This window comes from Saccopteryx leptura, chromosome 1, assembly GCF_036850995.1.
Source record: "Saccopteryx leptura isolate mSacLep1 chromosome 1, mSacLep1_pri_phased_curated, whole genome shotgun sequence".
In the NCBI taxonomy this organism is placed as follows: Eukaryota; Metazoa; Chordata; class Mammalia; order Chiroptera; family Emballonuridae; genus Saccopteryx; species Saccopteryx leptura.
In genome coordinates this window covers 274755777-274827865 of record NC_089503.1, presented here as the reverse complement: position 1 = coordinate 274827865, position 72089 = coordinate 274755777, and the positions used below count along the sequence as shown (strand labels likewise).

The following is a 72089-nucleotide window of genomic DNA, read 5'->3' as shown; positions in this document are numbered from 1 at the left end:
TGTTTTAAAATCACCACAGCTATGTAATCCCTGCTCAACCAAGATATAGAACATGAGCAACATCTCAGAAATATTACTTATGGATGATCCTAATGCCAAGTACTCTAATTTCTATCATCATAGATTAGTTTTGACTAACCTTGAACTTAGTTTAATTGGAATTATACCAAATGTTTACTTTGATGTCTGGTTTCTTTTATTTAAAATTATGTCTTTGAGATTCATTTACGTTTTGTTTGTTGCAATAATTTATTTTTGTAATTGTTGAATAATATTCCAATAAATAAATAAAGTATATGACTATATGATATTTTAATTATCAATTTTGTCAATAAAAGACATTTGAATAGTTTATATTTTGAAATTATTACAGAAAAATTTCAATGATCATTCTTGTACATTTTGCTACACATATGTGATGTGCATAGAATATGCATATGTCAGCTTTGGTAGGTTTTGAGAGTTTCCCAAAGTAATTGCACCAACATTGATCATGCCAAGGTATGAGAGATTAATTGCTTTTCATTTTTACCTACACTTTATATTTTAGCATCTTTTGTACTTTACACCCTCTCCAAACTTATTTATTTTTTGTCAAAACATTTTTGATCAAAATATTTATTTTTTTGATACAAACATCTCTAAACAAACCACACATTTTGAATGCGCATAAGTGGGTTACAGAAAAGAACTACTCTTGACTAAAACTGAACAAAAATAGGATAATGGTTGAATAGTAAAGAAGTAGTATTTATGTTTTGATGAACTTTGGAACAAAGAATAACCCTAGTTGAAAGGCAGAAAATAGAAAAAAACAGAGACTACAAGGCTGCCCCAAGATGAGTTACAATGTACCTCCCTTAGAAAACAAGGGCTAGTAAGGGGTTTAACATTTTTCCATGTGAGATTTAAACAGTAATCATGCCCTTTGTAGTATAATAAGATACACAAACATATTATCTATAATTTTATATTTGTCTATGATTTAGATATAAAAAGCAGTCTTCTATTACATTTTTCCAGGAAACCTAAATATTGTCTTTCTAAGGTAAGGCAAATACTTATATTATATATATTTTAACACCTTAAACTAATTTTTATGTGTGATATACAGAAAGATTCAAAATTTAGTTCTTTTCTACATGGTTATCCAGTAGATCTTGCATTTTCCCCATTGAAAGAGTGGTGCCCTGGTTGCAAATCATGTGACCATTATGTTTGGGTCTCTATTCTGTTTTATTAGTCTACTTCTCTATTCTTGTGTCATTACCACAACACTGTCTTAATTAGTGTAACTATTGTATATAGTACAGGTCTCCCAAATGTGCTATTTTTCAATACATATTATCGTGACTGTTTTAGGTTCTTTGATTTCCATGTGAATTTTACAATCATCTAGTCATTTAAAAGAAATATCAGCTTAGATTTTGATTGGAATTGCACTGAATCTACAGATCAATTTGAAAAGACTGGATCATCTCTAATCTTCCTTTCTGGTAATATTCTTGTTAATTTTTGGTATGAAGATTATGTATGTCTCCTAAAACAAGTAAATAAATGTTTAATCTTTTTCCCATATCTGGAAGAATTTTTGACTGATTGGTGAAACATCCTGGTTCTGGACTTTACTTTCTGGGAAGTTTTTTAATTCAATTTCTTTAGTAGTTACAGGGCTGATCATATTTTCTATTTCTTCTTTGTTGGTTTTTGGTAAGTTGTGTTTCACCCCAAATTTTTCAAAATATCTTCTTAATATCTTTTTAATGTTGATGGAATCTATGGTATCCTCTATCTCTTTTCATTACTGATACTGGTAGTCTCTGATTTTTTTCATTAACTCTATCAATCTTTTAAAGAATCAATGATGGCTTTTGATACCTTTATTATTATGATACTTATATATTTTCTCTTTATTACACATCCATTTTTACTTTCTTTGGGTTCAATTTGTTGTGTTCTTTTTTTTTTGTAAATACTTGAGATGGATAGTTAGATAATTACTTTTCAGCTTATTTTTATTTTCTTTTTTAAAAATTTTTATTTAGACAAATTTAACAGGGTGACATTGGTCAACTAAAGTACATAGATTTAGAGGAAACATCTCCACATCATTTGGACAGTTAATTATGTTGTATACCCATCACCAGAAGTGAAATCATCCTCCCTCACCTTATATTTGTCTCTCTTTATGTCCCTCCCCCAACCACCTTCTTTCTCTTCCCTTTCCCTCCTCCTTGTAACCACTGCACTCTTATCTATGTCCATGAGTCTTAATTTTGTGTCCTACCAATGTATGGAATCATACAGTTCTTAGCTTTTTTTGATTTATTTATTTCACTCAGTATAATGTTATCAAGGTCCATCCATGTTGTCATGAACGATACTATGTCATCATTTCTTATGGCTGAGTAGTATTCCATTGTATATATGCACCACATCTTTTTTTTTAAATTTTTCTGAAGTGAGAAGTGGGGAGGCAGAGACACAGATTCCTGCATGCACCTGGCTGGGATCCACCCAGAAAGTCCACTGGGGGCGATACTCTGCCCATCTGGGATGTTCCTGCATTGCAACCCGAGCCATTCTAGTGCCTGAGGTGAAGGTCATGGAGCCATTCGAGGAGCCACCTGGGCCAACTTTGCTCCAATGGAGCCTTGGCTGCTGGAAGGGAAGAGAGAGATAGAGAGAAAGGAGAGGGGAAAGGGGCAGAAGCAGATGGGTGCTTCTTCTGTGTGCCCTGGCCAGGAATTGAACCCAGGGCTTCCACATGCAGGCCAATGCTCTACCACTGAGCCAACTGGCCAGGGCCCACATCTTCTTTATTCAATCTTCTATTGTAGGGCATTTCAGTTGTTTCCATGTCTTGGCCACTGTGAACAATGCTGCAATGGACATGGGGGTGCATGTGTCTTTATGTACCACTGTTTTTGAGTTTTGGGGGTATATACCCAAGAGGGATTGCTGGGTCATATGGTAGTTCTATTCTTAAATTTGAAGAACCACCATACTTTCTTCCGTAAGGGTTGTAGTAATTTACATTCCCACCAACAATGAATGAAGGTTCCTTTTTCTCCATAGCCTCTCCAATACTTGTTATTAACAGGGGTGAGGTGGTATCTCATTGTAGTTTTGATTTGCATTTCTCCAATAGCTAATGAAGATGAGCATCTTTTCATATATCTATTGGCCATTTGTATTTCTTCTTGGGAGAAGTGTCTGTTCATGTCCTCTTCCCATTTTTTATTGGGTTGTTTGCTTGTTTGTTTCTGAGTTTTGTGGGTTCTTTATATATATTGGATATTAACCTTTTATCTGAACTGTTGTTTGAAAATATCATCTCCCATTTAGTTGGCTATTTGTTTTGTTGTCAGTTTCTTTTGCTGTGCAGAAGCTTCTTAGTTTGATGTAGTCTCATTCATTTATTTTTGCCTTTACTTCCCTTGCCTTTGGGGTCAAATTCATAAAATGTTCTCTATGGCCAAGGTCCATGAGCTTAGTACCTATGTTTTCTTCTATGTAATTTATTGTTTCAGATCTTATATTTAGGTCTTTAGTCTACTTTAAATTAATTTTTGTGCAAGGAGACAAACTGTAAACAAGTTTCATTCTTTTGCACATGGCTTTCCAATTTTCCCAGCACCATTTATTGAAGAGATGTTCTTTTCTCCATTGTGTGTTTTTGGCTCCTTTATCAAAAATGATTTGACCATATATATGTAGTTTTCTTTCTGGGCTCTTGATTCTGTTCCATTGGTCTGTGTGCCTATTTTTCTGCCAATATCATGCTGTTTTGGTTATCGTGGCTCTGTAGTATAATTTGAAGTCAGGTATTGTAATGCCTTCAGCTTTGTTTTGTTTCTTTAGGATTACTTTGGTTATTCAGGGGTTTTTATAGTTTCATATAAACCTGATGGATTTTTGTTCCATTTCTTTAAAAAATGACATTGGAATTTTAATGGGAATTGCATTAAATTTGTATATTGCTTTTGGTAATATGGCCATTTTAACTATACTTATTCTTCCTATTCCAGAACAAGGAATATTTTTTTATTTCATTGTGTCTTTTTCAATTTCCTTTAATAATGTTTTGTAGTTTTTAGTATATAGGTCCTTTACATTCTTTGTTATGTTTATTCCTAGGTATTTTATTTTTGTTGTTGCAACTGTAAAAGGTATTATTTTTTAAAGTTCATTTTCTGAAGTTTAATTGTTTGCATATAAGAAAGCAATAGACTTCTGTATATTAATTTTGTATCCTGCGACCTTACTGTATTGGTTTATTGTTTCTAATAGCCTTTCTGTAGAGTCTTTGAGGTTTTCTATATACAGAATCATGTCTTATACAAAAAGTGAAACCTTTATTTTTTCTTTCCCAATAGAAATGCCTTTTGTTTCTTTCATTTGTCTGATTGCTCTGGCTAGAACTTCCAGCCCTATGTTGAATAGGAGTGGATAGAGTTGGCAACCTTGTCTTGTTCCTGATTCTAGAGGAAAAGTGTTCAATTTTTTACTATTTAGTATAATGTTGGCTGATAGTTTGTGATAAATGGCTTTTATTATGTTGATATATTTTCCTTCTATACCCATTTTATTCAGTGTTTTAAACATAAAAGGATGTGGTATTTTATCGAATGCCTTTTCTGCATCTATTGATCAAATCATATAATTTTTGTTCTTTGTTTTGTTAATATGGGATGAATCCCACTTGATCATGATGTATGGTTTTTTAATGTGTTGTTTTATTCAATTTGCTACTATTTTGTTTAGGATTTTTGCATCTGTATTCATTAAAGATATTGGTTTATAGTTGTGTGTGTGTGTGTGTGTGTTTGTGTGTGTGTGTGTGTGTGTGTGTGTGTGTTGTCCTTGCCAGGTTTTGGTAGGAAGGTTATGTTGGCCTCATAAAATGTGTTGGCGAGTATTGCTTCTTCAATTTTTTGAAAGATTTTGAGAAGGATAGGAAGCAAATATTTTTTGAATGTTTGGTAGAATTCACTAGTATAGCTGTCTGGCCTCAAACTTTTATTGTTGGGGAGGTATTTGATAGTTGTTTCTACTTCCTCTTTGCTTATGGGTCTATTTAGGCTTTCCACTTCTTTGTGATTCATTCTAGGAAGATGGTATTGTTCTAGGAATTTATCCATTTCTTCTAGATTGTTGAATTTGGTGGCATATAGTTTTTCATAGTATTCTACAATAATCGTTTGTATATCTATGATATCTGTGGTAATTTCTCCTCTTCTATTTTGGATTTTGTTTATAGAGTCCTTTCTCTTTTTTCCTTAGTTAATCTTGCCAGGGTTTTGTCAATTTTGTTGATCTTTTCAAAGAACCAGCTCTTTGTTGTATTGATTTTTTTCTATAGTTTTTCTGTTCTCTATTTTATTAATTTGTGCTCTAATTTTTATTATTTCCTTTCTTCTGCTTTTTTCTTCTGGGTTGCCTTTGTTCTTCTGTTTTAGTTCCTTAAGATGTAATGTTAAGTTGTTTACTTGGCCTCTCTCTTGTTTTTTCATATAAGCCTGTAATGATATGAACTTCCTTCTTATTATTGCTTTCACCGCATCCCAGAGATTCTGATATGTTGTGTTGGCATTTTCATTTTTCTATATATATCTTTCAATCTCTGCTTTTATTTCTTCTTTGACCCAGTAATTTATTAGAAGTATGTTGTTTAATTTCCACATTTTTGTGGGTTTGTTTACTTCTTTTATGCAGTTGAATTCTAGTTTCAAAGTCCTATAGTAAGAGAATATGCTATAATTTCATTCTTTCTGAATTTGTTGATGTTTGCTTTGTGTCCCAGCATATGGCCTATTCTTGAGGATGTTCCATGTACTCTGGAGAAAAATGTATACTCTGATGTTCTGGGATGAAATGTCCTTTAGATGTCAATTATGTCCATTTGTTCTAGTGTTTCATTTAAGGCCAATATTTCTTTATTAATTTTTTGTTTGGATGAATGATCTAAAGCCATCAATAGTGTATTGAGATCTCCAAGTATGATTATATTTTTGTTGGTTTGTATTTTTAGAACAGTTAGTAGATGTCTTATATATTTTGGTGCTCCCTGGTTTGGTGCATATATATTAAGAATTGTTTTGTTTTCTTAATACAATATCCCCTTTATCATTATGAAATGACCATCTTTGTCTCTGGTTACCTTTGTTGTCTTATAGTCAGCACTGTCAGATATGAGTATGGCTACTACACCTGCTTTTCTTCAGATTTAATTTGATTGGAGAATCATTTTTCAACCTTTCACTTTGAATCTATTTTTATCATTGTAGTTTAGATGTGTCTCTTGAAGGCAGCATACAGTTGGTTTTGCTTCTTTCTTTTTTTTTTTTTTTTTTCATTTTTCTGAAGCTGGAAACAGGGAGAGACAGTCAGACAGACTCCCGCATGCGCCCGACCGGGATCCACCCGGCACGCCCACCAGGGGGCGACGCTCTGCCCACCAGGGGGCGATGCTCTGCCCATCCTGGGCATCGCCATGTTGCGACCAGAGCCACTCTAGCGCCTGAGGCAGAGGCCACAGAGCCATCCCCAGCGCCCGGGCCATCCTTGCTCCAGTGGAGCCTCTGCTGCGGGAGGGGAAGAGAGAGACAGAGAGGAAAGCGCGGCGGAGGGGTGGAGAAGCAAATAGGCGCTTCTCCTGTGTGCCCTGGCCAGGAATCAAACCCGGATCCTCCGCACGCTAGGCCGACGCTCTACCGCTGAGCCAACCGGCCAGGGCCTGGTTTTGCTTCTTGATCCAATCTGCTACTCTGTGCCACTTTATTGGTAAGTTCAATCCATCATCATTTAGTGTAATTATTGATACTTGAGAATTTTCTATTATCATTTTATATACTGCTTTCTGATAGCTCTGTATCTTGTTTGGTTCTTCTTTTCTGTTTTTTTTTTTTTTTTCATTTGTTTTTGTTTGGTGGAATTTCATACTTCTATCCTCTGTTTCTTTTTTTAAAACTTTGTCTATCTGGTGTGTGTATATTTCAGGTTCATCTGGGTTTTTTTTCTCTGCATATAGGTGTAGAATTTGTTGAAATTTCAAGGGGAGAGATCTGGAGTATCTCTCACACTGCCATTTCTCGATGTCACTCCTTTATTTTCTAATATAGGCAGTAAAGTCTATACATTTATTTCCCACTAGGCAGGCTTTAGTTTTTATTCCACAAATTTTAATAAGTAGTATTTTTTAAATTTAACACAGTATTTTAAAGATAGTTATTAGCTAATTTTCAAACATATAAAAAATTTTTAGTCAATTTTTGTTAGTGATTTTTAGTTACATTCTTTTGTGGTCAAAGAACATACACTGAATTAAATTATTCTTTGAAATTTATTGAGCTTACCTTATGACCAGCATATATGGTCTATTTTGTAAAATTTTCATATATTTTTGAAAAGTGAGCATACTCTAAATTTATTGAGTGTGGTGTTTTACATGTTTCAATTAGATTAACTGTAAAAACTGTGTTATTTAAGTCATTTGTGTCTTTACTAATTTTTTCTCATAAAAATTATAGAGAGCTGTATATCAAAATTCATTATTTTGACTGAAAATTTTGCCTATATTTTACATTCAATCAACAGTTACAGGATTCTCTTTTCTCCACATCCTCACCAACACTTATCTCTTATCTTTTTTGATAAAAGCCATCCTAATAAGTATGAGGTGGTAATGTGATTTTGATTTACATTTCCCTGATGATTAGTGATATTGAGCACTTTTCATGTACCTGTTAGCCATGTCTCTTTTCTTTGGAAAAAAATCTATTCTTGTCCTTTGCCCATTTTTTAATTGGACTATTTGTGAAGTTTTTATGCTATTGAGTTGTATAAGTTTGTTATATCTTATTTCTGTCTGTGTTCAGGCAAATGTCATGTTTCCTTGTTTCTGAGTATTGTCGATTGAGTACCAAACATAGTTTGTGAAAAAAATTATAGATATAATTTAGGTCTAGAGTGATGTTATATTCCTTCAGAGAATATATTTTAGGTGTCTAGGGACACTAGAAAGTCTATTTGAACTTAATTAATTCAGTCAAAATGGGAAGTATCTTTGTTAAATATCAGTCTTGTACCTGAGGAAATTGCTAACTAGCAGGAGGTCAGAATTGGCTTAAATCTTTTAGCCTAAATCAATCCTTTTCCTTGTGAATCATTTTTTTCTCAACTTCTCTCACTGGTCTCTGAAAGGCCTTCCTTCAGGGCAGTTAGTTTTCACCTACTTCATTAGTCACCACAGTTCAAACTATGTGGATCACTCTGGTATAACATGGTATCTCCCTGAACTGGATCTGAGTGTGAAGCACCCAGGTGCAACAAACCAGCACAGCTAGTAATTCCAGGTTCAGAGTGGGAATGGCACAGAATTAAAATAGGCTTAAAATAAAAGAATGGGCTTGGGAGGGCTTTGCAATTGCTGATGGCAAGAACAGAGCACGCTTCATGACCGCTTCTTGCTTTATTTATAGGGCAAAGTGGGCCATTAGCAAATCAATGAGATCTCTGATCATATTTCCAAGGCAATCCAAGAATTTTACCAATACAGAAAACCCCCCCATACATAACATCTTAACTTTACACAAAACAAAGAATAGAAGACCTGCCTCCAGTCTTTCCAGGGAACATGGGGGTACTGTAAACAATCCAGCACCACAGCTTAACAGCCTTTAGCAACTTTACAGAACAAGTGAGGAGGGGAGTTGCACAGACCATCAGCTTATTGCCAGTTTCCTACACCTCTGTCCCCCAAAAATCTAAACTGCCAAACCCCTCCAAACTAGAAATGATTTCTTTCTTTCTTGAATATCCAGGGGACTGTGTTTCATTCCTTTCCCCTAGCATCATCACTTCCCATGTTCCCTACAGTTATTGTGCACATGGCTTTATCTATAATCATAGTAGACTCTAAGCCCCATGAGGTCAGGGATAATTACTTGAGCATCTCTGACTCTTCCCCAGGGCACAGAATAGATACCTTATTAGTATTTGCAAAACCAATGAACAAAATCACCAGACTGGTAATTATAGCTTTTTTACAATCTTTACTCACAAATTACATTTTTATGAAATTACAAATTAACAAACCCCATTACACCTATTAATTGCATAGTGAATCATTCATCTGGAGGATGATTACCTGGCTCTATTTAAAAGGTGTTGGCAGGCTCTGAGAGACAAGCAAAGACCTGAAGAAGGCAGGATTGCTGCTCAGAAGTAGGAAACTGGGAAGATTTTTTTTGTCCCTGGTGAAACTTTCAAATTCCAATATCAAATTTCTTAAATCCATTTGGCTATAAGGTACAGCCTTATTTTATCAACTACCAAGGGAAAAAAATACCCAGATAAGGAATCTAATAATAAGAGATCCTGGCATAGAGCTGAGATTCCCAGGGACAACTTACATTTGTCAACCTTAACACTGGGGAGAGAAAGAATAGAAAACTGTTCCTTAAGATTGTGAACCACAGCCATTACTTACATAGGTATGATGTCTCAATTCACACCACCAGTGTGATGCAAAACCCTCAAGAAGAGAATTTAATTTAAAGTAGTCTCAGATCAGTAGTGGCCCCAGGTAACTGTCAGAAGTAAATGCTCATGTAGAAATTCAGTGTAAGCAACACCAATGCCATAAGATGCCATTTGATTATATGATATTTTCCAATTTCAGAGGTGTTAAGTGGTAAAATATTATATATGAATTAATGTAATATGTTATTCTATTAAGTATGGAGAAGATCTACAAATAACCCAATCAGGAAGAGGAAAGTAAAAACAAACCTCTTTTTCTCTGACATTTTGATCAAGGCCAATAGTGCCTCTCTTCCGGGGACCAGGCACAAAGTAACCCCTGTATTAGGTAATAGGTTCTGAGAAGATTGGGGCATTTTATGGTCTGTGCTGGTATCATCTTATCTTACCAAGCTCATGGTGGGAGAACACCTGAGGTTGGCAAGAAGAGGGTGAGGACATATTCTCTAATCCCAATGTATTGACTCCTTCTATCTAGTGCCTCAAATAGACATCTCAGAGAGACTTCTTGCTTTGTTCACCTGCCTAGTTGTCCACCTGCTTAGCTGTCCTCCTTTTCCCTTCTCACAGAGCACAACAGAGGCAAGTCATTCATGCAAGCAGACATTTTATATTATAGGGTAACATACGTGTGTGCATGCACACACACACCTTGGTAGCACTGGAGGATTATTTTTATACTACTGTGAGAAAACCTAAATCCTTAAAATGTGGTGTTGCCTTAAATGAGAACTTAAATGGAAGAAGAGGAGGAAAGCTGGTCTGGGCACATGTAAAGGGCAGGTTTGAGTGGAATTCTGCAGTATCAGCCTTTGAGCAAGCAGAGTTAGTTTGAGGACTCAGGTGTCGAAGGCTAGGAAATCAGTGACACTGATAGGTGAGATACCCGACAGGGGTCCCCAAACTTTTTACACAGAGGGCCAGTTCACTGTCCCTCAGACCGTTGGAGGGCCGCCACATACAGTGCTCCTCTCACTGACCACCAATGAAAGAGGTGGCCCTTCCGGAAGTGCGGTGGGGGGCCGGATAAATGGTCTCAGGGGGCTGCATGCGGCCCGCGGGCCGTAGTTTGGGGACACCTGGGTGAGAATGTTCCAAAAAACAATCTACTCACTGTAGCTTCTTTGGAGGGGATCCTGGTTGAGGGCAGGTAACCAAATAGAAATGGAATTTGCCTGCAGTGTGACTTGAGAAACTAATCACACAATATACTACTTGTATATGTGAACCTGTTTAATGCAAAATCATGTAAATGAGGGAGCTATTTAAGACCATAATGCTCAATGACATGAAGATTCACTATCATTAGTGTGAGCTAGAACCAATTCAGAAGATGCACCAATACTAAGCAACTCCTCCAGTTGTTACATGTCAGTACTGGAGTTTTCTGTGCAGTCTGTTACTACACAACAGCATGCAATCTTGGAATTTACTAAAGCAAAATAATAAAAGCACTCCAAAGACCTGGCTCAGGAGTATGTGCAGATAAAACTCACCTATAAGGAAATCAAAACCTAACCTCAGACTTACTGGCACAATGAAATATCCAGATAAGCAAAACTCAGCTTTTTAATACCTTTTGATACTTATAAATTATGATATGTGATCTATAAATGGACTCAAACCATAAATCTAGAACAAACTGTTCTCCTAAAGGAAAAGTAATTGTATTTCAAAGTGTTGCCTCTTTAGGCTGTGAGTTGTCTGTCAAGTAAGTGTGTGAGTGTGTATTCCATGCAATTTATATATATATAACCTATATACATATAATCCATATATAGCTCCCTCATTTACATGATTTTGCATTAAACAGGTTCACATATACAAGTAGTATATTGTGTGATTAGTTTCTCAAGTCACACTGCAGGCAAATTCCATTTCTATTTGGTTACCTGTCCTCAACCAGGATCCCCACCAAAGAAGCTACAGTGAGTAGATTGTTTTTTGGAACATTCTCACCTACCAGTGTCACTGATTTCCTAGCCTTCGACACCTGAGTCCTCAAACTAACTCTGCTTGCTCAAAGGCCGATACTGCAGAATTTCACTCAAACCTGCCCTTTACATGTGCCCAGACCAGCTTTCCTCCTCTTCTTCCATTTAAGTTCTCATTTAAGGCAACACCACATTTTAAGCATAATATATATATATATATATATATATATATATATATATATATATATATAGATATATATATAGATATATATATATATATATATATAGAGAGAGAGAGAGAGAGAGAGAGAGGGCCATGTCTGTGTGGCATAGAATCAATAGTCAGTCATCTGTATTTCAAATTGCTCACTGGACTTCTCCATCTGGGTGTTCTGCATGATATACTATGTACAAAACCAAGATCATTATCTTGCTCACTTTCTAAACATACTGGAGATACTATTTCTATTTGCCTTCACTGTCTCAAGTAAAGTGAATAAAGCTGCTCTCAAGCCGAGTGCTTTGGACTCATTCCTGACTCTTTCTTCCTCACCTCAGTATGTTCAATCAGCCATAACATATAGTCAGTCAAAATGTCTCTTGCATCCACTCCTCTCTTTTTGCAACAATACCAGGATAGACTTTCATCCTATCTCTTTTAAACAATTAAAATAGCTTCTAAAGTATCTTCTTCCACCAGTATACCAAAATTATCTGAAGCATGGATATAATTGTTTAGATTCTTCAGTGCCCAGGGAAGAAAGTAAAGATTCCTCATCTTAGCTTCATGATCTGGCCTAAAATGATTTTTCACCATCTCCAGCCATTATTCTGCCTGAGTCCCATAATCTAACCGTAGCAGGCTGCTAAACATTTCTCAATGCTGCCTTTCTTTGGTTTGTTTGTTTGTTTATGTACTTTAATTTGATTTTATTGTGGTAAGAACAGTTAACACAAGATATACCCTTGTTAACAAATTGTTAAATGTACAACATGGTTGTGTAGAACTTACTCGTGTTGCTTAACTGAAACTTTATGCTTGTTGATGAGTAACTCCCCCTATCTGCTCTCCCTAGCCCCTGGAAACCAGTATTCCACTCTGATTCTAGACATTTAGTTATTTTAGATACTTCATATGTAGCCTTTGTTTAACATAGCTGTTTCTTCTGCTAAAATGCTGTATCCTCTTTTACCAATGGTAAAGGTTCAGATCCTATGTCATCTCAATTTTATAATTGTTCATGACCATCTTATCTCCTCTTTTCACCATTTTCCATCTGTGCTCCCACATATCTCACTTTGAGAATTGATTACATTCTTAAAGACCCAAGATATTTCTTTGTCAAAACAGGGATTATTATTGTTTTATCCTAAAGCATCTGTTTTTTAAAACATCAGAATCCATTTTCAATGAAGGTATCTCTTTTGCTGATGAAATATGAGGAACAACTAGATAATGCAGTTGGTAAGTCAAGTGTCAAGATTAGTAATTTAATCATAGTTATTTTATTTCTCTGACCCTCTGAACCTATTACAACCAGGAAGGATGATCCTGAGACCAAAAGAAGTTGAATACCTCTAAGTCACAAGGTTTAGTAATAAAGCCAAGAAAACAAAAAATTATTCCAAATGCGTCACTCTTTTGATTAAATTCTATTATTCTAGGCATCTAATCCTAACAGGGAAAATTAACAGATAAGAATAATTAATATTATAAAGGGTTAAATCTAGGTTAGAAAATGCATTTACTTTTATTTCCCCCTGACTACTTTTTCTCTTCTACTTCTATTCTTCCTTATCTATGAAAACCTAAGAAGTATGAAGTATTTCCTTACTGAAAAACAAAAAGATTATATAGTAGCTCCATATAGATTTTCAAGTTCTGACAAGGATGTTAGAGTGGCCAAAAGGAGAATTCCAGGCAAAAGTTTGGTGTGGTTCCTTCCTTCACCATCAGGTACCATATGCCTCACAGTTTTTACAGATCTCAATAGTCCAGCTACATATATGTGTCTACTGGAGATGGTTTCCAGTTGACATGAAAAGTTGACTTACCATTCTATAATTTAATAAGGTAAATCAGCTATTATTTTCATATCTGTTTTTATCAGTAAATTATAAACAAAGGCTAACTTACCTTAGAGAAGTCTGTCACCAAATGACAAGCTTGCTCAGAAACCTAAAAGGAATCACACCAAACACCTACTTAGAAGATTCTAAAATTAAGAATAATCTCACTGTCAGCCTCAGTAGGAAACAGATAATAACCAAAGGAAAATCTGCATAATTCTTAGGATCTTGCTCCTGTTCTCTACCCCAACCTGGGTCCTATAATTTATAAGTTTTGGCCAAAAAAGTGAATACTGTTGATACAGCAGTTTCAGGTTTCTAGTCCTCTTTGTGCTTTGAACTAAATTCCTTTGCCTTTGGAGTTTACCCCTTGGTAATCTATAAAGACTTTGGAATTTCTCCAAATTCAGAGCAAAAATGATTCTGTATAAAAATGTAGCATCACCTGAAAACTTAAAAGAGTCATAGAAACTAATGAAAGGGTCCTGAATCAGGATTAAATTATAGACAGGGCCCTCCTTCAAGAGATACACAAACCCAAAGTAGTCCTAGAAAGTGCAAGGGAGAGCCTCTCTGTTATGATTACAAAAGCTAAAACTTGCTACATGTGCAGAGTTCCATTAATCACATCCCTTTAGAAGGCAAGGGGCTGCTGGCATTCTCTGGTAATTATTCTTTTAGTGATTCAATTATAAATGAGTTCCAGCTAGGTAGGGTAGGTCAATGGGAGTACCTAGGATGTTGAATAAGATAACAAACAATCTCTTAAGAAACTCTTGGCTGATTGCAAATCAGTTTGGTGGTATTCTCTTACTTGAAAGATCATTACAATAGCATTGGAGAAGGTTGGAAAGGAAGCGTAGGTTGGAGTTCTCAAAAGTGTGGTTCTCAAACCCTAAAGTACAAAGGAATCACCTAGGTAGCCATTAAGAATGAAGTTTTCCTGGGATTCTTATTCAGCAAGTCTAGGATAAGGGCCAGGAATCTACTACCATTTAAACAAGAATCTTACTGACTTTGATGCAGATGGTACAAGGACAGTGCTTTGAGAATTACTTCTGAGTTTCTCCAAATTGAGGACAGAAGAAGCAATAGCCCTCTTTTTAAAATGTATGTAAAAATGTGTTGAAGAATTGTGCACCTGAAACCTGCACAATGATAATGTTGTTAACCAGTATCACCCTTATAAATTCAAATAAAATAAAATGTATGTCTCAAGACAGCTTCTTGCTTATGTTAGCTTTCTAGAACTTGTTTCTAAGCCAGGCAATTGTTGGGCAGATAAAATATATTATGCTCACTTTGTTAAAGATGGTGCTGCCCACGTGGAGGCCGTCACCCAGGTGATATATATATATATATATATATATATTTTTTTTTTTGTTGTTGTTGTTGTTGTTGTTGTATTTTTCTGAAGCTGGAAATGGGGAGAGAGAGTCAGACAGACTCCCGCATGCGCCCGACCGGGATCCACCCGGCACGCCTACCAGGGGTGACTATCTGCCCACCAGGGGGCGATGCTCTGCCCCTCCGGGGCATCGCTCTGTTGCGACCAGAGCCACTCTAGCACCTGGTGCAGAGGCCAAGGAGCCATCCCCAGCACCCGGGCCATCTTTGCTCCAATGGAGCCTTGGCTGCGGGAGGGGAAGAGAGAGACAGAGAGGAAGGAGAGGGGGAGAGGTGGAGAAGCAGATGGGCGCTTCTCCTGTGTGCCCTGGCTGGGAATCGAACCTGGAACTTCTGTATGCCAGGCTGACGCTCTACCACTGAGCCAACTGGCCAGGGCCCAGGTGATATTAATGTGTGTTGGGGGCAGGTTGTGGGCAGGCAGGATCCTTGTAGCCTGGGGCTTGGTTTTGGGATTAAGCCTTTCCCACCCTTTTTGATGTGGGGTGGTACAATCCCATCATGTCTCTGATAAGTGACTTTGTATTAGAGACTTCCCTATTTTGTATATTGGATTAAAGGTTTTGATTTCTACACTATAAAATGGGGGCAGAACAGGAGCTTGCTCTCTTGGTTCCTGAGATTAGCATTAGAGAGCAGAGAGCAGAAAGCAGAGAAAGGCCACGTGGAAGAGGCCAGGAGAAGCAGCTAAGATGGCAGAGTGCTGAGTGATAAGCCAGTTTGTGCAGAGTTTGTGCAGGGAGAAGGAAGGAGATGGGGAACAGAGGTGAATAAGTCTGGTGAGCTAGAAACCTTTGATTCTAGGAAACTCGGATAAGTCAGTAGCTTTGTGAGCACTGAATGTGAGTGGGTTTTGGAGCCCAGTGTGTGTTTTTACTTGCCTGCCGAGTGCAAGCTAGGATTAAAGAAGATGGCTCATCAGTTTTTGACTCCATTGTTTCTTTACCGACTGTCAAAAATCCAATGCGAACCTGCATGGGCCGGGCTGCTGTAGTGGTGGCCGTGGCTACTGGCTTTACAGCAATACTTGAAGTACATTTTTTTTGTGTGTGACAGATATAGAGAAACAGAGAGAGGGACAGAAAAGGACAGACAGACAGGAAAGGAGAGAGATGAAGCATCAATTCTACATTGAAGCTTCTTTTTTTCTTCTTCTTCTTTTTTTTGTATTTTTCTGAAGCTGGAAACGGGGAGAGACAGTCAGACAGACTCCCGCATGCGCCCAACCGGGATCCACCAGGCACGCCCACCAGGGGCGATGCTCTGCCCACCAGGGGGCGATGCTCTGCCCCTCGGGGGGGGGGGGCACTCTGTTGCGACCAGAGCCACTCTAGTGCCTGGGGCAGAGGCCAAGGAGCCATCCCCAGCACTCAGGCTATCTTTGCTCCAATGGAGCCCCAGCTGCTGGAGGGAAAGAGAGAGACAGAGAGGAAGGAGAGGGGGAGGGGTGGAGAAGCAGATGGGCACTTCTCCTGTGTGCCCTGGCCGGGAATCGAACCCGGGACTTCTGCATGCCAGGCTGATGCTCTACCACTGAGCCAACCGGCCAGGGCCCATTGAAGCTTCTTAGATGTTCATTGATTGCTTTCTCATATGTGCCTTGGGGGGGGGGGAGCTACAGCAGAGCAAGTGGCCCTTTGCTCAAGCCAGCAACCTCTGTGCTCAAACCAGTGACCATGGCGTCATGTCTATGATCCCACGCTCAAGCCAGTGACCCATGCTCAAACTGGTGAACCTATGCTCAAGCTGGTGAACCTGCACTCAAGCTGGCAATCTTGAGGTTTTGAACCTGGCTCCTTTGTGTCCCAGTCCGATGCTCTATTTACTGTGCCACCACCTGGTCAGGCTGAAGTAATTTTTATACCTTAATTGGTGTGATCCTCACAGCAGTCATATGAAGTATGAACTATAATTATTTCAATTTACAGATGAAGAAATGAAGGCATAGAGAGAAGAGGTGTAATATTATGATTTATAATAAAAATACATAGTTGGTCTTTATCCCTGGTTCTGGCACAGAGCTCCTAAAACCCATGGACCTGGGTGAAAAGGTGAAGAAATTAAGCAAAACAAACAAACGAACAGACAGACAAAAGCCTCATGGACACAGACAACAATACAATATGGGGATTGAAAGAGGGAAAGGATGGTGGAGGAAAGCAGATGAAGATAAAGGGGTATAAATGGTGATGGGACAAGACGACTTGGAGTAGTGAACACAATACAATATACAGATGATGTGTTATAGAATTGCACACCTGAAACCTATATAATTTTATTAATCAATCTTACCCCCAACAAATTCAATAAAAATAAATAAAACCCATGGAATTTCCTGTGATGAGCATAGTAAAGGTGTCTTTTGTTATGTTAATGAGCTGGCCTTTGGAAAGACCTTAGGTAACTAAAGGAAAAGAACTGGTTGCCATGGAGAGCCAACCATGTGATTAGCTTGTTGGAACTTTCAATCCCTCTTCCCCATCCCTCCCAAACACATTCACCTCTGGGAAGGGGAGTCTGGAGATCAATCACCAATGGCCAATGATTCAATCAAACATGCCTAGGAAATGAATTCTCCATAAAAACCCAGGAGGATCAGGTACAGAGTAATTACACGTTGGTGAACATGTGGAAATTTGGGGACAGTAGCAAGCTCACTCAGTGGGTCATGGAAGCTCCATGTTTGTTCCCGTACTAAGGTCTCAGGGATTGAGAGATTGTGAGAAAGATGATGTTTTTACTCTAACAGAAGGAAACTCATCTCAAAGACCAGAGCTGAGTGGCAGGCTCTGACTTCTGCTTTAAGGCCATTTGGAGAGTAGGAGACTAACATTCAGGGAGAGCCGATGGTGCTGGGTGCCACCATGGGTAGCAATGGAGGTCATAAGACACTGTCAGATTCTGGATATATTCTGAAGGAAATGCTGGCAGAATTCACTGGTCGATTAGAATGTGGTATAAGAGAAGGAGAGAAAACAGGGTGACTCCAGGGGTTTAGGCCTGAGCAGCCACAGAAATTAAGCTGCCAGTTTATAGATAGATAGATAGATGGTAGATAGATAGATAGATAGATAGATAGATAGATAGATAGATAGATGATAAATAGATAGATGATAGATAGACAGATAGATATAGATGTTTAGCTATTTAATATATGCAACATATTTATGTTTTTTTTTTCCAAAGGTCTGTTTGACAAATGCAAAGAATGATTAAAAAATCAACTGACAATGTTGAAGATTATTTGGAAACTTGAGAAAAATAAAACTGTGGCTTCAAAGTTGATTATATCATCATAGTCTTATTTGCATTTGTTTTCTTTTGGCCACCTAGAAAATGTATTTTCATTGTGGGCTGGGATCTAATACTTATTCAGTAAGAAATATTTTTCTTTGGCTGAGGAATGCAAATTTGGTGCTAGATATGAGTTCTAAAATATTACATTTATATCAGATTTCCAAACTCTTCATATCAAAAGAAATACTAGTTGAAACATTTTCCAAGTAAAATGGATTATACCTGCTGAAAGCATTACTGGTTCTCATTTAAGTTGCTGATTTTTTAAAAAGAGTCTGACCTTGAGGACAGCTGCCAGTTGGCACAGAACACAATGGCGCTGAGAAGCGAGTGGCAGGCCAAAGCAAACACCCGAGTCTACCAGCTGTGTCCCGTGGACTCTGTCATGTCTCCATACAGCATTCAGGGTCTTGGATTTGAACATTCCTCCCAAAAGGTTCATCCTTAACAAACTCCCTGCTAGTTTAGATTCATTGGCATTTTACAAAACCTGGCAGTGTCATTGGATCCTGCTTGTTAAAACTTGCAAAGCACTTTGGACTCAGGCTACAATCTTCAGCTGAATATGGAAATAGGAAATTAGCAATTACAAAGTGTTCTTTCTGCCAAAAATCACATGCTGCTGCCATTGCTTTGCTCTGTGATGAAACAGGTCATTTTAAACCCTTGTAGTAGGTGAAACCATGTACTTGACCAACCAAAAGGGAAAAGACTTCTTAAATCAATGGAGATATTCTCAGCTACCATGTGTAGACTTATGTACATAATAAAAAAAGTAATCCTTTTTCTCCAAGTAAAGGCTTTTAAAATAATCTTGAAATGTATCTGGCAAAATCCTCTCCATTTTAATGAGACTGTAAATTCACCAAAGTTTAATACCCCCAGATCACACTAAACTAGGTTTCCAACAGCTAAGTGAAAAGGAATATGAAGCAATTATTAGTTAGGAGACAGCATTTACTTGAACTTGAGATATTGTCTCAATTACTTTTTCCATTGTCAAGGAATGCATGTCTGGAGTGATACAACCTTGATCACTGTGTGCTGTTAATTAGCACAGGTGCTTGGTCGGATTAGTGAATCAAATAATTTTATAGCTAATGAGCCCTTAGATATTATTCAGTGCGGTGTTCTTATTTCACAGATGAGGAAACAAAGGCCCAGAGGATGAACTCACTTGCCTTCAGCCGATTGTCTAGTTGGTGATAGTCAGGTTGGGAAGTTTTGCTATTCTACTTGCTTGAATAGAAGGAAAATGTTCAGCATCCTGGTACTTGGATAACTGGTATCTCCCTTTTTGCTTTCAAGTAAAGTCCAAACATTTGAACATTTGGAGGAAGCCCTGGGGAAGGGATAGTGTCAAAGGCAAAAAGTCTTTATACAGTAAAAATATTATTTTGACATTTTTCTTGTGTTTTTTTCTTCTGTTTTATGATGGTGACACTTCCCCATGGTGACACCTCTATCTTTTCAGTCACTTAAGCTAGAAACAAAGAACCATCACTCCATTCATTAGATCAGGGGTCCCCAAACATTTTACACAGGGGGCCAGTTCACTGTCCCTCAGACCATTGGAGGGCCAGACTATAAAAAGCTATGAACAAATCCCTATGCACATTGCACATATCTTATTTTAAAGTAAAAAAACAAAACAGGAACAAATACAATATTTAAAATAAAGAACAAGTAAATTTAAATCAACAAACTGACCAGTATTTCAATGGGAACTATGGGCCTGCTTTTGGCTAATGAGATGGTCAATATCCGGTTCCGTATTTGTCACTGCTAGCCGTAACAAGTGATATGACGTGCTTCCAGAGCCATGACGTGTGCGTCCCATGTCACCGGAAGTAGTACTGTACGTGAGCGACACCGCGCTTTGTGCCGCCGCCACATACAGTACTCCAGGAGCACAGGATGTGGATGTATCCTGTGCTCCTCTCACTGACCACCAATGAAAGAGGTGCCCCTTCCGGAAGTGCAGTGGGGGCCGGATAAATGGCCTCAGCAGGCCTCATGCAGCCTGCGGGCTGTAGTTTGGGGACCCCTGCATTAGATTTTAAACTCTGAAATGATTCTGCTTTCCAAAGAGCTCTCAGATCTTGCCTTCCTCCCCATCCTCATGCACACTGCCTTAACATAGTCCTTATCATCTCATTGCAACATGGCAGTCATCTTTTTATTGGCCTTCTCTGCTTCTAATATCTTATTTATCAATGGCAAAAACAAAACAAAACAAAAAATCCTACCAGTTGTTCTCCATTACCATTTTTTACTGCTATACTTCCCTGCTTGCCTTGCAGTTAGCTGGGTGTGAGCATGTGATTAAGTTCTGGCCAATGGGAGGTAGAGGAATCATGTGACAGTTTCTGAGGATCTTCTTAGAAAGACAGATGGGGGACACACTTTGCTCTCTTTTATGGTGTCATTATTAACTTTTCTGCTTGGAAGGTGGATACTGCCATCTTAAGTAAGATCGGGGCTCACGTAAGAGCAACAATGTAAGAAAAGAGAATCTCTGATACCAGGGAGCCTCTGGTGCTATCACAGTCCTGAATTGGATCTCTGGATCTCTAATGCTTACTATAGAGCTGACCACCTAATGCCACAACACACTGAAGGTAACATTCCTGAAACATGAAATTGATTATGTCCCCATATTTAAATGGTTTCCTATGGCTTATACTGTAGTATAAAGTTCAAAGTCCTTGACAAGCCATAAAATGCCCTTGTGATCTGACCTTGGACTTTTCTCTGAAATTTCATTTCTCTTCATTCTTTCACTTTGTGCTTAAAGCCCCAGCAATACTGGATCACATGTAGCTTATTGAATTCATTATAATTTCCAGGCTTTTGCTCATCCTGTTTTCCCTGGCCAGAAATTTTCTACTCATACTTTAAAAAACCGCTGCGATGTTTCCTTCTGTAATATCTTCTCCCAACATTTGAACTCCAATAGAGTTCATCACTCTCTCCTCTGTGATTTTCTTCTTCTTGCTTCTATTATGGACCTTATACTACATAGTAATTATTTGTCTATATGTACACCTTCTCACCTGGACTATGAATCCATGAAAGAAGAAATTAGTTCTTTTTCTTTACTTCCCTTTTTTATGGTTGGAGCAGGAGATATTGCTTAAGCCCTCAGTAACTGTAGGTAGAGTGCAGAGCACATTCCTAGCAGCTGTGGCTGATGCAATGCTGTGAGAACACTCCAGCACCTGAAACCCTCCTAGGCACACCCAGGAGGGAGCTCGCCTGCTGTAAGGAAGTACTCAGTGCCAACCAGGCAGCTCCCTGACCTTTTCAGTCATTGGCTGTGAAGGACATGCTGTAACATTCTATTGGCTGAACCTATGTATATAAGCTAGCTTACTTCCTTAATAAAGTGGATCTGCGTCACTGAACCTGGTTTCCGGAGTCAGGTCTCTGCATCTCTGTCGTCCTCACCCACGATGGGCCTCGTCCACAAGTAACTATTGATTTACACTAATTTGAATTGAACTCAGGGTGCTTTAGGAAAGAGAGTCAGAGAACAAGAAAATTAGGTAAAAACCAGTAAATTTTTAAAAATAGTTTATATATAATTGTCAATATACTTGGGTTCTAATTATTAGTTTTTACCATGGCTTGGGCATAAAATTTGAAGATTTATAACTTATCTGGCTATTTATTATATTTTCATGAACCCAGAAGGCCAATACTTCTCCTAAGGTATATTTTAGGTTATTGGTATAGAAGAAAAAATAATGTAAAAGAACCAGCATGGCTCAGAGATAGTATATGAGAAGTATGGATGTATTTTTTTTTTTTTTTTTACAGAGACAGAAAGAGCCAGAGAGAGGGATACACAGACAGGAACAAAGAGAGATGAGAAGCATCAATCATCAGTTTTTCGTTGCAACACCTTAGTTGTTCATTGATTGCTTTCTCATATATGCCTTGACCGTGGGCCTTGAGCAAGAGTAACCCCTTGCTCAAGCCAGCAACCTTGGGTCCAAGATGGTGAGCTTTGCTCAAACCAGATGAGCCCGTGCTCAAGCTGGCGACCTCGGGGTCTCAATCCTGGGTCCTCTGCATCCCAGTCCAACACTCTATCCACTGCACCGCCACCTGGCCAGGCAAGTGTGGGTGTATTAAAGTTAATTCATGAGGCCCTGGCCAGGAAGCTCAGTTAGTTAGTGTCTTCCCAATGTACCAAGGTTGTGGGTTCGATCCCTGATCAGGACATATACAGGAATCAACCAGTAAATACATGAATAAGTGAAACAAGAAATTGATGTCCCCCCCCTTCCCTCTCTTTAAAATCAATCAGTAAATAAAATTTAAAAATAGAGCTAATTCATAATTATACCAAACATAAAATGTTCAGAAATAAGGCAGCAATAAAACAAAAATAAACCTGCTACCATCACAATTAGCTAGAAATTTTGTGAAATCTCCTGACTCATCTGGAATTAGCATACAGAAATTTGTGAATTGGGGTAAAATGGAAGACCTCAATGAATCTAGGTATTATTTTTTTTATTTCATTTGATAGTCAATGTAAATTTTAGTTATAGGCAAAGTTGTAGGACTAAAGTAAAATGTACCCCAAATCTTGAACCTTCAAAATAGGATATAAGATCAGGTTAAGTATCACAATGGTAATTTAAAGAAGCAAAATCTAAAAGAATATGTACAGTACAAAGTTCAAAACAGACCACATTGAACTATGTTGTTTAGGGATGCATACAGAGATAGTAAAACTGTCAAAAAGCAAGAAAATAGCCTGACCAGGCGTTGGTACAGTGGATAGAGCATTGGACTGGGATGTGTAGGACCCAGGTTCAAGACCCTGAGGTTGCCAGCTTGAGCACAGGCTCATCTGGTTTGAGCAAAGCTCACCAGCTTGAGCCCAAGGTCACTGGCTCAAGCAAGGGTGCTACTCTGCTGTAGCACCCCGGTCAAGGCACATATGAAAAAGCAATCAGTGAACAACTAGGGAACTGCAATGAAGAATTGATGTTTCTCATCTCTCCTCCTTCCCATCTGTCTGTCCCTATCTGTCCCTCTCTCTGACTCTCTCTCTCTGTCTCTGCCACAAAAAAAAAAGCAAGAAAATAATTGTCAGAAAAATCAAAATAGTGGTTTCCTCTGGAGCAAAAGATGGAGTTGAATTAGAGACATATGGGGTCTTATGAGTGTTTATTTCTTAACACAGCTTGTATTTGCACAGATATTTCCTTAATATGACTTATTAACTTGGACACAGATGTTTCATGTAGTTTTGTTTGTATACTGTATTTCACAATTAAAAAGGGAGGAACACCTGTATATCAGTAAGTGAATGTGAAACACTCCAACAGGAAAATAGGCAAAAATCAGGACTGAGTAGTCATTCAACTAATAAAATATGCTCAACATCATTAGTAATCAAGCAAATACAAATGAAAAATATGATGAGATACATTTAAGAATCCCTGCCTCCACTGTGCTTATGAAGTATGATAATATCAAGCCTTGGAGAAGCTGTGGAAGAACAAAAACTCTTTAATGCTGCTAGAAACCAAATAAAAAAATAACTGGGGCATAATCTAGCAGAGCTAAGACATGTATGCCCTATATTCCAGCAATTACTGTCCAACAGACATGTGCAAGGATGTTCATAGCAACATGATTTATAATAGCAAAATTCTGGAAACAACTCAAATGTTGATCAATAGGAAAAAGAATAACATTTCCATTTATTCAACAATCAGAAATAGAGTAACTAGAGTTACCCACATCTATAAAGAAGTCGCTGGGGGAAAAAGTATGATCTTTTTTATATAAAGTTTAAAACAGAATTATATACACACATACATACATACACACACGTTAGAGAAATATATCTAAGTAATAAAACTGCAAAGAAAAGCAAGGAACTGATAAATATAACACTCAAGATAATACCTGAGGGTGCCCATTAGGGGATGGGATTGGGGACTAGTACACAGATGACTTCAGGACACTGTTAATGATCTATTTCTCAAGCTGGCGGTAGGCATACATTTGTTCATTTTACTAATTTTTTAATGATACAGACATTACATGTACTTTTTAGAATATGCTACATATTTCATTTTATAAAAATTTTACATTAAAAATTAAGAACTTGATTATTGTTTTGATATTCCAGATATAAGCTAGGTTTCCAAAAAGGGATTATGAGGTTTAAAATCTTTATGACAGAAATATTCCACTTGGAATAATTATAAAAATGCTTTGTAGTCTACAAATTAGACTTAAGAGAGTAAAGATGGCATAAAGCAATTAGTGTGTAAATACTCTACATCTGCTGTGAGTCCCTGCCCTGGCAGAGGTGTTAACATACCAAAGCTCAGCCTGAAACAGCCACTACTTATTCCACCCACTTTACTACAGAGACCCAGTACATTTATGAAGATTAAAACCCTAGAGAAGGTTCAATTCTCCTACAAAACAAAGCTAATGCATTTGGAACACAAGATACAAGTTATAAGAAAAGAAAATCAATTTTTAATCATCAGTCCTCAAGCTCTGCTCTTGCTGAAAACCAAGTTAATTCTTTTCCAAATGGCCTATCAACATCTTAATATCTATGCTAGAATGTTAGAAAGCATGCTTTTAGGTAATAGTGTCAGATTGCTTTAATTAATTAATTAATGGTTGACTATCAAACCATGCTCCTTTTATAACTAGAAATTCATTTTAATTAATTAATACCAGAAAGAGGGGAGATAGAGCCATATTAAGTTATAATATCTTTTAGCCTCTTTTTCACTCAGAAAAGTATGAAATCAAACTTGTAGTCGGGCAACATGATTGCTGCAACTTGTTTGTTTAGTTGTTTCTCTGCTGAAACTTGTTAAGCCTAATTTTTTCTTTTTTCTTTAGGGCATGCATCCAACTGAGAAAGAGAATATTTAACAACTATCCTGCTGACCTTTTGGACCACATCATTCTGACTTTCTCCTGTTTAAGCTGGGGAGCTAATTTCCCTGGGGGAAGTTAGAAGACAGAAGAAAGGTAGTAGAAAGTGTAAGATAGGCCTAGAGGGAAATCACTGACTTTTGTTCATTCTCGAGGTGCCGACTGTCAGCATTACATTTGTCTCAGATCCACATGGAAGAACCTTCTTTTGGGTTTTTTCTAAGGAGCATTTAGTGGCTGACAGAAGATTTAGAAGATTGCTTCCTAAAAGTAGCAAAAGTTAAATAAGACTTTTGGCCTGATCATACTGCCTCAGCAGACTCCCATATATTTGGATTTTCCTGGAGGCCGAAGTCATGTCTTCAACTTATAATTTGGTTTTTAGTCCCCCCCTAACTTGAGTCACCTGGGAACTGAATGCAGCCATCTGCAGTTCAGAGGAAGAGTGGAGGGAGCAGCTGAAACAAAGGATTCAAGATCAGTTTTCTCAATGTAAGTTGCTCTGTTTTTTTTCTTTTCTTTTTTTCCCTTATCTAATTGAGTCTAACAGCCCTTCTTCTGAAATTTTGACAAGTTGCTATAAATTCACGCTGAGACACATCTGGAGCTATTTGCCAAACAGAAATCAGCACCAATGGAAATGTCCTGTATTGCTATAAAGAGCGGGAAGAATTGGTAGGGATAAATGAGTCAACTTCTGATATGTCACAAGATGATCTCTTTCTTAAGTCTTGCCTGAGTTCACTGTTTACCTTTCTGATATTCTTAATTGTACAGCATTTAATGGTGTAAAACTCTGATTTAGTGTCACTTAATTTTATAAAAATATAACAGATGTACAATTCTTTTTATGTTCTATCAGGAACATGTGTTGAATATCTCAATAAGAATGTAACAAAACTTCTTGAAAAATAAAGTTACCTACTTTTCAGAATCAGATTTTAAAAACTTTCTTACAAAATCAGTTTGATAGTAGTATATCTGACTCCTTGTACTCAGGATCAATATAGGGATAAGGATGTCTTTTACACATTAATTATTAAATAAGTTCTAAAATCAGATTCATAGCCTGTTTTAAATTTGGAAGGCTCCTTAGAGATAATTTAGTCTAGTCTTTTAATTAAAAAAAAAATAGAGAGAAGATATCCAAGATGACAGAGGAGTACGTGGATGTTACAGCCACTTCATCCCAGGACCAAACTGGAGTTATAAGAACAATCACTCTGAAAAAACAACTCAAGACTAAATGAAGAGGAGTCTGATAACCAAAGATTCTCAGAAGAAGCCACATGGAGACTCATAAGAGGGGCAGAGACGTGAAAGGGCTGGCCCTGCTCCCATGAGCAGTGGCTGAAGTTCCTGAAGGATATCTCAACAGCAAGAGGGTTAACCCAGAGAAGTGTGGGGCCTAAACCCCAAGACAGACCCCCTTCCTAGAGCATCAGAACTGAGAAAACTCACCCACATACCACTCAGCTGTGAAAAACAAAGTTTCTGCCTGCCAGAAAGGCATGGGAGTCCACAGAGACACAGGAACTCTCTTAAAGGGAAAATGCACAACATCTTGTTCCCAGTCACTTACCCTGGACTCTGGTGGAGGGCGTGCTGAGCAGGGTAGAGATGAGGAGGAGGGGAGTCTGAGATTTGTGGCTCTGGGGAGAGACACAGTGGGAAACAGCCTCCAGGCCCCCTGTGCTAAGGCATCCTCCAGTACCGCAGTCACCATTCCTTCTTGGGTGGAGCACTCCCCTCTGTAGGGCATTGGCCTGGAGGAAGGCAACTGCCCCACTGTGAGCAATTTCTATCAGCCATTCTGCAGAGACTAGGCCCTGCTGAGGAGTCAGCAGCCTTGGCCAGGGAGTAGAAGTCTGGACAGACTCAGAGGGTGACACTGACCCAGCTGTCTGGCTTTGAGGTGGGAGCTATTCACTCATTTTCTTGACTGGTACAACCTTCCTCACCCACCATGGGAAATTCAGTAGACCCTGTAAGAAAAAACCTTAAAAAACAACCCTGGTATTTTTAAAAGATCAACAAAATTGATGAACACTTGGCTACAATTTTAATTAAACTTTAATTGGCTACAATTTTTAGATTAAAACCTAAATGAGTTATTATCTCACACCTGTCAGAATGACTGTCGTCAATAAATCAACAAACCAGTGCTCCCGAGGGATACGGAGAAGAGGAAACTCTGGGTGGGAATGCAGATTGGGATAGCCGCTGTGGAAAGCACTACCAACTTATCCCGAAAAAGTTAAAAAATGGAATTACCTTTGGAACCAGTAATCTCACTTCTGGGAATATATCCTAAAAATCCCTAAACATAAATTTAAAAGAATATATGTACTCTTATGTTCATTGCAGTGTTATTTACAATAGCCAAAATAGACTCAGATACATAGGAACCCTCTTCAAGGGTCAATGCACTAAATCTTGCTCACAGTTACCTACCCTGGACTCTGGCAGAGCGAGGGCTGAGCAGAGTAGAGATGCATGAGGAGAGTCCCAGAAACAGCCCAAGTTCCCATCAGTGGATGAGTGGATAAAAATGTCATGATACATTTACACAATGGGATGCTATAGTACATGGCCACACAAAAAGAAGGAAATCTTACCTTTTGTGACAGCATGGATGGATCTGGGGATAAGGCAGTCAGAGAAAGACAAGTAACATGATTTCACTAAAATGTAGAATCTAATAAACAAAATGAACCAACAGGCAAGATAGAAACAGACTCATATATAGAGAGCAGGCTGACAGCTGTTGTGTGGGGGGGTTGGGTGAGGGAGGGGGAGAGATAAAGCAACAAAAGAGAAAAAAAACCCTCATAGACAGAGAAAACGGTGTGGTGATTGCTGGGAAAGTGGGCAAGGTGGAGAAGTGTGTGGGGGATAAGTGGTATTTGATGAAGACTTGACTTGGGGGAGTAAACACACAATACAGTGTACAGAGATATATTATAGAATCAGGCACCTGAAACCTGTATAATTATGTTAATCAGTGTCACCCCAGTAAAATTCAATTAAAAAATACACATTGAATGAATAAAGAAGGGAATTCTATTATAATAGGTCGATACAGACTCTAATCTTTATACAACATCAGGGTGGTAAACTCTTTCATAGACCTGCATAAAATTTCTGGTAGACTAGCAGTGTTCTGCAGATGGGTGTTTGAAAAATGCTGCTATAGAGGTTATAAAAATATTAAGGTAATTCCTGCCTTATGAAGTTGACATCCTATTAGATAAAAGGAGAAATGTATACAAATAACGTTAGCAAGAATACTAAATGCCTTAAGATGAATAAGTGAAGTGTTAAAGTTTTGGAGTAGAACAACTCATCTGCTCATGGTGGTGGTTGAGATGTGAGGAGGGAAATTTTCATAGAAAAGTAACATTTGATTAGGCCATTGGAAAATGGATAAAATTTTGTGCGTGTGCTATCACTTTAATTTGGACAAAAATTTATTAATTTCAAGTGGATGTGAAGCTGCTGTATTTGTGATTTTGATTTAATGAAATGTCTAAGTTAGGGAATAAATTATTTTCACTGGTATTATTATTACTAGCCTGGAAGAAGGATGAGTTGACTATGGCTTTCTGCCTAAGAATACTTGCCTGGGGTAATAGTTTAGGAGGCCTATATCTGTAGACCTCTTTAAAGCAGTGATAACTTCACTTTTATTTTTTTTAAATTTAATTATCTATCACTCAGGATTGAAAAAATGGATAAAATTTTGAGAGGAACACGTGTAAGTCAAGGAAATTACAGCTAGAGATAATATGCACATGTATGGAAATTGAGAGCAAAAGCTGGAAAAGTAGATTGGTGCTGCTTGTTAGGTTACGAAACTAACAAACACACAACTGCATGAGTGAAATAATTATATTCTTGAATCACCTCTATAACTTTCTTACAAATGCATGCAGTTTAAATAACAACCTCTGATAACAGAGAATCTGCTACCTCTTGGGAGCTCCTGCCCCAACCACCTGGAGCAAAAGAAGTTTCCTTTCTTTCTTTCTTTCTTTCTTTCTTTCTTTCTTTCTTTCTTTCTTTCTTTCTTTCTTTCTTTCTTTCTTTCTTTCTTTCCTCTTTTATTTTTGAGGAAAATAAGTATAACTTTATTTAAAAAAAGGAAATGAATACAGAGAGATACTATGGTTGTAGATGTTAAGATTTAATGTCTTAAAGACAGCCCTGGCCAGTGACTCAGTGGATAGAACATCAGCCCAGTGTATGGACATCCCAGGTTCGATTCCTGGTCAGGGTGCACAGGAGAAGTGACTATCTGCTTCTCTCCCCCTCCCTTTCCTCCTTCTTTCCCTCTTCCCCTCCTACTGCCAGTGGCGGGAATGGTTCCAGAGTGGCCCCAGTGCTGAGAATAGTTCCCTTGGAGAGCATCAGCCTCAGGCACTAAAAATAGCTCTGTTCTCTGGGGTTACCAGGTGCATCCCAGTTTCAGCACATGTGGGAGTCTGTCTCTCTATATCCCTCTGCTCACCAAATAAATAAATAAATAAATAAATAAATAAATAAATAAATAAATAAATAAATAAAAATAAAAAGTATATCTTAAAGACAGAAAATTGCCCCAACGTACAAATTTGATGTCAGCGCCAATGAAAATTCTTGGTAGGAATGTTCACAAAACTTCCCATTCTGATCTTAAAGGTCGCAGAAGGGGCGAAAGAGCCCAGTTGGACCAGGACAACTTTGGAAACAAGGAGGGATTCACTCTACCAGGGGCCAAGATTTCCTCAACAGTTACAATCGGGAAACATTATATTAATACAAAGACTGACCAGTAGACCAGTGGAAGGAGCAGAGACCCCAGGCACAGGCCAAGAACCAATCAATACACAGGATGGTGACATTCGAAATATATAAAAAACAGCCCAAGTCACTCCACACACGTACACCAGTGCCACGTTCACTAACAAGTTCTGTGGAAAAAGCAAAACCACAACCCCCTAGAAGAAAATGTACGAGATGACACCTTCCTCGATGACCCCTTAGCAAGGCGATCTGGCTGTCCTATCAGTGTTACGGTGCAGCGCCTTGGTGGTTAGAACAAAAAAAAAAAAACATATTCTCCCAGAATCCTGGAGGGTAGAACCAAAATGGTTACACCTACAACGTCAGGGTCTTCTCAGGGCTGGTTTCTTCTGGAGCAACTGGGAGATACCCCACCCCAACCCCCACCTTTCTCAGACTCCAGTGGCAACTATCTGCATGTGAGCCATTCCCTCTGTAAACCAAAATTAATTTTAGACTGTCATAAAAAATACTAAGCATCTGTTGGGCAAAGGGAGCTATAGCCGGAGACAGTTCTGGCGAGGCCATCTCTTATAGCTGAATTTCCCACCCAGGTTCCAGTTAGGCCTGTTTTATGTGAGTGAGGTTCCCAAATTGTGCAATCTTCATTGGATGGGGTGGGTCTAAGTACATTGGCAGAAGGAGAAAGCCAGGGTTGAGTCAGGTGACATTAAATATCGGGAGGTGGTAAGGGGAACCGAGAGTTCAGTCAGAAGTTCTTCCTGGTTTTCAGCCAGTGGCCCTTATTATTCATGAAATGTGGGTCCTCAACTGACCATGGAGAATCCATCTCAGCAGATAAACTCCTTGGGTTCATATCCAATGAATCTTTCTCCTCCGGTCTGCACCACCACGTTCAAGGGGGCAGTCTCTGCTTCCAAAGTCACAACTGCTGTCCCTCCTGTGTCTGTGTAAAGGCCCCTGCCTCCCTCTGATGAGGACCCTGTGACTACATTCAGAGTGGACTGAGATCACCCACAGTGACCCCTCTCGCAGCTTGACAGCCTCATGATAACCTTAGCCAAATACAGGCCCTTCTGGAAAAACTGTCACCTGGAAGGCAGTTCTTAATGTCTCAGTGGTTTGAACTAATTGTGCCCCCCCCCTGCTGCAAATTGTAGAAGCACTAGCCCCCAGTGTGACTGTATTTGAAAGTGGGGCCTGAGAGAGCTGATTAAGGTTAAATGAGATTAGAGTGAGGCCCCAATCCCAGAGGGCTGGTGCCTTCCATGGACAGGAAGAGACACCAGAGCCAGCTCTCTGCCACCTGAGGACACACCAGGACCACCCGCCTCCAGGAGGTGAGAAGTACGTATCTCTGGGGCTGCGTTATGGTGCCAAGCTAAGATGCTCCCCTACAAAATCAGGTGCAGGATGTAATAGACTTATGGGCAAAATAGGAGACCCCTGCAGAGCCCTAAGGAGCACACCAGCCAAGTCAATGCTGGCCCCAGCACTGGGCCCATGACTGGGGCTTCTGGATATGTCTGTCCCCCAAAACATGTGCTTCCCATGGAAAGAAGTTTCTTCAGAACTAAAAATGGATAAGCCTCGTGGGCATGCTGTCCCCTGGAACTTGGTCTGCAGGTGTTTATCCAGTTCTTACTGCGTCTGCTCTGATGAACCTGTCACTTTCAGGATCTAAAATAAAGTGTACTGTGGAAACAGAGCTCCATGGCCTGGATGGTTAGCTCCCTCCAGACCCTAGGGGCACTTGCCGGGCCTTGCGGGGTGAGGTCGGGTCCCTTCAGTCAGTGCTGGCCCTAGGCTGTGACTGCACGGGAGGAGTGAGGGGCCCGTGCCCATGACACCTCCTCCCCTTACTCCCCCTGCTGGACAACAGCGAAAGCACAGTTAGGTGCCTGGGGTACCAGAGGAAGGATGCCTTCTGCCCAGATAAAGTACCCCAACAGCATGCGAGCTCTTAGAACCTGTAATGGAGGTGCAGGGTGATGGTGTTGAGTCCTTTCAATATTAAACACCACAGCGCTTTGGATGTGAGCAGTGTCTGGCTTGGCTGGTGGTGTTGGCACTAAACAAACTCAGTACCCTTGTTCCCCACAGAAGGGGAGACCTGGACTGGCTGCTCTCCATGACACACCAGCACCCCACAAGACACAGAAGTGCCATGGGGCTGGGTGCCCACACTGAGCATTGGCAGGAAGGTTGCCTACCTGGGGCAGCTCCAGCTCAGACAGCAGCTATCCGCAGGGGTTTCCAAAGAGCCAACAGAACTGCTACTTGAGGGCTCACCAGCAGCTGAGTCAAATGACTGAGTCTGGGAACCAGGACTGCAAACAAATTGACAGCACTCTGAGACAGTGGGGTAGGGGAGATGGGAGGTCACTAATGTATTAGCTCTAAAGTGTGTGTTACAAAAAGGCTTTAAAATTTTCCAATCAAGGGTTGGGGCTCTCCCAAGCATCAGGCACTGTGGTGGTGAGGTAGAGGCTCTGTCAGGGGCCAAGTCCCCAGCCTGCAGGAATCTTTGTGGCCACTCACTGAAGGACAGCCCTGACCACAACCTGGGTGGGACTTGGCTGCTCCAGCCCTGCCATCATCCACAATGACAGTGTTTAAGCAGAGGACAAGTTTTCCTTAATTCCTATTATTCTGACAGTTGTGGGAACCTGGTTCTCCCCAGAAACCATAATTTCAATCTTGATCCCTTGTTTTCCTAAGAAGGATCTCGAAGAAACACCTTTCCCTCTGGGGAATTTAAAGTTACCAAGCCAGCATCCTAGAGGGATACATTCTTGCAACTTTCACAGGGACGTCCCCCAGGGCCACACCAGGCTGCCCAGCAGCTCAGCCCAATGACCTCCAGTGCCCCCCACTGCATGGAGAGCGATGTCCATACTCCAAGCCTGGCATTCTGACTCACTGCTGAGTAGGCTGTCCAGGCACACACTGGGATCACAGGGGCCACAGAGCGCCCTCCTCACACTCCTACAGTCAGGCTGTCTGAGGTTCCCAGCCTCACCGGAGATCTGGACACAGGAGGCTGTCCTGGGATCTAGGAGTCACTCCAAACTAAACACTGCTGGGAGAAATTACAGCTCTCAACAAATGAGAGACCACCCTCCAAGACAGCCCCCAGAGTTCACATTCTCGACAACCTCGCTGGGCAGTTAGTAGCCCAGAGGCAAGCATGTTCCCAGAACTGACGGCAAACATCCCTGCTGCGAGCAGCCCACTACCTGGGAATGACCAGGTATGTTGCTGACTTTCGGGGAACACGTGTCATTACTTCCATTTTGTACTTAAATAAAAAAGTGACCCAGAAGCAGGTAGCTCTGGGGATCTGTGACCAGGTACCCCTGCCCCACCAACACTGACATCTCTAAGCATGAGCCACATAGCACAGAATCGCTACGCAGACTCCACCTGCTGGTGCCCAGGATCATTAGGTACAGGATGGAACTAAAGAGAACAGAGGAAGCAGTTTCCATGCAAAAAGTGGAGGAAATGACAAGGTTAGTGAATGTAGGGCCTGGGCAGTTGAAACAGCTTCCTACCAGGGTAGGAGCCCAAAGAAGCAGAAGATACCAAGTTCCTACCTAAGCCCATTTAACAATGCCACCTAGGAAGAGTCCACACTCAAGTCCAGGTACAAAACCAAACAAAACAGCATTCGGTTCCTAACTAAAATTTAAGGTACAGGCTTCCAGAAACACCTACAGATGGCATGTTTGGAAAAGCTTGTCAATCCACATAAATAGCTATACCATACCAGCCCACATATCAACATGAACCAAATTAACTTCAGCCCAAGAGCTCCAGCCTCTAGAAAGTGCTGGAACCACAACCCAATTGGGTTGGCACCATCTCCAGCCACCCCTGAAACACTTCAGAAGATCACTACTGCAGAGGACCCAGAAAATCACAGGATGAGGACAGAACACTATATATTTATAGAACCCCTTCCCTCTCTGTGAGCCCCCCCCCCCCCGACACAGTGCCATCCTGGATGTCAGGATTTTTTATAACAAATCAGCCTGCCACTTCTACTGGGGAGACTGGCCAATCCCTGTCCCCCCTACTTGAAATCCCACAGAAAAAGGCAGCAAAGGAGTTTATTTTAACACACCTGAACACAAGGACAAAGAGGGAAGGAGAAATTAGAGCCAAGGAAAGATTGGCAGGTTAGCGAGCACGCTGCCTCCGGGACAGACCAGCACTGCTAGTGGTTCACAGCAGAGAATTCCAGAAAGTCTCAGGAACTAAATCGCAGGGTCCCGGCGATGGGCTGAAGGCCGGATGCAGTCCTGCCGCATGGCAGCTGGGTTCGTCCTTGTCCCCGTCAGGTAAAGAGGGAAAGGTGACGTTCTGGAGTGAGATCCTGCACACGGGATGTGGGACTGGACAGATAACAAAGAGATTGTGTCAGAGTCCATGCGCTGAGCACGGGGGTTTCTGTCTCTGCCTGGCCCCCTCTCCTCACTCGGACCAGGACTTAAGACATCTCAGGGAAGCGTGATGAACTCGAGAGAAAAGATGCACAGCCCCCAGTAGTCAGATCCCTAGCAAAACAGCCCAGACCCCTTGATGCCCATGCGATGCCCAGCACCCAGCCCACCCTCATCATGCCACCAGAGCTCCGTCTCCAATGTAAACAGACGAAGTCACCGAACAAACTAAAAGCATGATTACAGGGGGCCAGCGAGATAAAATTGAAGGAATCGCCTGGAAATCAGAATGGAAAGGCAAAGAGGTGGAAAACAGGCGAGGAGAGGAGACATAGCCATATAACAATAAAACAGGATCAGCGTAAGCACCTTGCAAGGGTCATTAAGTTCAGAATAACCAATAAAACTTCTTACATGCAACTGAGAAAAATAACATTAACTGTGAACTATGACTTTGCCTGAAAGTGAACAAAGGTTCAACATGTTATTTAAAACACGGTGTTGGTATTTCCCAAGTGGGGTCTCCCATGTGCCCATACTGGGCTAACCTGCTGGGGAGGGGTTGGGGAGGCTGGGGGAGGGGGAATGCTTCTGAAAGGTAAAGACCCGCAGGCCATGCCCCCAAAACTCAGCTCCTCAGGTGATTCTTTAGTAGCGTAAGGTTTGAGAACCACTAACTGACCTACCTACTGGGGGAGTGAGAGCCCGCTGTGGGCAACTTTCACCCCCATCCTGCTGGCAGAGAGGGGTCAGGTAGGGTGGCCACCTGGCGGAAAGCCTACTCTTCCACAGAGGACTCCATCTCTCTGTGCATTGGGGGAAATGGCCCTCATCTGCTTCATCTGGGTTTTCCTTTTAGAAGGTGTGCTCCTGGAGGGCAGGGCCCCCACTCTCAATTGCACAGAAACCATCCGCCAGCAAGATGGGCATGGTGGACTTTAGGAACAACAGCCACAATACAAATCTTGCAAGAATGGTCACGACAGTGGGACCGTGGATCAGCCCACCAAGAGGCAGCAAGAGGCTTCCGTGTCATAGAACAATGACCTGAGCAGCCACGGGCAAGAGAAAAGTGCTAGAAGCTGTCACAGGAAACCAAAGACAGGTGTGCAGACTTGACGGCCGCTGGAGGGGCTGTGACATGCCACATCTAGGGCAGCCTTGGATGCCTTGGAAATCAATGCAGTTGGTGCAGATCACTGGTTCTCAAGCCTAGACCCCGTCAGACCCAGCCGGGAGCTTCAAAAAGCACAGAACCTGAGGCTCCCCAGAATCAGAGCTACTGAACCAGAACCTCCAGTGGGGTGAGGATAGGAAAGAACAGGCATTCTAGCAAAAAAGCTATCCCCAGGGTTTTCATGTGCCACCTGAGTTAAACTTCCATCCAGGGGCAGAGACCCCTCAACAACAACACCAAGTGTCCACTAGCAGCACTCTGCCCCCTTACAGGATGCCTGTGGTGGTAACAAGGTTTTCCTTTCTTGTGCAGGGGGAAAAAACCACTTCACTGCACCTTCCAGGAATGGCCACGGATTCCAAGCTTTACCAGGTGGCCGGCTGAGGTTTTTCTCCCCAGGGAAGGAAACATTCCTCCCGACCTGGCCCTACCTGGTTCCCTGCGTCCATCAGCAGCTCCACCACCTCTGCTGGGAGATGCTTCTCCTGGAGTCTGCCGCGTTTCTGCCCGTTTGGCGAGGGGCCACAGACTCACTTTGCTCCGGACTCTGTTTATACAACCAAACAGCCCGAAAGATGGACTTGCTTCCTGGGGCTGCTTTGATAGCATCCTGCACAGCGGCGGCTGAGACTGAAGAAGTCTATTCCTCACAGTTCTGGAGGTCAGAAATCCAAAGTCACATGTTGTCAGCAGGTTCCCTATGAGAAGTTAGGTCTGTTCTGGGCCTTTCTCCTAGCTTCTGGTAGGTTACTTCAGGCATTCCATCACTTTCTATCTTCACATCATTCTTCCCTCTGTTTCTATGCCTGAATGTCCCCTTTTTACAAGGACTCCAGTCATGGTGGATGAGGACACAGTCTAATGACCTCATCTTATTTTACTTGATCAGCTGCAAAGACTCTATTTCCAAGTAAGACCACATTCACAGGTACTGGGGATTAGGGCCTCCTCATGTGTTGAGGGAACTCAATTCAACCCAGAACAGAAGAGACAGGTTTTCCCTCAGGATCAAAGAGCCCACATACCCACTGTCCATAGAAAAGGTGTGGTGCCCTGGCCGGTTGGGTCAGTAGTAGAGCGTCGGCCTGGCGTGTGGAAGTCCCGGGTTCAATTCCTGGCCAGGGCACACAGGAAAAGAACCCATCCACTTCTCCACCCTTCTCCCTCTCCTTTCTCTCTATCTCTCCCTACCCCTCCTGCAGTCAAGGCTCCATGGGAGCAAAGTTAGCCCTGGTGCTGAGGACAGCTCCATGGCTTCTGCCTCAGGCACTAGAATGGCTCTGGTTGTAATGGAACAACACCCCAGATGGGCAGAGCATTGCCTCCTGGTGGGCATTCTGGGTGGATCCCAGTTGGGCACATGTGGCAGTTTGTCTGACTGCCTCCCTCCTTCTGTCTTTGGAAAAATACAAAAAAGAGAAAAGATGTGATTTTCTTAAACTCAAGAAGTCCTTTTCCAAATGGCACTTATTCTAATATGAAACTCAGCTATTTTTAAAAAAATTATTAGTGTGGTTTTAAAGCCCCAAATATCTCTATTTCTGTAACCACTGATATGACATGTTCATCAATCTCTCCCCATCTTGGTCTCCATTCTCTGAACTCTGTGTTTCTTACTTGCCCTTTAGATGAAACAATAGGACACAATTCTGAAGACATTAATGTATAGTGGAGTAATCTACTATCCCTCTCATTCTTATTCTAGATGTCATGTGTAACTGATGTAGTTTAAGGCCACTTGCATTTAGATTTAGTTCAGTAGGCTATCCAAGACCATTGAAGGCCTTTGGACATAGGCTTAGAGCTGTCAGTGAAGTCAGAGAAATGGCACCCTGAGGAGTGCTCCAGATACCTCTCCCTGAAACTTCAACAAATTCAACAACTAGAGACAGAAAAACAATCTCAGGAGCATCCGAAATACACATACATCAAACAAAGGTATGATTGGGTGAAAAAGTGGCTGAATATATAATCCTCTCTGAAGGAAATAAGACAGAGAATGGAGTATTCTGCTTTCCTCACTGACCTGAGCAAGGGCTACTTTCACTTGGAATTGAGAGAAAGCGAGGGCTGGGGGTGTGGAAAAAGCTGGGCTAGGGCAGAGATGTTCAAGCCAAGGAGAGAGTGTGCCCACAGCTCAGCCCATGAGGAGCTAACACCAGCAGCAGACCCCGGCAGAGGTGGGCAAGCAGTTGCCTTCTTTACTCCTGGAATCCTGGTCGGTGAGCATGGGCAGTGTGCGAGTGGATCCACCTGGAGCTTCGGGTATGGGTGCCCACATTTCTGGACAAAGGGGCTGAGTCGGAGACTGTCAATAGTGACCCTCTGTGTGGGCTGTGACCAGAGTCTCTGAATATTCCTGGCTTCCCAAACAACAGCGCATGGGAAGCGTACGAGCTGGCTTCCCTACACCCGGACCTGTCTAGGCGCGGCACCTCCACCAGCCATACAGGCTAACAAAGCACACTGCTGGGAAAGAGAACTGTGGAAGTGGTGGGGGTGAAGGGCACGCAGGCAGCTTGCAGACAGGCTCTGGAGAGCAGACCTGTGGAGTGCTGAGGCATACTAGACATGCCCGGAGGCTCATAGAAAGACACCTGAAAGGCAGTTGGCTCCCAGCCCTGCCTGATTATGCTGGTGGCTCTGGCTAGCAAAGCCTTACCCAGAACCCTGTGTTGAGTGGGGATAAGGGGAGATTTGGCAGCTCTTAGAGCCTCTTGCTCTCCAGGCAGTGGCTGGGGCAACTTCACAGATGGGTCCTCAGGCTCCTGGTTCAGGACGGAGAGATTTGGGGAGAGTCTCCGGGAAAATGGACTCTCCCATTGTTGGAGCCTGCAAATGCTAACAAGCCCCACCTACCAACAGGACTGAGGCCTAGTTTGTATCATCACCATAGGGACACAACAGCAAATCTCTGCCTAAGAGTGCCACAGGGGCAAAACCTGGAGTATAGCATCACTGGCTGAAAAGAGAGAGAAGAAAGAAAAAGGAAGAAGATAACTTCTCAAAACCAGGAAAAATCCACAGTCTTTATAACATTTTCCATTTTTTTCTTGTATTTTTTATCTTTTTATTTTCCTTCCACATTGGTCATTTTATCCTCTTTCCAGTTTATTCTTTTCTTTACATTTTGTGTTATTACTCATAGGTGTTACATTTTCCAATCTTTTTTTTTCTATGAGTGTTACATTCCAAACCTTAACTCAATTTATTTCTCTCTTTTTGTTTCTTCATTTCTCTTTCACTTTTTCTCTCATTCAAATCTCACCCACAAACAAATTATTTTATTCTGAATTCAAATTTTTTGTGTGTGGCATTTTGTGTGCTTTTTATTTTGCTTTTTATCTCTTTAGCATTTCCCTCAACTCTGGCTCTCCATTCTATAGTTTTTGTGCCACTCAATATAATAGAATTTTCATTTTTCATTGTATTTTTTTTCTTTTTTCTTTTCTCTTACACTATTTCTTTTATTCGACCATCATTTACAAACAAATTATTTTATTCTTGATCCAATTTTTTTCTTTGTTACATTATGTGGGTTCTCGCCTCATTTTTGGCCTCTTTGTCACTCCCCCCAACCCAGGCATATTTTTGTTCCACTTAGCACAATATAATTTAAAGTTTTTTACTGTATTTTCTCAAAAAATTTTTTCTCAACTCTTATTAGTGTTATTAACAATACCACTCTCAAATGCCATTAAAGAAAAAAAAATTGAATATCATGGATACAAAAGACAGTGATGTAGCTCAGATAGATGAGGAAAAATCTATAGAAAAAGTTTTAATAGTTTAGATACCTTGGAGTTAAATGACAGAGAATTTAAAATTGAAGCCCTAAAAATACTCAGTGATATACAAGAAAGCACAGAAAAGCAATTTAGGGAGCTCAAAAAACAATTCAATGAACAGAAAGAATACTTCACCAAGGAGATTGAAACTATGAAAACATATCAAACAGAAATGAAAAACTCAATTCATGAACTGAAAAATGAGATAACAAGCTTAGCCAATAGAACAGGCCAGATAGAGGAGAAAAGAGGAGAAAATTAGTGACGTAGAAGACAGGCAACTAGAGGTACTACAGAGAGAAGAAGAGAGAGACTCCTGAATTTAAAAAAATGGGATAGCCCTACAGGAATTGTCTGACTCCTTCAGAAAGAGCAACATAAAAATAATGGGTGTATCAGGAGGAGAAGAGAGAGAAAATGGAATAGAGAACATATTTAAACAAATAATAGACAAGAAATTCCCAAGCCTGTGGAAAGAACTAAAGCCTCGAATTCAAGAAGCAAACAGAACACTGAGTTATCTTAACCCTAACAAACCTAATCCATGGCAAATCATAATGAAATTGGCACAAACCAATGACAAACAAAAAATTCTCAAGGCAGCCAGGGAAAAAAAGAATAAAACATATAAAGGAAGGCCCAATAGATTATCAACAGATTTCTCAGCAGAAGCTCTACAAGGTAGAAGAGAGTGGACCCCAATATTTAAAGTTCTGAAAGAGAGGAACTTCCAGCCAAGAATACTATACCCATGAAAGCTATCCTTTAAATATGAAGGAGAAAAAAAAAAAAACATTCACAGGCACAGAAAAGATGCAGGAATTTATCACCAGAAAACCCCCACTTCAGGAAATACTAAAGGGGGGTTTTCAACCAGACACAAAGAACAAAACAAAACAAAACTACAAATAAAAGCTCCATCAAGATCTCAATAAAAACAAGATTAATCTGTGACAAAGAAACAAAAAAGGGGAGAGGACAAAGATTAACAGTAGCAAAGGAGGATGGAGTGCAGAAGCATTCATGAGATAATGTACTACAATGAATATGATATGTATGCTTTCCATTACTTAATGGTAACCACCCCTGAAAAAAACCAACATAGAAGTACATGGCTTGAAAAAAGAAGTAACAGAGAAAAGAAGTATGGATTACAACCAAACAAAAACAAATGATCAAAAAATAAAAGAGAAGAACCAAACAAGATACAAAACTATCAGAAAGCATTATATAAAATGGCAATAGAAAATGCTCAAATGTCAATAATTACACTAAGTGTAAATGGTTGAACTCACCAATAAAAAGACACAGAGTAGCCAGAATGGGTTAAAAAAGAAAATCCAACTGTATGCTGCCTACAAGAAACATATCTAAGCTACAAGGATAAAAACAAATTCAAAGTGAAAGGTTGGAAAACAATACTCCAAGCATATAACATTAAAAAACAAAGCAGGTGTAGCAATACTCATATCTAACAATGCTGACTACAGGACAGCAAATGTGATCAGAGACAAAAACAATCATTTCATAATGATAAAGGGGACATGAATCAAGAAGACATAACACTTCTTAATATATATGCACCAAACTGAGGAGCACCAAAATATATAAGACAGCTACTGACTGACCTAAAAACAAAACTGACAAAAATACAATCATACTTGGAGACCTCAATACACTGCTGACGGCACTAGATCATTCATCCAAACAGAAAATCAATAAAGAAATATTAGCCTTAAACAAAACACGAGAACAATTAGATATGATAGACATCTACAGGACATTTCATCCCAAAGTGCCAGAGTATACATTTTTCTCCAGTGTACATGGAACATTCTCAAGAACTGACCATATGTTGGGCCACAAAGGAACATCAACAAATTCAGAAAGATTGAAATTATACCAAGCATATTTTCTGATCACAAAGCTTTAAACTAGAATTCAACTGCTAAAAAGAGGTAAACAAACCCATAAAATGTGGAAACTAAACAATATACTTTTAAAAAATAAGTGGGTCAAAGAAGAAATAAGCACAGAGATCAAAAGATACATACAGGCAAATGAAAATAATACAACATATCAGAGTCTTTGGGATGCAGCAAATGCAGTAATAAGAGGGAAGTTTATACCACTACAGGCCTATATGAACAAACAAGAGAAAGCCCAAGTAAATCACTTAACTTCACATCTTAAGGAATTAGAAAAAGAACAAAGACAACCCAACACCAGCAGAAGAAAGGAAATAATAAAAATCAGAGCAGAAATAAATGGAATAGAGAACAGAAAAACTATAGAAAAATTAAAAAAACAAGGAGCTGGGTTTTTGAAAAGATCAACAAAATTGACAAACCCTTGTCAAGACTCGCCAAGAAAAAAAGAGAAATGACTCATATAAACAAAATCCAAAATGAAAGAGGAGAAATCACCACAGATATCATAGATATACAAAGAATTATTGTAGAATACTATGAAAAACTATATGCCACCAAATTTAACAATCTAGAAGAAATGGATAAATTCCGAGAACAATACAATCTTTCTAGACTGAACTATGAAGAAACAGAAAGCCTAAACAGACCCATAAGCAGGGAGGAAATAGTAACAACTATTAAAAACCTCCTCAAAAATAAAAGTCCAGGGCCAGACGGCTATACTAGTGAATTCTATCAAACATACAAAGAAGACTTGGTTCCTATTCTACTCAAAGTCTTCCAAAAAATTGAAGAAGAAGCAATACTGCCAAACACATTTTATGAGGCCAACATAACCCTCATATCAAAACCTGGCAAGGACAACACAAAAAAAGAAAACTATATCTCTAATGAATACAGATGCTAAAATACTAAACAAAATAATAGCAAACCGAATACAACAACACATTAAAAAAATAATTCATCTTGATCAAGTGGGATTCGTTCCAGAATCACAAGGATGATTCAACATATGTAACACGGTAAACATAATACACCACATCAACAAAACAAAGAACAAAAACCATATGATTTTATCAATAGACGCAGAAAAGGCTTTCGATAAAATACAACACAATTTTATGTTTAAGACTCTCAACAAAATGGGTATAGAAGGAAAATATCTCAACATAATCAAGGCCATGTATGATAAACCATCAGCTAACATCATATTAAATGGCATAAAACTGAAGACTTTTCCCATAAAATCAGGAAAAAGACAAGGTTGTCCACTCTCTCCACTCTTGTTCTATGTAGTGCTGGAAGTTCTAGCCAGAGCAATCAGACAAGAGAAAGAAATAAAAGGCATTCATATGAGGAAAGAAGAAGTAAAGATTTCACTTTTTGCAGATGATATGATCCTATACATCGAAAACCCCAAAGACTCCACAAAAAGACTACTAGATACAATAAACCAATACAGTAAGTTCACAGGATATAAAATTAATATACAAAAGTCCATTGCCTTCCTATATGCCAACAATGAAACATCAGAAAATGAACTCAATAAAACAATTCCCTTCATGGTTGCAACAACAACAAAAAAATACCTAGGAATAAACATAACAAAGAATGTAAAGGACCTATATAATGAAAACTACAAAGCATTGTTAAGGGAAATTGAAAAAGATATAATGAAATGGAAAAATATTCCTTGTTCTTGGATAGGAAGAATAAATATAGTCAAAATGACTATATTACCCAAAGTGATATACAAATTTAATTTAATTCCTATAAAAATTCCAATATCATATTTTAAAGAAATGGAACAAAAAATCATCAGGTTTATATGGAACTATAAAAAACCTTGAATAGCCAGAACAATCCTAAGAAAAAAGAACGAAGCTGGGGGCATTACATTACCTGACTTCAAATTATATTATAGAGCCACGATAATCAAAACAGCATGGTATTGGCAGAAAAATAGACACTCAGACCAATGGAACAGAATAGAGAGCTCAGAAATAAAACCACATATATATAGTCAAATCATCTTTGATAAAGGGGCCAACAACACACAATGGAGAAAAGAAAGCCTCTTCAACAAATGGTGCTGGGAAAACTGGAAAGCCACATACAAAAGAATGAAACTTGACTACAGTTTGTCCCCTTGTACTAAAATTAATTCAAAATGGATCAAAGACCTAAACTAAGAACTATATGATTCCATACATAGGTGGGACACAAAAATGAGACTCAGGAACATGGACAAGAGTGTGGTGGTTACGGAAGAGGGGAAGGAAGAGTAGGAGGGAGAGGGGGAAGGGGAGGGGCACAAAGAAAACCACCAGATAGAAGGTGATGGAAGACTATATATGACTTTGGGTGATGGGTATGCAACATAATCAAATGTCAAAATAACCTGGAGATGTTTTCTCTGAACCTGTGTACCCTGATTAATTGATTGATTAATGTCACCCCATTAAAATTAATTTAAAAAAGAAGAGAATGAAGGTGGGGGAAAATTATGTTAAAACTATGATAATGGGCCAGAAAAAAAGGCAATGTGAGGCTAATGTGAGGTGGTAATGGTGCAAATGCGATGGTCAGTGATGCAAGGGGTTTAAGGAAGTAGATTCCATGAGACTTGGCATCTCATGAGGTGGGGGAGAGGAAGAGGCCACAGAAATTTTTGAAAATTTTAATTTGGGTTGGGAAATTGATGGTCTCATTAATCAGATAGAAAAAATAAGTCTCAAATACAACTGGCAACAGGGAAAGATGCTGGGTTTGGTTTTAGACATAGAAAGTTGAGGTGGAAGCAGATGCTAAGACTGGGGAAAATTGGGAAGCCATCTTCCTTAATAGTCAAAACAGAGGGGTGGTAGTCAAGATCTTCAAAGTAATGCCTTTAAAGAAAGAAGATAACTTTGAAAAACACCTACTTTTAGAAACTTGCAGGAGTCAGAAGAAGCAGAGGACAGTAAAGAGAACTGGGATAATGCAGGGTAAGGATGTCAAGGGAAAGAGAAAGTTTTATAAACAAATGGCAGGAAAGTCAATGAGAATAAAAACTGAGGCAAAACACAATCATATTTGGTGATAAAAATACATACTATTAAAGGTCAATTTTAGTGGGGCCTCAGGGACAGAAATTACATAAGATATTATAATGTAAGCAGGTTGTCTGGAAGGGGAGACTACGAAGTTGTGAGTTTGAGGAGAAGATTAACAAGAGCAAAGGAAGTTATTTGATTGTTCTGATGGTAGTGGGAGGGGGTTGCTTTGCTCTGTTCAGGACCAGGAGACCTAAGCAAAGGGGATGAAATGACAGTGCAAAGGGAGGGACTGAGAAGAAGGAAATAGGTACATTTGGAAACCTGGACTCTAGGTGAGTTAAGATAGTTAAGTATAATCCTATCCTTAGTTTTACTCAAACATATGGTTTAGCTCTATCATTTATGTATTCTATTTAAGAACATTTACAATTTTTTACCCTAAAGAACACATTTAATTTAAAACACCCAAAATATGATTGAGGAATGAAGAACAGCCTCTTCTTCCTGCCTTTCTGTTTCTCTCTCTTTCTCTCTCATGCACACACACAGCCAAGCGCACTTCCAAAATATTTTTGACTCCTTTTCCAGACAAGTGGTTCGATGGGCCAAGTGAACTAGATATTGACTATGAAATTATTTCACACAGGCAGGTAAATGAAGTAAAATGCAAGCACCTTTCAGTGCAGAAGCCTGATCCTAGGTCCTGAGAGAGCAAGAGCTTTGCATTCAAAAGTTAGATTAGAATGGAACACATGTTATGCCAATCTGATTTCTTATTTAAATGGTCCTTTGTAAATTTGAATTTCCTTTGCTCACTCTGTTGGCTGCTTGCCCTTCATTCCGTGTGGCAGAATTAAACAGTAAACATCTACCAGTCAAAGATATTCTTTTCTTGAAACAGCAAAACTTCAGTTCGGGGATAGAGAGTGCTTATTAAGCTTGTTTTTACCATTGTAGCCTTTAATATAATTGAACCTATTTGAAAGTTTTGTGTGTGTTTAATGAGGTAGAGCTTTCCTTTCCATTGCAAACTGCAGAAGTAAGAAAAATCCTGTGGCATTTGACAGAGGCATAGCAATGTTAGAATTTTTCAGAGAAACTCAAATGTTTCTTATTAAAATAAATTAATAAAGTGCCTGAAAAAAAGTATGTCATTCCTTATAATTAACCATGTTTATCTGAGATTTCTGAGGTCCTCGAAAGACACATGCATGCATACAAGCACACACACTTAGCGGTATTGAACAACTACTTCCAGTTCCTGGATATACTGTGTGGTTTACACTTCTTGTCTTAAACGGTTTCTGTCCCTTTGCCTAGAATTCTTTCTAGTTGTCGTTTGCCTGGCAAATTCCTACTGCTATTTAAGACAGAGCTCAAGCAATTCCATGTCTGCAAAGCCTTCGTTGAGTCACTCAGGCAAAACAAACTTAATCACACCTGATATATTCCTTCACTGTCACTGTCTGCTTATTGTATGCCCCATACCTTGCATGGTGACTGACACATGTAAGATCTCCGTAATGTTTATCGGCTGAATAAATAAACACTGATGAACCTATCTGGATGCAGAAGAATGGAAGAGGGAGCCTGGGGTCTGGAGTGACATTTTGTTAGGAAACAGTAGTCTCCTAAATGTATAATTTAAAGGATATCGTGTGTAGTTGGCTGAACAGTTGTCTTGAAGAGATCCAGGTCCTAATCCCCAGAGTTGGTGAGTGTTAATTTATATTAACAAAAGGGCAAAAGGGACTTTGCAGCTGTGTTATATTAAGGATCTGGAAATGGTGAGAATAGCCTGGATTTTCTGTTACCAGAAAAAAATGGGTCCTTGCATTGTCACAAGTAAAGAATTTCAAAGGGCACCTGCATGGGAGAAGTTTAAATATAGTGGCAAGTCTTATTGGGGTGAAAGGAAATAATACACCTTAGGGGATGCAGAGGGCAGGCAGACTCTAGTAGTAACTGCCTCAAGGTCGTTCTTAAGCCTCCATATATTTTCTTAGTTTCAAGAACAAGCAAGCTGTTCAAACTATCCAACCTACTCTCTGGGTTTTCCTGAGCTCATGCTGGGCCCTCCCCCTATCCAGTAGCTTTCCTGGATCTTCCAGGGTTTCATGCCCTTATCCAACTGATTCTTTATGCAGATTTTTCCAGTTTAGACTCACCCCTTTAAGCCATTATTTTGACTCCTATGGGCTGGTTGATCCCTAGGGAGATTGGAAAACCAGTTCTTCCTGTCTGCAGGAATTAAGTCCTTTCCACAGAGGCTATGGCTGTGCCCTGGGGAGCCTGTGAAGCAGAAGTTTCCTAGTTAGTCAGGCTTAATGTCTGATTCTATTTGCTCTCTTCCTTTATTAATAATTAAGTAGCTGCCTACACTAACAGCTCCAATGATATAATCACAAGGTCCTTATAAGAAAGGACTAGACTGAGGCATCTGATACACGAGGAAGAAGATGGTATAATAAAGTAGTAGAAATGGCAATGTGTGGAGGGGCCATTGGCCAAGGAATGATGGCAGCCTCTAGAAGTTGGAAAAAATGAGGAAACAGATTTTATCCCTGGAGCCTCTGGAAGGAATACAGTCCTGAAGACACCTTGATTTCAACCTAGTGAAATTCATTTTGGACTTCCAACCTCCAGAACTATAATAGAATAAATGAATATTGTTTTATGCCAACAAGTTTGTGGTAATTTGTTACAGGAGAAATAAGAACACCATAGAAACCCCATTCTCCCTCTAGATTTCAAAGCACCATTACAGCTAGTTCATACATAGCGTCTGGAGTGGAAAGGAATCAGTATTTATTTGGCAGCCAAAAGATCTGTTTTCAAATCTTGGCTCTGCCAATTTTTAGAAAGACATTTTTTAAAATTCATTTTAGAGAGGAGAGGCAGAGAGAGAGAGAGAGAGAGAGAGAGAGAGGAGAGACAGAGAGAGAGAAGGGGGGAGAGGCTGGAAGCATCAACTCCCATATGTGCCTTGACCAGGCAAGCCTAGGGTTTTGAACCGGTGACCGCAGCATTTCCAGGTCGACGCTTTATCCACTGCACCACCACAGGTCAGGCTAGAAAGACATTTTTGTCAGAATCACTGAGCTTGAATTTTCTGAGGTTAAAATGCTACCTTCCCAACCCATTTTAGGGAGTTGTTATAAACATCACGTAGTATAATATACATAGTATAAAGCTTATGTAAACTGTAATAAAAATGCAAAATATTATTACTGCTACTTACTCTTTTGGACTTAGGAATTGAAGGCTTCTGATAAAATGTAAATGAGCCACATTTAATCATTGACATTGCAGTTCAGTGCTTTGAATAGTTCCTGGCATATAATACTTTGCATATAGTTTTAAGAGGATAAATGCATGTCTAATGAAATTGGCTATTAATGATGATATTAGTTATCAATAGAATATTGTCAACAATGGGTCCCAGAAAAAGTAAATATTGGGGAGAGAAAAAGTATTTGGAAAAATTGAATGCATAGGGTACCACCTATGAAGTGGTTGGAGTGCTCTAGAAGTGGCTGATGGATGTAGGAGAGATGTGCTTAGTGAAAAGTTGAGCAAGGAAGATTCCGAAACAAAGCTGACATCTGAAGAGTGACTAAAGGAGAAGGAAACTGAGAAGCAGTGAGAGGAACAGGAGAAAACCAGAAGAGTATTGTGACAAAGAGTGTTTCAAAAAAAAGAGGAAATGATTTCAATGTCAAGTGCCACCAGATGGTTAAAATAAAAAAGACAGAGTCTACAGAGATTGTCCACTGGGCTTATTAAGGCAATTTAGTGGCTAGTGGTGGTAGGAATGCTGACAGTGGGCAGTGGAGGAGGGTGTGAACTACCCTCTTATTTGCCCCCTGGCTTCTGATTGCTAAACTCCTTAAGCATTTTTCTCGTTCTTTTCCTGTCTCATCAGCTGTCTTCTGTGGCTCCATTTCTGACTTTTCTTGCTCTTCCTTCCACCAGCCCTGATGCTTCCTACAGTTTGCTCCTTGGTTTTACCTGCTCTGCACAGGTGCATTCCTTTGATAAGCTCATTCATCACAAATCCTTAATTATCAGTGACACCTTTAATGCTGACCTCCAGCAGACCTAACTGCTTCTGGGTGCTTTCCCAGAAATCCTTCAGAGTAGTCAACCATGAACTGTAAACAAGACTAGAGTTTAATTTACCTTCCATGATCCTATCATGTGCAGGAAGCTTAGTGCCCATTCTCTTTTGGGTGCTTTTTTTTTTTTTGTAGAATTATCCCCAGAAGAGAAAAGGGTAGCAAAGGTTAACCGCAGAATAGCAGTCAGCATTTTACAGAGTCTAGCACCTTGGGAGACAGGATCAGAATTCAAAGTATGTTATTTATCACAGGAAGTGGTTATATTAGTTTGCTGGAGTTCCCGTAACAAAGTACCACAGAGTGAGTGACTCAAATAATATAAATTTATTTTTTTCTTATAGTCCTGGAGGCTAGAAGTCTGAGTTCAAGGTGTCAGCAGGGTTGGTTTCTTCTGTGGCCTCTCAGCTTGACTAGTCAGTAGCCACCTTCTTCTTGTCTTCACATGGTTCTTCTTTTGCGTCTCTGCATTCTAATCTCTTTTCTGATAAGGAAAACAGTTACACTGGATTAGGGCCCACCCCAGAGGCCTCCTTTTACCTTAACTGCTTCTTTAAAGGCACTCCATAAACATTCTGAGGTACTGCAGGTTAGGATGTCAACAGGTACATTTCTTTTCAAAGGGGGTGGAGGGGACACAAGTCGTAATAGTGGCCAAAGACAGAATTAAGCTCAATTACAAGGGAGAAACTTAGGTACTAAAATAAAGTCCTTACCAAATGAGGATAGGCTGAGTCTGTGCAAGGTGGGCAGGAAAAGGACCTGAGGGCACGGTGAATTGTGCTGGCCATGAGTGAGTGATGTGACTTCGTAAAACACAAAAGTACCTTTTTGGGATATAGAACTAGGAGAACTGCTGTAGAACTTATGAGGCAAATTCAGCAATTATGCTTTGCAGTGGTTAGGAATACAACATGCTTTCCAATTCTGAAGTCCAAACAAAAGAGAGAGGTGAAGATTTTGGATGAGATTCAGAAGAGAACTGTATAGAACTACATATTTTTGATCATTAGGAAGTGAAGAGACGAGGTTTCTCAGTCCAGGAACATGGAAGTTGAGGAGGAATGTATTACTGCTCTTTCACTCAATAAACGTCACTCAGAAGATAATGGCCAGCAGTTCTCCAATTCGTAAATTAGAGAGTGAAAGAATTTGTCATAAATTATTATTATTATTATTATTATTATTATTATTTTCTTGTGACAGTGACAGAGATAGAGTCAGAGAGAGGGACAGATAGGGACAGACAGACAGGAACGGAGAGAGATGAGAAGCGTCACTCCTCATTGCAGTACCTTAGTTGTTCACCAATTGCTTTCTCATATGTGCCCTGATCCGGGGCTACAGCAGAGAGAGTGACCCCTGGCTCAAGCCAGCAACCTTTGAGCTCAAGCCAGTGACCATGGGGACATGTCTATGATCCTACACTTAAGCCAGCAACCCCGCACTCAAGCTAGTGAGCCCACACTCAAGCTGGATGAGCCCGAGCTCAGGCCAGCAACCTCAAGGTTTGGAACCTGGGTCCTCTGCATCCCAGTCTGATGCTTTATCCACTGTGCTACAGCCCAGTCAGGCATAAATTATTTCTTAATGCCAGTACTTTAGTTATCATAAGAAAGTATTTTTTTAACAGTCTGAGTTGATAAAAACTGGAATGGTTTACTAACTTTCAAAATAGGATAGTCTTTATTTCAGGTGATTTTATCATGACTCTGCTTAAAGTTATGATCATGTGGAATATAGTCAGTTATTTAATTATTCAACAAATTTTTATTAAGTGCCTACCATGTGCCAGACATTATTCTCAACCTGGCAATGAACCAACTAAGTCCTTAAGTTTACTTTCAGTAGGTAAGACAGACAGACACACACACACACACATACACATACACAGAGTTACACTGATAAGATCTATGAAGAAAATAAATAAGGCAGGATAAAAGAATAGATATGACATGATAACCACTATTTTAGTGTGACCAGGAAGAGCTATCTAAGAAAAAAATATTTTAAAAAAGATTTGGATAAATCAATAATAGTCAATATTTAAGTATTTACTGTATGTCAGACATACAGTATTATTGTGCTAAGTGCAGTATTATTTAATCCTTGCAATAATTTATTTTACAAAAGAGGAAATTGAAGCTCAGGGAATTTAAATAACTTTTCCAGTAACTTACACATCTAGTAAGATTCATACATACTGGCTGTCTTGCTTTTTGTAGCTGGCATTAATATTAAATTTAACATTAATATTAAAGTTGAGTCCCTGTTGTGTATAAGGGTTTACTTTATATCTTTTTAATAGGCAGTACCGAGGTAATGGGTGAATTTTACAGGACTCCAGAGTCCCTGTACAATCCCCAATACCATCTGCCTCTTGGTTCCAAGGTGCCACCAAGGCCAGACACTTTCCTGACATCAGTCAAGTCCAGAAGGCAGGTGTCTCGGTAGACAAAAAGGGATGAGACCTCATGGACCAGAGGAGGGACTGGTCTTTCCTGTCCATAGGTCTAAGTTTGCCTTTTGTAATCAGCTCACAATACAGCTAGCTGAGAGAGACCAAGATTCTTGCCCTACCACACACACGTACTCCTTTGTGTCTATTTTTTGCTCCAAGAAGCTGTTTAGGAGGCTATTCATATCTTCAGACAGTTTTTCAGGGAAGATTGGCTCATGGTAGTCAGGCTGAGGTCCAGGAAAGAATGACCTAAGATTGCAGGTGTTCATTCTGCCATTTTTCCAAAGCGAATTTCCAGCCCTCAGCAGGCTAGACAGCACTAAGAGCAGCGGGGGTCCCTCCCTAACACGGCTGACTTTCGTCTCCCTGCTGGTCCCCCAGGGACTAGTTTAGGCAAAATGGATGGTCAAGCTGTCCTGCGCATACTAACGCAAGAGAATTCTCATCATGTTGTTCATTTTTAATTCCTCCTTTTTTTTTTTGAAACATTCATAGTAAGATTTTTGTCCTACATGTAAATTCTGGCTTTAATCCCATCACTCAGAGTTAGAGTAGAAGTGTAATGCTACATCTGCAAAAGCTTTAGATTTTTTTATTCAAGAGATGTGAAATAAATACATAGATGACCTTATACATTTTATGATGTAGACTCCCCTTTAACTCTGTTGGAAATTTGGGTATACTGTGCTGAGAAGCGGGGAAACCTTAGCTCCTGCCATAATTTACTTCCAGTTAGGACTGAGCTGATCTTCCAGAAGAAACTGTATATTCCCGTATATGACTGTTTTAATGGAATAGCAATGCCAATGGCAAGTCTCTGTGCAATGTTTTTAAAAGGGCTGCAGAGGATGTTTTATTGAGTTGCACTCTTGAAACCTATATACCCCAATACAAAAATTTAATTAAAAAATTAAAATTTATTCCTAAAAACAGGCCTTTCACAAAACAGGAAACAAAACAGATAAATGTTAACAAGAACTTCAACATCTTCTCAGTTTATTTAATTAACTTCATTTAATTCCATATTTTTCAATTCTAATTTTTATAGTATATTTATAAAATCTATTTTATGCATCTGTCTTTTCTGTTTCTCTGAAAGATAGGAAAAATGGTTAAAAGGTATCTTTTCAATGTAATACTTCTTTTTTTTTTTTTAACAAGATGGGGAGCAAATCTACTAACTTTTCCTGCCACAGCAAAACAAAAACTCTGCTGCTACTACATGTTGTCCGCCTGTCTATGCTCCAGGCAGTTTCTCTCAGTAATTCAGTCAGACATCTCTCTACATGTCATTTTCTGAATTAACTTCCTCTCCTCCTAACATAAAAGTACTAAATTCTGCACTACAGTTTCAGATACCAGGTCATCTCGGTTCTCTCCTAAAAACCCTGCATAGCATTCAGATCGAAAGCCACTATTATTTGGCTTCCATGTCTTCATTCGCTCTAATGATGATCAACATTTGTGAAATGTTGTCATGTGTCCAGTGTTTTATGGGTACTGTGTCATAAAACCCTCCAACACTATGCAGTCGGTAAATCACACCAACTTTACAGAAGAAAAGAAGCCAAAGCATCAGAGGCTTAAGTGACTGATTCAAGATACTCCGGTAAGCAGCAGGGAGGAGACTCCAACCCAGGTTAGCTGACATCATAGCACTCAACCACCATCCCAGGCCGCCTCTCCTTCTGTTGTCTTCATCTCCATTCATTGCCATACCCAATCTCGACAAGAACAGGTTTCTTCTGGTTTGTTCCATAGAGTATTTTCAGGGCCTAGATCAGTCCCCAGAGGGAGATTAAGGTCGGTTGAGGCCCCGGGTGCAGAAGAAAGTATTGGGCCCCTTAAAAAAAAGAAATAGGGAAAATAGAAATACATATTAATCCTATTTTTAAATAAATAAAAATATCATGTACTATTAATGTTGAAATTGCACATATGAAAGCAGACTTGGTGCCATTAGAAAAAAGTGTAGGCCCTGGCCGGTTGGCTCAGCGGTAGAGCGTCGGCCTGGCGTGCGGGGACCCGGGTTCAATTCCGGCCAGGGCACATAGGAGAAGCGCCCATTTGCTTCTCCACCCCCACCCCCTCCTTCCTCTCTGTCTCTCTCTTCCCCTCCCGCAGCCGAGGCTCCATTGGAGCAAGGATGACCCGGGTGATGGGGATGGCTCCTTGGCCTCTGCCCCAGGCGGCAGAGCATCGCCCCCTGGTGGGAAGAGTGTCGTCCCTGGTGGGCGTGCCGGGTGGATCCCGGTCGGGCGCATGCGGGAGTCTGTCTGACTGTCTCTCCCCGTTTCCAGCTTCAGAAAAATACAAAAAAATAATAATAATAAATAAAGAAAAAAGTGTAAAGATGGAGTTTGCGAGGTCCTTCAGAAGCCGGGACCCAGGGAGTGCACCCTGTGCGCCTTAATTCCGCCTCTGCCAGTCCCTAACATATACTTAACGCACAGTAAATATTTCTTCAATTGAATACATCTCTTTGCCTATTTTTTCTTTCACTTATTTATATTTTTCATTCCTCCTTTTTGCATAGGGTACCACTTATGAAGTGGATGGAGTGCTCTAGAAAATGTTGATTGAGCCCATAAAACCAGGCCTCATTCTACACACTCAGGATATAGTAATAAACAAAATCCCTCTCCTCTGGAAAATTACATTTTTAAAATTTTTTTATTTCATTTTGTAATTTGGTTGTCTTTTTTTTTCCTTTTAATTTAAAAAATTAAATTTAACAGGTTGACATCAGTCAATAAGAACACATAGATTTCAGGTAAATATCTCCACAGCATTTGAACTGTTGATTATGTTGTATACCGATCACCCAAAGTCAAATCATTTTCTGTCACCTTATATTTGTCCCTCTTTACACCTTTCTCCCAGCCCTCCCCCTGGTAACCACTGCACTTTTGTCTATGTCCATGAGTCTTACATCCCATCTATGTGTGAAATCATATAGTTTTTAGCTTTTTAACTTATTTTACTCAGTATTATGTTCTCAAGGTCCATCCATGTTATCATAAATGGCAATATGTCATCATTTCTTATGGCTAAGTAATATTCTATTGTATATATGTACCACATCTTCTTTATCCAGTCATCTATTGAGGGACATTTTGGTTATTTCTATGTCTTGGCCACAAGACTGTTCCACGTCCTGAACAATGCTGCAATGAACATGGGTGGTGCATGTGTCTTTATGTACCAATACATAAAGTTTTGGCGGTATATGCCCAGTAGAGGGATTGCTGGGTCATATGGTAGTTTAGTTTTAATTTTTTAGGGAACCACCATACTTGAACTAGTTTGCATTCCTACCAGCAGTGAATAAGAGTTTCTTTTTCTCCACAGCCTCTCCAGCACTTGTTATTACCTGTCTGGTTGATAGTAGCCAATCTAACAGGTGTGAAGTGGTATCTAATTGTAGTTTTGATTTGCCTTTTCTCAAATAGCTAGTGAAAATGAGCATTTTTTCATGTATCTTTTGGCCATTTGTATCTCTTCTTGGGAGAAGTGGCTGATCAGGTCCTCTCTCCATTTTTTAATTGGATTGCTTGCTTGTTTGTGGCTGAGCTTTGTGAGTTCTTTATATATTTTGGATATTAACCCCTGACCAGAGCTTTTGTTTGCAAATATCATCTCCTATTTAGTTGACTGTCTGTTTTGTTGTCAGTTTCTTTTGCTGTGCAGAAGCTTTTTAGTTTGATAGAGTTCCATTTATGTACTTTTACTTCCCTTACCTTGGGTGTCAAATTTATAAACTTTTCTCTATGGCCAAGGTCCCTGAGTTTAGTACCCATGTTTTTTTCTATATAATTTATTGTTTCAGATCTTATATTTGGGTCTTAGATCTATTTTGAATTAATTTTTGTGCAAGGGGACAAACTGTAGTCAACTTTTATTCTTTTGCATGTGGCTTTCCAAGTTTCTCAGCACCATTTATTGAAGAGGCTTTCTTTTCTCCATTGTGTATTTTTGGCTTCTTTGTCGAAGATGGTCCATATATGTATGGTTTAACTTCTAGGCTTTCAATTTTGTTCCATTAGTCTGTGTGTCTATTTTTTTCTGGCAATACCATGCTGTTTTGATTATTGTGGCTCTGTAGTATAACTTGAAGTCAGGTATTGTAAAAACTCAGCTTTATTCTTTTTTCTCAGGATTGCTTTGGCTACTTGGGGTTTTTATGATTCCATACAAATGTGATTTTTTTGTTCCATTTCTTTAAAAATTGACATTGAAATTTTAATGGGGATTACATTAAATTTGTATATTGCTTTGGATAATATGGTCATTTTAACTATGTTGATTATTCTTATCCATGAACATAGAATATTTTTTTATTTCATTATCTTTTTCTATTTCTTTTAATAATGCTTTGCAGTTTTCAGAATATAGATCCTTTACATTCTTTGTTAAGTTTATTCCTACGTATTTAATTTTTTTGTTGCAACTGTAAAAGGGGTTATTTTTTTAGTTCATTTCTGAAGTTTCATTGTTGGTGTATATGAAATCAATAGACTTCTGTATATTGATTTTGTATCCTGCAACCTTACTGTACTGGTTTATTATTTCTAATAGTCTTTCTGTGGAGTCTTTGGGGTTTTCTATATATAGGATCATGTCATCTGCAAAAAGTAAAACTTTACTTCTTCTTTTCCAATATGAATGTCTTTTATTTGTTTCTCTGGTCTAATTGCTCTGGCTAGTACTTCTAGCACTATGTTGAATAGGAAGGGAAAGAGTGGGCAGCCTTGTCTTGTTCCTGATTTTAGAGGAAAAGCTTTCAGTTTTTCACCACTTAGTATGATATTAGCTGATGGCTTGTCATATATGGCCTTTAGTATGTTGAAGTAATTTTCTTCTATACCTATTTTATTGAGTGTTCTAAACAAAAAAATATTGTATCTTATCAAGTGCCTTCTCTGCATCTATTGATAGGATTATATAATTTTTTGTTTTGTTTTATTGATATGGTGTATTATGTTAATTGGTTTATGTGTGTTAAACCATCCTTGTGCTCCTGGAATGAATCCCACATGATTGTGATGTATTATTTTTTTAATGTGTTGTTGTATTCTATTTGATAGTATTTTATTTAAGATTTTTGCATCTGTATTTATTAGCGATATTGGTCTGTAGTTTTCTTTTTTTGTATTGTCCTTGCCAGGTTTTGGTAGGAGGGTTATACTGGTTTCATAAAATGTGTTAGAAAGTATTTCTTCTTCTTCTATTTTTTTGGAAGACTTCGAGAAGGATAGGAACCAAATCTTCTATGAATGTTTGGTAGAATTCACTAGTGTAGCCATCTGGACCTGGACTTTTATTTTGGGGGAAGTTTTTGATAGCTGTTTCTATTTCCTTCCTGCCTATGGGTCTATTTAGGTTTTTTACTTCCTGGTGACTCAGTCTAGGAAGATTATATAGTTCTAGGAATTTATCCATTTTCTCTAGGTTGTTGAATTTTGTGGCATATAATTTTTCATAGTATTCTAATACAATGATTCTAACCCTTTTTAATTGATTTTTAGAGAGACAGAGGCAGAGAGAGAAGGACATCAATTTGTTGTTTCATTTATTTATGCATTTATTAGTTGATTCTTGTATGCACCTTGACTAAGGATGAAACCCTGAACCTTGGGATATCAGGATGACACTCTAACCAACTGAGCTACCTGACCAGGGCTAGAAGATCACATTCTTGAAAGAGAATACATTAATAAATATCTAATGTCAGATAATAAATTGTTATACAAAAATAAACAGGGCAAAGGGCCTAGAAAATGATGTGGGAGTTCTGTTTTAGGTTGGGTAGTTGTGAAAGGCTTGTCTAAAACTGAAATATTTGGGTATACACCTGAAGGGGGGTCCTTAGGGAATAAGTCATTTGGTTATGTAGTGGGAAAGGATGAAAGTGAGAGAAAAAGCAGGTGCAAAAGCCATGAGGTAAAAGCATGTTGGGATGTTCCAAAGACAATAAGGGGGCCAGTGTAGCTGGTTTGTTTATAGCAAATAAGGAGAAGGGTAAGGATAGTCAGAGCAATGGGGCAAGAGAAAGCATTGGGCCTTTATACACCATGGAAAGGACTTCAGTTTTCATGCTGAACAAGGTAAGAAACAAATAGAGGATTTTGAACAGAGAACTGATGTGATTTATTTCCATAGTAAAAGGACCTCGCTGTGGGGAGAACTATAAGAGAGCACGCATGGAAGCAGATAGATGACGCCGGGGCTTTTACACAGATCTTGACTAGAGATAATGGTAGGTTGAGCTGAGGTATAGTAATGGGGGTGATATATACCTATATCTTTTGAAGGTGGTACGATTTGCTGATGGAGTGAACAAAAGATAAGAAAGAAAAGCAAAACAGCCTGACAGTTTTTGGCACTTGAAGGCCGGCATTACTGAGTTGGGGAAAACTATGGGAAAAGTAGGCTTGGGATTGGAGGGGAATCAAGAGTTTGGGTTTTTTAAAACATGTTTCTCATCATCTAGTACTACCTTGTATGGTAAGAATATTCAATAATGATTATATAACTCCACTTTGAGGGATCTAAAAATCCAAACTCCCACAGGGTACACCGAGCAGATGACTTATCTGTATGACCTGGCCAAGTGTAAAACAAAAGCAGTGCTGAGCCAGTGAACTGGAGAGTTCACTCATGACCCAAAGACACTGATGATTGAGCTGACCAGTGTTGCCCTTGACCTTAAGCTTGTGACCCCAGCCAAATAATATCAGCATTGTTAGCTTTCAGCCACATCATTCTTAGTTACTACAGTACTTATATGTACCATCTGCTGAACTGGGCATATAGCTAAATTTCATAGGACAGAAACTGCACATCCTGCCTGATAAATATTATATATTCATTAGTATATCACTCATACAATAAATATTTGTGAAGCCCATATTCTGTGCCAGTCACAGTTCTAGAAAAGACATGATAGCAAATGTATACTGCCAAATAACATTTCTGATTATGTTAAATACCTCACATTTTCAGAGATGAGCCATGCTTATCTTAACTATAAAATCAAACAGGACATAAAGGCACCAAAAGGATTGGGAGCGGCTTAAATATGTAGATGTTTAAAGTTTGATGTCCACACACTAAAGTTTGTATGCTCACCATATTTCCCCATATATAAGATGCACCCCTTTTTGAAAAATTTGGGGTCTAAAAACTGGGTACATCTTATACAGTAGTTGTAGATTTTCTACTTGCATTTTCTGCTTTTTTGTGCTTGTTGTCTTTGTGCTCATTGTTTAATCATGAATAAAACTTGAGTTCAATAACTTTATATAATACATTTTCTTTTCAAATTTTGGGCCCCAAAATTAAGGTGCATCTTATACATGGAAACATCTTTTACATAGGGAAATACGGTAATTCATAAAATATTTCTAGGACCCTCCTCTCATTTTACGCATAATTTTTACAAATTTGAACATCTGTATTTGTAGCCCAAAGCAGATAAATCAGAACTAAGTTGACCAAAAGGGAAGGAGAAAGAGCATTAATACAGGTGGGTTAGATGTAATAAGAAACACCCTCACATAGCTAGTGTAAAAAATACACACAAAAAATGCACAAGGTTTTTTTTTTTAATGTGTAAGTCTGGAAAGACTTCATGTTTCCTGTATGGATAAGAAGTCTGTCCAAGCTTAATAAGCCTGAAGCCTTCACTATTTTATAGCATGGTGCAGTCAGGGATGGCCATCTAGTAAAGTTTATATTAAACTCATAAACTTTGCTGTAAAAACTCAGGAAGTGTACACCTCATTTAAGGGGTGTCCCTGGAAATAGTGAATGTATGCATTTTGAAGGGTTTGATCCAGTATTTGGAAAATCTACTAAAACAAAATACCTCATTCTTCAATAATATTGGGTATCTGCTCTGTTTCTGTACACTGGCCTATGTGTCACATACATGGTCAACAGGCACTAAAAACACACCCACAAGCAGTTTATAGCAACAGCCTCAGGACGCCTCATATCACTTGGTTGCTTTCTCTCTCCCATTTTCATTCCAGGCTCCAGCCAGCTTCTGCCCCAACTGCTGTGGCCTGGCCTTTGCTGCCTGCACTCGAATGTTGGAACTGATGACAGAATTCAGCTTCCCTGAGTCTAGCCTGTGGTGTTCCCTGGGATGAGGCTGCACATGCACAAATCAGGTACCGCATCAGCTACACCTATGCACCCTTTCGTGTTGGCCTTGTACATCTCAGAGCCAAACCTAGCTTTGGCTCAGACTTGGCCTATACTTGGATTGGACAGATCATAGCTCCCCATGACTGTTCTTACATTCAACATGCCCTGAAAACACATTTCACATGAAAAGCATACAACTGTCACACCATCAGTAGGAACTTAATTTGAGTTGTTCCTGAGTAAGTGATTTTTCTTTTCAGAAATAGTTAACCCATAGTATCATAAATCTTAGCCTTAAAGTTTGCCATCAGTGTTAATCTGAATACAGTGTTAACCTGAATATCGTCTGCAAAGCTCCTGAACTCTGGCAATTTCCACTGGCCTCTCTTATTTTCAGAAACATTTATTCACAAAACAGAAAACTAAGAAGAGGTAGGTACTGCTGGGTTCATAGCTGTGACGTAGCCTAAAGCTAAAAAGCTAATATAAAAATTAAACCAATGACCTTGATTTGTTTAAAGTAAAAATAAAAAGCTAGCCAGCCACAGGTAGGAAGCCTGACAATATGGAGCAAAGTGAAAAAGACTTAACCCATCAACCAAGTCTTACAAGCTTTTTATAATGTTTATATTTGTCCAAGGTAAATGAGGCTCCGACTACCATTTGCATTTCTCTGGTGTGTCTTCTTTAGCTTAAAACTAATTACACTTAACTTTGTGATCTGGATTCCAAAACACATTCAGACCACAGATTCACTTTTATAAAACAAGATACCTGTATCCTGTCTAATGACAAATAAAATGGCAAGAATCACCATGTCCATTCATTGCCCTGGCAACCAAAACTTTATTATTTTCATTTGATATGAGGAAAACCGGAATCCTGTAAACTCAAAGTAAATATTAGCATTACAATAGCTATAACAGATCCAAGAGTATCGGGCACACACATGAACATACGTGTCAAACACACACACACACACACACACCAGAGCAGAGCGTTGATGGGCATCTCTGCAGCTATACTTTTCATTCATTCTTGATGTAATGCTGGTGGCCGAGGCCAGGCAGGCTCACATTGGATTCCAGTAGACGGTAGAGAAACTGCGGAACAGGAAAGCGTTGGGCCATTCCGTTTAATAGATTCTCACAACAGTGGACAAGCACACAGTCAGGGAAAATTGCCTCACAGGCAAACAAACAGCAAAATGGAACCTCACAGTGGTGCGCAGGCAATCCGTACATCTGCAATCCTCAATCTCTCATGAGCGCAAACACCCACAGCCTTATATAGGCCACACACACGTGGCTCTGCCAGGTGCTCATGCACTAATCAATCAAAGTGCTTGCAGCTGGTATACAAGTGAGCAAGCCTAACACAGCTGCCTCACACTCTTCATTCTTTTTTTTTTTTTTCTTTTTTTTTTGGCAACTGAAGATAAAGTTAGCAGGGTGAGCTCTGTTTGAACAATAACATGACTTGCTTTTACAACAACCCTCCCAAACTCCCTCAGCCAGAGGTGGATTTAATGGCAAGCACACCAGGCGTGTGCCCCGGGGCCTCGACTTCTGAAGGGCCCTGCAAAACCCCAACTTTACACTTTTTTCTACTGTAAGGGGCCCAATATTTTCTTCTGTGCCTGGGACCTCAACCGACCTTAATCTGCCTCTGCCCTCAGCCAACAGTTTTCAAAACTACTTGGTCCTAAGTTTTCAACTTGTGTTTTCCAGGCTCCTGATCTATAACATCTTTCCAGCACAGCTCAGTAATAGTAAGTAATAAAATGATCTGACTTGTTTAATAATAAAGAACAAAATGAACTCTGGAAGCTAGGAGAGAGGTGTTCTGCTCTGAGCTTCACCATATATGTCTCTGCAACTGAAAACACCTCTGACTTTATATCTATAATGTCAGGGATATCACTAAACTATTTCTGCACAATGGACCCTATGCCCCCACAGGCTGATGTGTCATCTCTGAGAGGTTCAGAAACCTTCTCTGCCTCCTCTTGTTGGGCCGCCAGCTCAGGTCCTGCTTAATTGCTTAAGCCTGCTGTTTCAGATTCCTCTGCTTACTCCTCACCTTCCTGCCTACATCTGAGCAGTGAACTTTTCTTTGTCCAGAAAGTTTCTTTGGCCTGTTGGTTGCCAGAGTCCTGCCTGGGCCTTGACCTCGTCACCACTAAGACACACCCAGCTGACAGCCCCCAAGCCAGCCCGAGAGCCTGGAGAGCCTCTGCCTCCCTCTAGTGGTGGCCTCCAGCAGTCTGGGCTGTGCAGAACACCTGTTCCCTCAAGCCACAGTCTTAGACAGTCTGTGAATTTAAAACTAACAGTTCAATCTTCTTTGGGAAATTTGGTATTTCTCTTATTTCTATAAATACTGCTTCCTTTACTGAATGAAAAATAAATTATACTTTTCTCTTTTACTTTACTTTTTCATCTGTTTGAAAGGGTATCACAAATACATGTAAGTCCCACTAAACTGCCTAAGAAAAAAATATGCCCCCAAAATGACTACTCAGCCTTTCAAAGTTCTAAACAAGATGTATCATATCCTTTTTATTAAAAAAAAGTCCTAGCCAATTAATTTTTATGTTTATTTTATTGATTTTAGAGAGAAGAAGGGAGAGAGAGAGGGAGAGAGAGAGAGAGAGAGAAAGAGAGAGAGAAAGACAGGAACATTGCTCTGTTCTTGTATGTGCCCTGCCCAGGGATCGAACCAGCAACCTCTGTGCTTCAGGATAATGCTCTAACCAACCAAGCCATTCAGCCAGGGCTCAAATCCTTTTTAAAAAAGATTAAATAAAAATGGCTTTTGGGATGCTGTCTTCAGATCTGAGTGCTGGTTACACAGATGTGTTGTTTGTTCAAATTAATATACCTAAAATATCATGCTATCTATATTTTTGTATATACACATTATACTTAAATATTTTAAGTGAACAGGCCATGATTTTTAAAAAATGCTGTCATATTAATGATATTTTCATTTATGTAAACAATAGGTATAACTCTTCATTTCCATAGGCATCGGAATTGCTATAAAATCCATGTTTTGTTGACATGAAATAAAAATAATGTGATTAGTATATCTAATGATTCTCTAGGACAGGGGTCAGCAAACTCATTAGTCAACAGAGCCAAATATCACAGTACAATGATTGAAATTTCTTTTGAGAGCCAAATTTTTTAAACTTAAACTATATAGGTAGGTACATTCCTTATCAAGGTAGCGCCTGCACGTGGTATTTTGTGAAAGAGCCACACTCAAGGGGCCAAAGAGCTGCATGTGGCTCACGAGTGAGCCGCAGTTTGCTGATCAAGGCTCTAGGATGAATTTAATAACAGCATTAACTGAACCTAAAAGGTTTGTCCCGCTGGAAAAGCAAGGCACATATTATTTAAAGGACAGAGTACAACAAAGATTGGAAATCTTGTTGTATTATATTTTACCATGTGTCATACTCTGTGTCACTATTCCTCCATGTTTATTTCCAGGACAGAGAGTTCTATGAGGTTGATAAAACTTTCAGTAGAATAATTATAAACCATTCTTTCCACCACACCTGAACGAACCCTCAGAAACATTCTTGAACATCCAATAATGACTTTTCTTGATTAAAGAGATTTGTTTTATGATTCTGTTAAAGGAGACCTTTAAATTCAGTCATTTGAGAAAATGTTTGATGTACTCTTGTGCTGTATTTATAGATGAGTAGTAAATCAGGAAGTCTAGTAAAGAATATTTATTCTGCAGTAAAAACAAAACAAAACCCAAAACAGGATCTATTCCATAGAACCCAGTTCTGTGCCCAGAAAACACCCCCATGCTATCTTTTTTTCCTTTCTCTGAACAGATACTACAAAGGGAATTTTACATGCTAACAAGAGGGTTAGATCAAATCTATTTGGCAGTGTAATCCATCCTTTTCAAGGGCCAGATTCTTTCCCTGTAACTACTGCTTATAACTGACAATAGTTTATTGTTCACCTTCTCACTGGATAAGGATGACGCGCCTGTAAAAAGCATCCATAAGGGGAGGGAGACTTTGTTTGTTTGTTTGTTTGTTTGTTTTTGTGAAACAGCTTAAGTGCAGACACTGTTGTTAAAAGGAACAGTTCCAACTCTCATGATGACTTTTCTCCCAAAGTACTGTGTGCAATCATTAATCAACGTAATTTTATGTCAAAAGAGAAATGTTGCCTGACCTGTGGTGGCGCAGTGGATAAAGCATCGACCTGGAAATGCTGAGGTCGCTGGTTCGAAACCCTGGGTTTGCCTGGTCAAGGCACATATGGGAGTTGATGCTTCCAGCTCCTCCCCCCCTTCTCTCTCTCTGTCTCTCTCTCTCTCTCTCTCTCTCTCTCTCTCTATCCCTCTTCTCTCTAAAATGAATAAATAAAAAATTTAAAAAATAATAATAATAAAAAAAAAAGAGAAATGTTACCGTGCCCTGAATGTCCTTCAGGAGCTGTGGGGAACAAACCCTACAGACAAGGGCTGAAGAGGATCATTGCACTTTATAAACTTAAATTACTGAAAATGCTTTTGGGGAAGGGACCCTCCCACCTCCCACACATTTCCTTCAATTAAATTTTCCAGAGTCTTTCTGAAATTGTGGATGATTTCTCTCACTTGGACTCACTGAAGGGTACATTATCCAGAAATTAGCAAAATGTGCATATGTTTATTGTTCAGTGCATATGGTAACAACTACATTTGTTGCACATATTCCTAAACATGAATGAAATTAACTTTAAGAAAACATCTTGCTTGCGGCCAATACTTATCTTTAAAAGGCAAAAGATGTTATAAAAAGTGAAATTTGAATACAGTGATTGAGTTGCATATATTACTTTTAAATTGACAAAAACCAATTTTGTGCTTTCATTATTCACCAATTTAAATTTTATATTTATGGCTTAGAATCCACAAATAATATGAATTTATTTTTGTTTAATTATCCAAACTTTATGTTTTAAAACAGGAGTCTGGAAGCCTGGTTCCAGCTCTCTCACATGCTAAGAATATGACCTTCAGTGTGATTATAACCCATCCAAGCTACAGTTTCTTCATCTACAAAGCTCCTTCCAATCACTAAAATTGTACAATTTTGAAAAATTACACCTTTAGCTCTACTCCTAAAATGTTTACTTGTTCATCCTCAGATCCTGAAAATGTTACATTATATGTCATGAGAAAAAATTGCAGATAATGATTGTTAAAATCCTTTTTTAAAAATTTTTCATTATTTAGAAATTAAATTTAGGCCCTGGCCATTTGGCTCAGTGGATAGAGTGTGGGGCCGGTGTGTGGAGGTCCTGGGTCAGGGCACGAGGGAGAAGCGACCGTCTGCTTCTCTCCTCTCCTTCTCCCTTTCTCTCTCTTTTCCCTTCCTGCAGTCAGTGACTCAATGGTGTGAGTGTGGCCTCAGGCACTGAGGATGGCTTGGTTAATTCGAGCATGAGCCCAGACAGGGGTTGCCAGGTGGATCTGACTCAGGGTACATGAGGACTCTGTCTATCTCCCCTCCTCTCACTTAAAAAAAATTAAATTTAATGCAGTGACATTGGTCTATAGAAACACACAGGTTTCAGGTGTGCATCTCTATAGCATGTGAACTATTCATTGTGTTGTGTGCCCATCACCTAAAGTGAAATCATATTCTGTCACCATATATTTGACTCCCTTTAATCCCTTCTTCCAAACCCCTCACTCTGGTAACCACTTCACTTTCGTCTATGTTCATGAGTCTCAATGTTATATCCCACTTATGTGTGAAATCATATAGGGAAGGAACCAGACCTGCCAACACCTTTATTTAGCCCAGTGAAACTAATTTCAAACATCTGGCCTCCAGAACTGTAGGAGTATAAATTTGCATTGCTTTGAGCCTGTAAGTTTGTAGTAATTTGTTACAGCAGCTATTAGAAATGAATGCTCTATAGAAGGGTGAAGCACTTTTCATCAGTGGTATGAGGAGCTCTATGGACCCTCTCCCCAGTGAAAAAACTACACCTAATAAAAGTGATAAAAACAGCGACCATTTAAAGCCTTTGGAAATTGTCAGAAGGACATACAGAAAACGGACAAATACTAAATCTCATTATTAAGAACAGTGGGTCTGTGGCATTTGAGCCATAGCTTGCTCCCCACCCCCCAGCTCAATGTAATGGAAGCTCCACTGAGTAAGTGCAGACAAGAATAGGAGTTCTTTCATTTTTCAGCTCAGTCTATTCAGGGAAAATTGGTCAAGGAAATAAAATAAAAGGCATCCAGATTGAAAAGGAAGAAGTAAAACTATATCTATTTGCAAATAACATGAGACCATATATAGAAAATATACAATATTAAGGAATGTACTAAAAATCCATTAGAACTAATAAATGTGTTCAGCAAAGTGACAGGGTATACAATGAGTATATATAAATCAACTGTATTTCTATTCATAGGAATGAACAATTATAATTCTATCAATTAATAATGAACAATCCAAAAATAAGATTAAGAAAACACTTTCATTTATAATGTTATCTCAAAAAATAAAATACTTAGAAAGAAATGTAACAAAAGAAATGCAAAACTTGTACTCTGAAAACTGCAATACATTGTTCAAAGAAACCAAAGACCTAAGGAAATGGAGGACATTTTCTTTATGTTCATAGATTAGAAGATGATATTGTTAAGATGTACTCCCAAAATTGATCTCTGGATTCAATACAATATAATAAAAATTCTAGCTGCCATATTTTTTCCCCAGAAATCAAGTTCATTCTAAAATTCATATGGAAATACAACTTGAATCCAGAATATAAAAAGAATTCTTACAACTGAACAAAGACAAATAATCCAATTTTTAAAGGGAAAAGTATTAAAACAGACATTTTTTCAGAGAAATATTATATCTCAACTATCAATTTTAAAAGGAGCTTGAATTTATTTGTACCTTAAAAACCTGTTAATTTGCAGTCATAAATTCTAAAACTCAATTCTGCAACCCAAGAGATTTGCTCACTGCACAATTTTGTTAATTCAACTACCCACACTTTACCAAAAACTTATAAAAAAAACATCTCCCCCATATTAACAGATAGAATTTTAAGATTTAGATGCCATTTTAAAAATAATATATGTTAAAGAAGTAGCATAATGTTTATTTTGTTTGGGGCCTTGAGATATATAAATAACAAACCTATTTTTTGGACTCCTTTTCCTTAATCACTCCAGGAAAAAATAGCATTGAGAAACTGCTTCATAAGAATTTTTATTTTGAGTCAGAGCTACCTTATCTGACATTTAGTTGGTTAACTTTATTCTAGTGCCACATTAGCAATCTGAGCTCAATTACAGCCAACTGTAATAATATATATACTGCCTGCTAATCAGACCTCTCAGGACTCTATTTTTGAATATGCTATCTGGTTATGTCATGTGTACTGTATATTTTCAATACTAGAGGTCACTACACACTCAATGATTCAGCAAATATGATATGCCAAGTACTGTTCTGGGAATTGGAAATATCACACAAGATTATAGCCTTGAAGTAAGATTAATATTCCCTCAAGAGTAAGCTTCTCAATGATCTTATACTCTAGTGGGTGAAACAAAATAAACAAGAAAATACACATATAAAAAATAGCAATTTTAGATTGTGATAAGAGTTAAACAATAAATAAGTCATAATGGAATGAGCCAGGAAAGACTTTCTAAAATAGATGACATTTGAGTTAAGTCCTGCAATGGCAAGAAGCAAGCCATGCAAAGAACTGGTAGAAAGGGATTTTAGGCAGAGGGATCAGAGAGGGCAAAGAAACTTGAAACTTTGGGGTTTTGGAAAGATAGGAGCCCAGAGTGGTGAGTAAGCAAAGGAAAGAGTGCCACTCTTGTCAGAAATTAAATAGATAAGGAAGGGCCTGATTGTAGAGGGCCTTCTAGACAGTAAGACATGGAATAAACAGGGAAGAGATAGGATCTTACATATTCCTTTTTAATAGCAAAGAAAATGTCCTGGAATCTCTCCTTTCAATTCATTGGCCAGAATTGTGTCACATGCATTTTTATTTTTAGACCAGTTGCTGACAATAGGAATTGAACTACCACGATAGGGCTGTAACTAATCAATTTTCACCTGGATGTTCAATCACCCCGGTATGGCCTCCTGGTATGGCCCCCCTGGTAACTATGCAAAATCAAAGTTTCTGTTAGCAAAGGAGAAGGGAGGAATGGTTGTTGGAAAGTGTTACAGAAAATCTATAGTATCCCAATGGAGGTGACAGATAGTTGATTCTACAAGTCTGGAAATTCAGGCAAGGGTGTCAGATGGATGGCAGATGATGTCTTCTGCATATGGCTAATATTTAAGAGCATTGGACTGGATGAGATTACCTGGAGGGAGTGTATATAGATTTAGAAGACAGTACAGCATTATGTACTGGTATATGCCCATGTTTAGAGATCAGGTAAAGAAGGAGAAACAAAAAAAGCTTTGGTCAGAGCTAGATGCAAGAGAGAATTTTTCCTAAAAGCCAAAAAGAAAAGTTTTCCAAGGAGGATTAGACAGTTGGGTTGGATGTCGCTGAGAGAATGGTGAAAACAGAAGTGTACACAGGGTCTAATACAGGAATGAGATTTTTGGGTACCCTGACAACAGCAGACTCAGAAAAGGACTAAGCAGAGGCTTGATGGAGTAACCAAAGAGTGAATGAAAGTTGAGAAAGCATTTTGAGTTTTGCTGTGAAAGAACAGAGAAATATAGCAAAGGGAATCATGACAGTCAAGGAAAACTTTTGATTGTTATAATTTGGGAGATTACAGAATTTATTTGTATATTGCCTGGAATCATCCAGTGCAGTGAAAGACATTGATGGTGTGGAATAGAGGAGGTGAACTATAAGAATAAAAATCCTTGGAAAGGTGAGAGTAGGTAGGATCTGAGTGTGAGTGGAAGGATGGACTTCTGATAGGAAGAGATACATTTGTTTCATTTCAAAAAGAAGGAAGGCAGAAAATATGGACACAGACAGAATTGAGTAGATAAGATGCAGGCATTCTTCTATGTTGGCTCAGATATTTTTCAATTAAGTATGAGTGTCAGTCATCAGCTATGAATGGGAAAGAGACAGTGTAGGAGGTTTGGAGAAAGAGGAAATATGAAATACTTATTTCAAAGAATTAAAAGGGAACTTGATTAGGGAAAGATAGGGGTTTTTTTGGCAGTAACAAAGGCATATCTGAGGCTTGGGGTCACAAATTAAAAGTACAGCCAGCAGATAGTTGTGATATAATCTCTGGTAAGTACAAGCATGAGATTGTGGGGTCAGAGAATTGAGCGTGTCTCCAAGTAAATTATATTAATAATGGTTCATGAGTTGTAAATTGGGTAAAAAGAAAGGGTAGTGATTTTGGAGGGTAGTGAAGATTGTGAAAAAGTGGCAGCATGAGTGGACTGGAGGCTTCAGAAAAATTAAGGAATAATTATACCTGAGGTGCTAGAGTAAGGCAGCTAAAGGGAGGGAAGGTAGTGACCATCAGAACAAGTTCGCACTTTAAAGAGTTAGATTGTTCATACATACTGCATTGCATTTAGTGCAGCCTTTTAAAAAAGATCAAAGTAATTGCTGTGCTCAGCTTGCTGAAAAGGAGTACAATTATGTGTGGCTAAGAAGCAGCCATGTGATTAGTGGGTTGGTAATGTGCTAATTCACCAATGGCACAGTAAAAAGGACTACATAACATTAGATTTGAACAATAGGGCAACATGGCAATATGAACCAAAGAGCTTGGGCTTAAAGTCAAAGCGACCTAATTCAAACCTCGGCTGTAACATGCAGCAGCTATGTATCTTGGGCATATTTCCTTTTAATTTTTTATGTATTCATTTTAGAGAGGAGAGAGAGAGAGAGAGAGAGAGAGAGAGAGAGAGAGAGAGAGAGAAGGGGGAGGAGCAGGAAGGAAGCATTAATTCTCATATGTGCCTTGACCAGGCAAGCCCAGGGTTTCAAACCAGCAACCTCAGCATTCCAGTCTTGGGGCATATTTCTTAACCATTCTGAATCTTGGATTAGCCTTTCAACCAGCCTATGTCTACTCCCTTACAGAGATTGTTATGCACATTAAGAAGGTTAATATATGCAAAGTGCCTGGAAATAATAGGTTCTAGTAAATATTAACTACTGTGAAAACAAGGAACCAGGTTCCTACTGCTGCATGGCAGCTTGGGATACAATTAAGGAAGCTTTTACTCTGAATGCAGGGGTTAAAAGGGTATGTCAACCAGAAGGGCAAAAAAAAAAAAGGATTCTCCTAATGGGGCTATTAAGGATAAGAGTGAAACCTGGCTTGGTTATTAGGTTATAGCTGATGACCTTAATAGTAGAAATGAAGGTCTAATTTTTGGTTAGTGACATTTTAGATGTCAGAAATAAAGTCACAATAGGCAGCTGTCTCCATGAAGCAGGCCCATGCCTTTTCCCACCCATGCCCCTGGGTGCATTTTCCTGCCTCTCTTTCCTAAGCTCCTAGGGCCCCCCTTTTGCTATAACTTGTTTCCTGAGCCCATTTCTTCTAGAGTTCACTTCTTCTACCTCTGTGACTTTCTACATAAATTTTTAATATTAAATAAATAAAAAAATGAAATCACAATACCTAGATTCACATTTTTTTAATTAGAGATGAACCCCAAACTAGAGACATGCAGGCTGTGAAGATGGTATGAGCGGCAGACCTGCCAGCCCAGCACATGCAGGCTATGGAGACTTCTTTTCTTCTGTTACTAAATCCTTTTGTTTTAAGGCTGTTATCATTTGTATTTCTCTGGTCCTTTGTATGTTGTTTGGTTCTCTTTAAGCTTTTATTGAAAATTTGAATAAGTATAGAATCATTTGTGTAACTTGCCAAAAAAAAAAAAAAAATGTTCCTAGACATTCCATGACAGAATGTGGCATTTCTAAATGGGTTCTGAAGCCATCCTCGTCTTCACTGCTCTCTCATGTCCCTCTGATCTCCCTCAGCCCTCTTCAGCTTCTCTGACCTCTTATCTGCCCTTAATTTATTGTTTGATTGTTCTATCTTCCCAGACTCATCTTGGTTTATAGTATCTAATCTCTTTTTCAAATGGTCTTCTGCTTTCCTACTGATGGACTGGCAGAACCCAGCCTGGCCCTTGGATCTTTCTTTTTAACTTGTAATTTTCTCAGAGCCCCTTAGAGGGGCAGCTGGGTATGGTGATACCTGCCTTCTATGTTTATTAACCCAAAGCCCAGGGGTTTTCATTACTCCCCGGCATGGGTTATTACAGGAGGAAAACAGAGACTGAAAATGTGCAGCAAGGAAAGACCGAACTCACGACTAATTGAACAGGTGGCCAAATCAAAAATTCCAATAGTAGCAAGCTACAGATATTTTCAAATATCATATCCTAGTGGCCTTAAAAATTCCTTGAGCCTGACCAGGTGGTGGTGACGCAGTGGATAGATAGAGCATCAGACTGGGATGCAGAAGACCCGGGTTTGAGACCCGAAGGTCGCCAGTTTGAGCGCAGGCTCATCTGGTTTGAGCAAAGCTCACCAGCTTGGACCCAAGGTCACTGGCTCAAGCATGGGGTTACTCGGCCTGATTGCTTTTTCATTGAGAAAGCAATTAATGAACAACTATGGTGTCGCGAAGAAAAACTGATAATTGATGCTTCTCATCTCTCTCCGTTCCTGTCTGTCTGTCCCTATCTACCCCTCTCTCTGACTCTCTCTGTGTCTCTGGGAAAAAAACAAAAAACAAAAAACAAAATTCCTTGAAAGTAGGTTGGGGCTCAGAAAGTTTAAGTACAAACCAGCTTTTATCCAGAAACTTTGCTTTCAGGGTATGTATTTGCATTTTTGTTTTTAAACTTTCTAATTCAAACATGACAATTTCTGCCTCACATGTATCTAGCACATTGAGAGGTAGTTGATATATCTTGCTTAAAACTCATCAACTAGGGGGGAAATAAAAAACAAATAAAAGGGGCATACTTTTAAATACTTTTCCTAGTATTCTAATTTGGACTTTCTTCTGGTGACTTCAGACTTTTACAGTGTCCTTTTAAAAATTATAGAATAGAAAAAAAGGAAAAAAAACAGTTAAAAAAAAATGCCTGACCTGTGGTGGTGCAGTGGATAAAGCATCGACCTGGAAATGCTGAGGTCACTGGTTCAAAACCCTGGGCTTGCCTGGTCAAGGCACATATGGGAGTTGATGCTTCCAGCTCCTCCCCCCTGTCTCTCTCCTCTCTCTCTCTCTCTCTCTCTCTCTCTCTCTCTCCTCTCTAAAATGAATAAATAAAATAAAAATTAAAAAAAAGAAAAAAGAAAAAAAAACAATTTAAAAATTATAGAATAGGATTTTGATGCCTTTATATTGAACACATTCTTTGACCATTCCATAATGTCATGTTCCAAAAATAATAAATATTTTTTATAGAATTTTTGTAATCCAACACAAACCATTTTGGGAAGCATTTATTATTATTTTAAAATAAACATTTCATTAAAGTCTTGAAACTGGGTAAACTGTCTATGGTTGAATATATGGTTCTTCTTGATACTCAAAGTCTGGTATAAATAACCAATTTCATAGCAACTGTCAAATAATCTTGAAAATTGACAAAAGTAGAGTCTATATGAATTTGAGGATGTTTTTACTTTTTTCTTCTTCCTATTTTTTTTTATTTTTGCCTTGCTGTATTATTACTATTATTTTTACTAAAGGATTATTTACTTATTCAAGACAGATAATGTAGTTTTTAAAAAGTACAAAGACTTATTTTCATTATAAAAGTAGTGTATATATATTGAAGAAAATTTAGAAAATGTGGGTAAGCCAAAAGTAACAATAAAAATCCACTTCTGTGAGATACCATTGTTCACTCTTTCCTGTCTTTATTCTACACATGCATGTTTATTTCTACAATCCTTGGAGAATACCATATATATATATAGTGTGTATATATATATATATATACAC

The 72089-nt window shown here is 39.2% G+C and overlaps 1 long non-coding RNA gene across 1 annotated transcript; it reads left to right on the top strand.

The window, feature by feature from the left end:
- The first annotated feature begins 25245 nt into the window (after positions 1 to 25245).
- On the top strand, positions 25246 to 64977 carry LOC136389310 (uncharacterized). The gene is made up of 4 exons (XR_010748295.1): positions 25246 to 25679; positions 58970 to 59110; positions 60818 to 60858; positions 64078 to 64977. It is a non-coding gene; the product is annotated as an uncharacterized lncRNA (long non-coding RNA).
- Positions 64978 to 72089: the final 7112 nt, after the last annotated feature.